Raw genomic sequence first — 70345 nt, 5'->3', positions numbered from 1 at the left:
ATACGCTTACAAATGGTTAAGGTAATAGGTTTATGTTTTATTTTCCACAGTTAAAAAGAAAGGGGAGGGACTTCCCTGGTGACCCAGTGGTTAGGGCTCTGCGCTCTCACTGCCGAGGGCCCGGGTTCGATTCCTCGCTGGGGAACTAAGATCCCGCAAGCCAAGCTTGCTCAGTGAGCTGAGGTGGACACCAGGCAGCCCTTCTGTTATCCCCCAGGGGCTCCTTCACCAGCTGAAACTGGCTCCTGGTCTCCTGTCCAGCGGGTGGAGTGTGGACTCGACTCGGGGGAGGGCACACACACTGAACTTGCATGTATGACCCCAGGAAAGGCTCCCCCTGCCCCGACGCCTGCGAGGAGTACCTCATAGGTACCCAGGGCCGTCCTGGGTCCTGGGGATGTATAGATGGTGAGCAAATCCAGGCTCGGCCCTGCCCTCAAAGATTCCGTCTTGGGGAGAGAAAGCAGGCCCAAGCAAATAATTACATAATTCTTTAATCAGTTCATAACTGTGGAAAGGTTACAAAGAAGTGCCGGTGTGGTAGATGTTGGTGGTCCCCACCCAGACCCCTTCCCCGGGATGGTGCCGTTATCCCAAAGCTGCTGATGCCTCATAAGCCCCTGCCCCTTACCTTTCCTGGAAAGGCGCCACCTCGCCTGTCTGTGCCCGGGAGGGTCCACTGTCCCCTGGGGCAGGCTGCAGGCAGCAACAGACTGACAAGAGGAGCAAAGCAGGGACCCCATGCTTTCAGGTGGGACATTCACGTCCAGAGCGCCCCGTGGGGTCAGGTGGGCCAGACTCCCTGCTGTCACATCTGTCTCTTTCCTGGTCCAGTTCTGCTTCCCTCATTTTCTTCCAGGGTTTTCCAAGAGTTCCTCCCTTAATGAACCCCTTGCTCAAGAATCTCGGTCCACAGATATAGAGAACAAACGTACGGACACCAAGGGGGGAAAGTGGCAGGGGTGGTGGTGGTGGTGTGATGAATTGGGAGATTGGGATTGACATATATACACTCATATGTATAAAACAGGTAACTAATAATAACCTGCTGTATAAAAAATAAATAAAATAAAATTCAAAAAGAAAAGAATCTCTGTCCAGGTTTGGCTTCTGGGGAACCTGACCTAAGACACAAAGGAGCAAGTCGCTGGAAATGTGGCTCCATTGCGGGGTGGGAATCGGCCAGGGAAGGTTCTGGGCAATGACGATACCAGCAAACCTGTATAAGCGTCTCCTGTATGCCAGGCCTTTTCCTTCCCAACACAGGACAGGTGTTCGTTTCTTTAGTCCGTATAGCAAATGGCCTTTGAGTTGTGATTTTCATAATAAATCAGCGTTAACGGATGTGCTGGGTTGATTAGTGCCCTCCAAATTCACGTCCACCCAGAACTTTCTTGGAAACAGGGTTTTGGCAAATGTAATTATTCAAGTTCAGAGGAGGTCATTCTGGCTTAGAGTGGGCCTGAAATCCAGCGACTGATGTTCCTGTAATGAGGGGGACAGAGACACAGAGGAGGCCATATGAAGTCAAAGGCACAGACTGGAGCGATGTGGCCACAAGCCCAGGGACACCTGGAGCCCCCAGAAGCTGAAAGAGGCAGGAAGTACCCTCACCTGGAGCCTCTGGAGGGAGAGTAGCCCTGCCCACACCTTGATTTCAGACCTCTGGCCTCCACACCATGAGACAATAAATTTCTGTTGTTTTAGGCCACCTGTTTTGTGGTCATTTGTTAGGGCCGCCCCAGGACTTGGACACACCTGGGTAACGAGCTTGGGGGCCAGGAGGGCAGCACGTGCAAAAGCCCGGTGGCTGAATAGATGGTGACTTTGGGCTCTGACAGCAGCAGTGTGATGGGAGCAGGGCCAAGCACCGGGGTAGGGGTAGGGGGAGACAGTGGGGTGGCTGTGGGTGAGAGCAAACTGGGCCTTTGCATTCGATTGAAGAGGCTGCAAGTTCTGTGCTTTTCTCCCCCCCAGAATCTGAGCTGGTCGGGTGGTTTGCATGACCAGTGGCAGCAGTGATGTTCTCGAACTTTCCAGGCCCGGCCATAAGAAGCCTTGGACCTCTCTGAGCACTCTCCCTTGAAGCCTGAGTTGCCAGGGAAGAATTATGACCCTCCCTACCCCAGCTGAGCCCATCCAAAGGCTGAAAAGCCCATGTAAAGCAGAAGAGTCATCCTCCAGGGTCCTGTCCAAATTCCTGACCCACAAAACTGGGACGTTTAATAAAACGGTTGTCTGACGTCTCGAGTTTTGGGGTAGGTTGTAATGCAGCAGTAAGTGATGAGAAAAGCCTCTGGGACCATGCCGTCGAGGGCTGTGATCTTGACCCTCGTTGCAAAAGGAGGCTGTGGACAGACTTCCAGCAAGGGTGAGGGCAGGGATCGTATGTGTGCGTTGAGAAGGCCCCAGAGGACGGGCCGTTGGGCGTAGATGGAGGTAGGAGGCCAGCTGAGAGGCTGCTGCAGCCACCTGGGCCCACGCAGAGGTGACAGGCACAAAGGTCACTGCCTGGCAGGTGGGGAGATGGTTAGATTTCAGAGCCAGGATGGCGAAACCAGCTCTGCTGAGTGGGGGACCGCAGGCCGGTGGGAAGGGTGGGGAGGGCATCCCAGGGTTCGGCCTGTGCACCTGGGTAGGAGGAGGGTGAGGCTCGGGGATGGGCGGTACTGGGGGTGGAGGCTGGGCAGGGCTGCTGTTCAATGGTCCAGCCAGGTGCCCGAGCTCCTAGGTCTCCTCTGGCAGCTCGGCTCCCTGTGTGCCCAGCATGTCCCCAGCGAGGACATGGCCCAGCGTGGGCACCCTTCCTTCTCCCCACCTTCTTTTGGCCATGATGTTTTTTTTAATGGACGTACAGCTGATTTACAATGTTGTGTTAATTTCTGCTGTACAGCAAAGTGACTCAGTTATACACGTATGGACTTCCTTTTTCATATTCTTTTCCATGATGGCTTACCACAGGATATTGTACATAGTTCCCTGTGCTATACAGTAGGACCTTGCTGTTTATCCCACTTCTTTTTTTGCGGGGGGTCGGGGGGGCGGCTGCACTGCACGGCTTGCAGGATCTCAGTTCCCTGACCAGGGACTGAACCCGGGCCCATGGCAGTGAAAGCGCCGAGTCCTAACCACTGGACAGCCAGGGAATTCCCCCACTTATTTTTTTTTTTTAAAGAAACACTTAGGATTCAGATTCTAAATCAAGAACAATTACAATGTATTCACACTGAAGAAAGGCTGAGCGTAGGACCCCTTGCCCCGTCACATTCTAGAACAGACAGGAGTGGACCAGTGCAGGCTCCCAGGTAGGAGGGAGGTGGGTTCCCGGAGTTCCCTTCAGAAACAGGGCGAGGCAGCCCTCCCTCCGAGAAGACCCCACCACACCCAGATGAGGGGCTTTGTTCTTGATGACAGCAGCTCCTAACACCGGCCAGAAAATCAGCCCATCAGCACCCGGAAGATAAAAAGAATTGGGACGTTAAGACTATAATTAAGTCTCTTAGGAGAAAAACAGTGACGATAGGGAAGGGTGACTGTCTGCTGTACCGAGCACTTCACACGCATCCCATCCTCAATCCACACACCAGGCCCCTGAGGCACAGAGATGTCACCTGGCTCGGCCCAGTTTACACAGCCAGCCGGGAGGCAGTGACGTTGGCCCGCAAGCGGGGCCTGTTGGGTCACCAAGGACAGACAGAACTGAGGAGGAGGTGCCCTAGAAGGCAGGAGGATTTTGAGAAACCCCAGCAGGGCCCCCTGCTCTCCTCTGGACTGTCTATTCTCAGCCTGGCCGCCAGTGTCCCTTTTCCGCTGTCCCCGGGGCATTGAGACGGACCCCATGGCCCAGCCTCTCTGTCTCCTCCCGGCTCGTCATGTACAGTCCTCTCCCTCGGGATGAGGGCCCCACCGGGGCAGGGATCTCTGTTCTCCTCACTGGGGTATCCCGAGCTCTTAAGAGCTGCGCCTGGCACACAGTAGGCATGCAACAAACAAGTGTTAAGTGAATGAATGACTTTTCAGTCCCCCTGTTTGGACCCAACATCAGTCTAGAGGCAGGAAGGCCAAGCGGTTCAACTGCCAGATTCTGCTGCCAACCATGGGCAGGTTCTTGCCTCAGAAGCTGGATGAAGCCTTCCGTGTTTGGCCAGGGCAGATATGGAACTGGGGACCACAGGGGTCAGCAGGAGAAAAGGCCAAGGCTGGGCCTTTTCACTCCTTTTCCACCCCCCACCCCAAGGAGTATGAAGAGCTACCCCGCTAAGTTCCCCTAGGGCTGCAGCAACAAAGGACCACAAACCGGGTGGCTTCCAATAATGAGAAGGTATTGTCTCCCAGGCCTGGAGGCCAGAAGTCCTAGATCAAGGTGTGGGCAGCTTGGCTCCTTCTGAGGCTGAGGGAGAGCCTGGGCCAGGCCTCTGCACACCTCCTGGGGGTTCACGCTGTTCCTTGGCATCTCCTTGCTTACAGACGCATCACCCCAGCCCTCCTCCATCCAAGGCCTCCTCCCTGTGGCTGTCTCTTGCCACAACCTTCCTTTTATAAGCACGCCAGTCACAGAGGACTAGAGTTCACCCTAATGACCTCATTTTGACTCAATTCCCTTGCAAAGACCCTATTACCAAAGAAAGTCACATTCTATGTATGGGGTGGGGTGGGGTAGGGCTCCAATGTATCCTTTTGGGGGACCCACAATTTAACCCATAACACGGCCCGTGGATGTCTTGGTCCTCCTTAGATCATGGGCATCCAGAAGAAAGTGATGTCTCAGAGGGCAAAATAAGTACCATTAAGGACCCCGCAGCCCTGATGGCTTTTTCTGGGTCTTTTTGCCAAGTGACTGGATCTATTCTGGAGTGGGGAGGGGAACACAGATTCTAGGCCCGTTAGGTCAGTGCTCAATTTTTTTTTTTTAATTGCCGTCAACACTACTAAGACCTCCTATATCACATCCTATTAGAGACCAGTTGGATACATATAGTAGACGCAGTGCCCACAAGACAATCTGTTCCCTTACTGTGACTGACACAATCTGGAAGGCTCTATTCTATATGATTTTATTCCATTTCCTTTTTTGTAAAAGGCTAGTTGGGGTTCATTGTATTGATTTCAAGACTCATGGGTGGGAGATTGAAAAATATACTTGAGTCAGTCTTCTGATGATCAGCTCTGGGGGCTGCATTCTCCACCCACAGGAAAATACAAATTGCTTTAGCCTGGACCAGGCCAAGGTGAGGGGCACTGGTTAGTCCCTGGGTGGGAATAGTGTGAATTAGCCCCATCAGGAGAATAAACTGCAAGATTCAGCGTCATCACAAAACTTTGTGACACTCACACCCCCCAGGCCCCGCCCCCGAGGCTCCTGTCTTCAAGGCCACATTTGTGTGGACACAGCTGGCTAAAATCTGTCTCCACGCCCCCCACCACCACCCCCAGCCCCGGCCAGGCGAGGCTCAGGGCCTCAAATAGACACTGGGAGACAGGAGGAGGGAGCCATATCTCGGCATTTCAAGGCAGGTTTTAATCATTTGCGATACCTTCCCCAGCTATGTCCATCAAGTCCAATGGGGTTCTTTTTACACGTGATAAATGTTTTCCATTTATTCTGTATTTCGATGTGCACAGCACATACATCACAATGTGGGTCAGCACCTGTATAAAACTACAGACAGATTCTGAAAACAGCAGTAAGTACAGAAACCTCAAATCCCCATCACAGCAATAGAAACACTTTACACTATTTCAAAGGTTCAATGACATCTCTACACGCTTCACATCCGATCCGCTGAATATATGCACACGGTCAAGGATGGCCAAGTCCTGCCCTTAAGACATCTGAGTTCCTGACAATCTGACTGGGCTCTGGGACAAGACATCGTCCCATATTTAAGGCATCTGAAACAATCTGGTTTGTTACTATGTGAAAACAGTAAATACAGGAACGGCCACAAATCCCAGCTCCTCACCCCCAACCCCAACCCCTCTCCCACCCCTACGCAATCAGCACCGAGATCTCTGAGCATGGCTCAGCACTCCTGGAGTCTAGGGCGCGGTTTAAAATTTTTAAAAAACATTTTTACGGCCTGGCCTGAACAACAGTTTGAGAAGTAAGGTCCTGTCTTAAGTGGCTTCTTTCTTCTAGGCCTCAGTTTAAGAATAGTATTTTAAGTAGATGATTTGCATTCGAACAAAGAGTTTTAAAAAGGAATGTGAAAGACAAAAACTCCAATCAGATTTTTCCAGTCTTGCTGTCTGTAGACTCCCATAAAGTTAATTCGGGAGACAGTTCAGAAACATCTTAGGAGAGTATTAAAAGTCTTGAGGAAACATTCGGAGCATTTCTGGTAGCAAGCTAAGGTCATTTTGTATAAACTCGAAAAAGTCATTCATTAAAATTAAATGTTTGCCATCACCTCGGAACTTTTTTTAAACCTCACCGACCCTGCCTCTTCCATCTTTGCTTCCACGACAGGGGTTACATTTGTAAAATATATAAAGAAAAATATAAGGTTACTTGGTGACCATATAGTGTACTCTAACAGCTGTCTGCAAATATTTTCACCATGATTATGCTTACTAAAAGTAAATCACGGGGTAAAGATAGCTCAAACGTGACAAGGTTCGAATGGGGCACACCAACACTATCTGCAATCCTTTTTGGCTACATATGGAAAAAAAAGCCACTTGGGATGGCAAACTCCTACACCCGGTCTGAGCTGTCTTCAGATTTTGCCAGATGAGTGGTTTAAGGGCTTTCGAGGTAGATGTTAAATCCACTTAATCAGGAATGCAACGGAGAGAAGCAGTGACTTCCTCCACGCAAACTGCCTTAAGTGTTTTTGTACAATGACAAGGACATGTCACCTAAAATGAACAGCTAGTTCTAGCCCGAAGCTTCCCAAACACAGGGAAGTGTGTGTGGTTTTTGGTTTTTGAGTTTTTAAAAAATACATACACGCATACGCTATTACTTATCAGAAGTCTCCACTATCGCAAACTGTCTTTCACCCCTCGGGTTTTGGCAGTGGTTGTAAATCCACCCAGTCTTGTCCCTTTCCAGCCTTCCAGTGCAATATCAATTCCTCTCCGACGGATTTTACAAAATTGCTTTGTTTTTGCCTTTGCCCCAGTGGCCACAGAGAAACACGGGCTGTGGTTGATCCAAAAAAAGGAAAACAGGAGTTTATAAAGTTGCCCACGGGTCTCCCCCATCTGGTAGGTCGAGGAAGATTGACTGCAGCAAAGTTCAAAGGTCATTCCTGGCAGATCTAAAAACAGAGTGGCAGTGGTGGCCTCGACAGTGCGCTTTCTGCACCCGAAGTAAACCGATATGTCCTGAGGAATATCTTCAGGACACAAAGGGAGTGGGGCGCTGCAGGATGCTAGGAATGAAGCCAAGACTGGGAGCTTCCTTAACTGGCTTCTAAAGCCCCAGGAAACCTTTCCAGACACAGAGATGCTCACCACCAAACCACAGGGGACAGTGCAAAGCAGGGTTGATGTCACAGACTGATGTCACCGGTTTTTAATACACGGAATAGCAGCAGTCACTTGTGACAACTTCTTGACAAGTTAAATGAACCCAGTGGAAGGGTCTCTACTGTTTTACCAGAAAAGTCAGGGTTTGGTGGGTTTTTCTGTTCGTTTGCTTTTTTCAGAAAAATACAAAACATCCACAGAGCCATAAATAATCTGGTGGCAATATATACACATTTAAATAATTAACTTAAATATCTTACACCTACTCTTGAGTTAAACTGTCCATCCGAAGAAAGTGCACCAAGGTGGCCCTTGGCACTCCCCTCCTGGGGGCTCTGAGGGTCACAGCCTGGGGAGGAAATGGGTGACCTTCATGGTGGGTGACACCCGGTTCCCCTTCTTGGTCTTCCCGTTCTTACTCAGGGCGATGAACATGCCGGGGTACCTGTAGCACTCGTAGGCGTTGTAGTTGTTGGGTAGGAGTATCTCCTTGAACTTGCACTCATCGGTGAAGAAAGGCTGGCGGGGAAGGAGAAGCGGCGTCAGGTGGAGCCATCTCTGGGCCAAGGGACCCCTGTGGGCGGTGGTCAGGGAGTCCTTTCTCTCCCCGTCTCACCCTGGCTGCGAGGCCTCTCCTGGGAAGTCAGGGTGCCAAGACCTTCACAGGGTGATTAGAGGGACCTGGCCAGCCCGCGGCAGCTGCTGCTCCAGGCACCTGCCCGGCACTTGGCAGCCAGAAAATTTCATCACCACTGTGTCCACCCTGAAGACTGCAGTCCTGCCCACCGGGACCACCCCCCTCAAGGGGCTACAGTGAGGGGCTCCCAATGACACCCTTTGACCCACTGGCAAGGGCCCACTCAAGGATGGCAGGAACGCTGTCCCTGTCTTGGGACTGTGCCTCTCGTTTGGGCTGGCCCCGGGTCAGCCACACCGCCTCAGGGCCTTGGAGGGGGTTGTCTCCAATCCCGTGACCCCACCGCAGCTCCACATCCCGGCGTCGGGTGGCCTGGAAGCGTCGCGATCCTGCCCGGCTGCTCGGCCGGGCCCCGCGGTACTCACCGAGCCGTAGAGCTTGCCTCTGCTGCTCATGGCCACGAAGAAGCGGCCGGCCACGCCGAAGATGCTCACCACTCCCCGCTCCACGGGCGAGAGCTCCAGCAGGCCTGGGGGCGGGGCGCGGGTCATTCCCGGGCACGGGACCCTCGGCCCTCGCCGCCCGACCTGGCCCCCTCCTCTGCCTGCGCGCCTCCGGGACGTCCACTTCTGGGGTGGAGGTGAGTGTAAAGGACCCAGGTCCCCGGCGCAGGTCGCCCCCGAAGGGCCCCCGGAGCCCAGCGGGCTCGCCCCCAGGGGCCGACCCAGCGGCGGCCGCGCCCAGTCCGGGACGGCAGGAGAGCGGCGGCCCCGGCGGCCCCCGAGTCCGGCCCCAACACGGGCGCGCGTCCCGGGCCCCCGCAGGTGCCGGTGGCTGCGCCGCGCTCCCAGTGCCCACGGGCGAAGGCGTTGGAATGCGTCACCCGGAGCCCGGACTTCTGAAGGCGGGGAGGCGGGGCTCGGCCGCCCGGTTGCGCAAAGCCGGTCGCTGCTGCGACTCCAGGAGCCGAGCGCGTTTGCGTCCCCGGCGTCCCCACGCCAGAGGGACCGGAACCCGGTTCCCAGAGCCCGCGGGCAGGTGTCAGCCGAGACCTTCGCGTGCGAGTTGGAAGGGGCGGCCGCTGCCCCGGGGCCCCGACCCTTCCCGCCCGCCCCGTCCCACTCACTGTCACTCGTGTCCGCGTGCACGCCGCCGATGCGGCCGTCTGGGAGCACCTGGAGGTGGAAGCCGATGCCCACGTTGCAGTAGAGCCTCCGCAGCCTCTTGATGCCCAGCAGGTAGTCCCCGGCGCCGCTCTGGACGGCAGCCTCCTTGGGCTGCGCGGCCACCGGCAGGCGCGCCAGCGAGCGCGCCACCAGGCTCTCCCAGCGACGCTCCAGCTCGGCCTCCAGCGTGCCGTTGGGTGCGGTGGGCGCGGCGGCGCCCCCTCGGCCGGCCCAGGGCGCCAGCATGGCCAGCAGCACCGCCGCGAGCAGCGCTGCCGCGGCCGCCCCGGGCCCCGCCATCCCCGCCCTCGGGCCGTGCGTCCGTGGGTGGGTCGGTGCGCCCGGGAAGCCGGGGGCAGAGCTGCGCCGGTGGGGGCTTGCGGGAGTGCACGGCCTGGGCCGGGGCAGGGAGTGCACGGCCAGGGAAGAAGCCGGAGGCGAGCGACGGAGCCCCCAGGCGCCGGGAGCTACCCGGGCTGCATGGAGAGGCTGGCAGTGGCGGAAGGACGCACGGCCGGGGTTGGGACCCTGCGGAGCGGTGCGCGCCTCCCTGCGCGCTGGGCCGGCCCGGGCCGAGCCGCTATATATAGCAGATCGCCCCCCCCCCCCCCACTCCCGCAGGGGGCCGTTTGCGTTCGCCTGGGCGCCCGGGGCGCTGTGGCGCTCGCGGCTGGTCGCAGGCCGCCTGCCAATCAGGGCTGGGGGAGGGGAGGAGGCCGGGGACCAGCGCCGCGAGTGCCACCTGGAGGGTCCCCGGCCCCCACCCCTGGCTTCGCTGGGCCCATGGACCTGTTGGTCCCGAAGACCCTCGCGTCTCCTCCACTCTCGTCTTGCAGCCAAAGTTTTGCTTCTTGCACTTTGTCCCTGCCTGTCCCGTCTCTGTGGGGCCCCTTCTCCGCCTCTGTTCCAGCGGCCTGGGTGCCGCCCTCACCTGGTACCCTCAGCTCAGAGAAGTCACTCCTTGCGCCTAGCCTTTCAGGGACTCCCCGGAACCTGTTCCTTCGCTGGGACCCTGTGGACCCACCTGGGAATGAGGGGCGGGTAAGGGCAGTAAAGCACCAGGAGCGCCTGAGCCTGGAAGGAAGAACCCAGCGCTACAGGGTGGAGGGAGGCGAGGGCCTGGGTTTGGCCACCTGCGGTCTGGCTGATTCAGGGATGGAGCTGTGTATACCAGGTGGAGGCATCATCTGAGCAGGGGGCCTGAGTGGGCGGTGCTAAGAGAAGACAGGGGGTGAGCTGGTGCACCCTGGGAGGCCACGGCACTGCACCCCCTACGCACACACCCATGCAAGGACAGGGGCAGGGGCCAGGGCCATAGGGGACACCCTTTGTCCCCCTCCCCTTTAATTTTGCAGCAGGAATATTCAAGTGCCATAGTCAGAAGCCAACCTAGCACGGACCCAGGCCAGGCTTTTGGAAGGCTCCCTCCCCCCACCTGCTGTCCCCACCCCTCTCTGTGCCCATTATGGCCTGATGGGGGCGGGGTCCAGCTAGATGCTGGCTCACCTAGGTGTGAAAATCCCTGTTCTCAGTTGTACCTGAGGAGCCTTGCTGTCACCTCCCAGCAGGTCCCGCCCAGCCACCGCTGCAGGGGGCCTGGAGCCCACCCTACCCCCTGTGGCCACCAGCACCTGTGACCAGAGGCATCATCCCCAGGTCTTTTCAGCCTCCCCACCTCCCATGCCATTCCTGCCTGAGGAGCCCTTGGACCGACCTCTGAACCCTGCTGGGGCTCATTCAGACCACAGAGGGGACCTAGGAGGGTGGAGGTCTCTGGCTTGAGGCCAGAAAGGGGGCCCCCAGGGCTCAGTGAGTGGCCTTGGCCAGACCAGCACCCGGTCTCCAGACTTCTCGGTGAGAGCCTTTGCTCCCTCTGGGCCTGCAGCCTGACCAAGCAGTGGCCGTCCAGGCCGAGCCTTCCTGGGAGGCCGGGTACCGGCTCAGGGCTGCCAGTCACGGCTATGAGGTCAGCTCTGCAGCTGCTTGGACCCCGGGCCCCCTCACCCCCATGGGGCACAGGAGACCAGAGCCTGCCCCAGCCCTGTGACTCACTCTCCATGTGGCCTGGGCAAGTCCTGCCACCTCTGGGCCCCTAAACCCCCATTTGCAAAACTGCTTGGAAGGCGGGCTCCCCTCCTTCAGTCCGCGTCCACGTGGGCACCTCCTCTGGGGCGGTGGGATCCAGCCCCTCTGAGGTCTCCCCCCAGCTGCTGGCAGGGTGTGGCCCCTCTCTTCCCAGCAACGCCACAGGGAGCTCCCTTTCCACGTCTCCTGTTTGCTGGCAAGTTCAGTGAAGGACCCCGTGCTGGTTCATCTCCCAGAACTGCCGTCCCACCCTCAGGGCAGGTGTTCTCAGTGACTGTCCTTTGAAGGGCTGGCAGCCAGCAGGGGTGTTAGGAGCTGAGCCCTGGTTCCCCCTTCACCCCGACTCGCGGTGGGTCCCTGAGCCCGTCAGGCCTTGGCTTCCTCAACTGTCCAAAGCAGCCAGCAGAAGCCATGAGGGTTAATCCGCCAGGATTGCAGGTGGAGGATGTAACAGGATGGTTATTTTCACCTGACTCCTGCCCTGGCCCCCTCCTCACCTCCCCCGCCTCTCCCAGATGCTCCCCATTGGCCACTGTCCTCAGGGTCTTGTTTCCGTCTCTCCAACCTCCGCACTGGAAGATGATGGCTGCTCCCCACTCAGGGTTCCCCTCAAATATCAGCCACTCGGGAGACCAGCCGTGACCCCCACCCCCAAGGCGGTCTCCTCTGCCCAGTCCATCTGGTTGTTGCTTCTTCTCAGCCCTTAAGGAATCTTCCTTTACTTGCTGACCCTCCCTTCCACTAGAAATAGTCCCTGCTGCACCTGAAGAGCCTAGTTTACCAAGAACCTGGGGTGCAGGGGAGCCTGCGGAGCGGAGGTTCTGGGCCCTGTGGTCCCTGCTTCAGCATCACACTGTGGGTCCATCTCTGCTGGTCATACGATTTTAGCCTTTAGCTTCTGATCATGCTCAGTTTCTCCATCTGTAAAATGGGCACGACAGTTACCCCTTTCAGGGGTCGCCAACCTCAACAACAGGGCGTGGGCCGTAGGAAAAGGCTGAATATAGTCAGCCCTTCAGACCCCAGTCCCCTTGCCCCCGGCTAACAGTCCATACCCAGAGTGTGTGAAATAAGCAACCCACATTTTTATCCTACGGGAGGCCCTACATCACAACACCAGCCAGCCGTGATGGAGGGGTAAAGTGTCAGACGGGAACAAAGGCTCAGAACTGAAACCGGCCAGTCCCCGCCTACAACCTTCTTGTGACCTTTTTTAACCTACAGAAAAATTGCAATGTCATTATCTTCTTGGTTTCTTCTCCTTTGAAGCAGTGACAGAGCTTCTCAAAACAACCAGCCCAGCTGTTAAGAACTTACTTGGCTTCATAGGAATAATAATAATAATAAAAAGTGCAGCATAAAAATTCAGTTCTAGTTCTTAGGGTGGAGCGACAGGGCTCAGCCTGGGGCAGGGCTCCCAGGCTGCAAACTTTGCAAATGGCTCAACTGTTTTCTTGTTGAACTTCCTTTTCTTGGCCTTGGTGAGAAGACCCTCACAATGGCCTCAAGGAGAAGGGTAAGGCCGGTGGTAGAGACATGTCTACACGGGCTGCAGCAACCCAAGAAACACAATTTCTTTTAGAACCTCCAAAAGAAAGGAGAGATTAAGACAATTTTTTAAAGCTTTTAAAAATTGTAGTTAGGACTTCCCTGGTGGCACAGTGATTAAGAATCCACCTGCCAATGCAGGGGACACGGGTTCGAGCCCTGGTCCGGGAAGATCCCACATGCCGCGGAGCAACTAAGCTTGTGCGCCACAACTACTGAGCCTGCGCTCTAGAGCCCATGTCACAACTACTGAAGCCCGCGAGCCACAACTACTGAGCCCATGTTGCACAACTACTGAAGCCCTCACTCTTAGAGCCCGTGCTCCGCAACAAGAGAAGCCACTGCAATGAGAAGCCCACACACCACAACAAAGAGTAGCCCCCGCTCGCCGCCACTAGAGAAAAGCCCGCGCGCAGCAACGAAGACCCAACGCAGTCAAAAATAAATTAATTAATTTAAAAAAAAAAAAGAAGAACCACATGTGTGTGACCGCCACCACCATCCATCTCCAGAACTTTTTCTTCTTCCCAAACTGAAACTCTGCTCATCAAACAGTAATTCACCATTCTCCTGTCTCCATGAATTTGCTTCCTCTAGGGCCCTCCCATAAGTAGAGTTGCACAGTATTTGTCCTTTTGTGTCTGGCTTATTTCACTGAGCATAATGTCCTCAGGTTTTATCCACGTTGTCACCTGTGTCAGGATTGCCTTCCTTTTGAAAGCTGAACACTATTCCGTTGTATGAATGTAGCACGTTTAGTTTATCCATTCTTCTGTTGATGGACACGTGGGTTGTTTCAACCTTCTGGCTACTGTCAATCATGCAGCTCAGAACACAGGTATGCAAATACCTGCTCAAGATCTTGCTTTCACTTCTTTTGGGCGTAGACCCAGAAGTGGAATTGCTGGATCACATGGTGATTCTAAGTCTAATTGTTTGAAGATCCTCCATACTGTTTTCCACAGCTTTTTGTTTTGTTTTGTTTGTTTGTTTTTGCCCATGCCGCACAGCTTGAGGGGATCTTAGTTCCCTGACCAGGGATCAAACCTGGGCAATGGCAGTGAAAGCACCAAGTCCTAACCACTGGACTGCCAAGGAATTCCCTGTTGTGGTTTTTTTTTTTTTTTGATAGGGTTTATAAAACTTTTATTTTATTGAAGTCTAGTTGACTTACAGTGTTGTGTTAATTTCTGCTGTAGAGCAAAGTGATTCAGTTATACACATATACATTCTCATAGTTTTTTTTTTTTTTTTTTTTGGTCACCTTGATCACAGGGCATCAAGGGAATGGGATTCGGAGGTGGCTCTGTGCCCACTTGATCCCCCCTCTTTGTTTCTCTTCTGTCTCCTCTTCAACCCTGGGCTAGCCCAGCCAGGTCTGAGTGACAGGCACAGGGCCAGTTTTTACAGCTGGAACTCAACAGAGCAATTCACCAGGCAGACACATGCGTGTGCAGGTCTCTGCACATATTAGATACTCGAGCCTGGGGAAGTGGGCTTCTGGGGGAATTAAATGAGGTGATAGGTGTTGAGCACTTAGAACGGGCTGACGCACGCCAACCGAGCATCACACAAAGTCTTAGTGGGTTGATAGGAGCGCGGGGCAGGGTGCCAGGTGCCTGGAGCACAGCCCAGCCCTGCCCTCACCCGAGTCCCCTGGGCAGTTTGCTTAGCTCCTTAGCATCCAGTGTCCACCTTCACATGGTCGTGGAGAGAACCGGAGGAATCAGACTTGTGAAGTGCTGGGCGTGCTGTCCCCAGTGTGAGCCACTGGGGACTGGCAGCATCTCTCCAGATAATGTCATGGTTGGGATGTGTCCCCGGCACTGGGCGCTCCAGGAATCCGGCATGGCTCTGGCGGGCTTTGCACACCCGATGACCTTTTCTCTTCACCCAGACCTGGAAGGTGGGGCTGGGCTTACGGTCACCATTTCACAGAAGAATCATCCGAAGCTCAGAGCCTTTGAGCAACGCACTTAAGGTCACCAAGGTGGCAAATAGCAGAGGCAGAACGCACACTTGGGCCCTGGACACCAAACCAGGCTCAGTTTCCTCATCTGTAAAACAGAGCTCGTGTCCCCAGCCTTGTCAGCCTCATGGGTTGTTAGAGGTCCAAACCATGCAGGTGAAAACGTTTTGTCAACTCCAGGGTGGAGATCCAGCTCCGCATGCTGGTACCATGACCCCAATAGATTTGTTCACTCAGAAAATCACAGAGGGAATTCCCAAGCAGTCCAGTGGTTAGGACTCGGTGCTTTCACTGCCGGGGGCCCAGGTTCAGTTTCCGGTCGGGGAACTAAGATACTGTGAACTGCTCAGTGCTGCCAAAAAAAGAAAAAGAAAATCATAGAACACATAGTCAAGTGCCCAGCTCCCCACCTGTTCCTTTTAATATTTCAGATCAAAAACAGAGCTACAGAGACCCACCCAGGGGCATTGAATCCGACCCTCTGGTTTCACGGCAGTCAGCAGAAGACCAAAGAAGGAAAGGGCCACCCAGGGTTATCCCGACGCCCAGCCCCCTGGCTCAGGTCCATCTACTTGGCATTCTAGGTCCCAAGGCTGCGTCCCTGCCTGAGTCACACAGATGCTGATCTCCCAGAATTTACATCTTGGGGAGGGAGAGATCCCAAACCAGCAAACCAGCAAGAGGCTGCAGCGTGGAGACCATGGGAAACGCTCCAAAGACACACACAAAGGGTCATTGGAGAGGATGGTACAGCTGAGACCTGCAGGATGAGAAGGCGCCTCCATGGAAAGGTGGGGTGCCCCCAGTAGAGGGGTCAAGGGGGCAGGAGCCACAGGTGAAGATATCTGGCTGTTCAAGAAGAAAGAGGGAGCCTGTGCTGGGAGAGGTGGACAGGACTGTGGACCTGGGGGGGGCTTTGGATAACCTTCCAGGGGTGCTCAGGGCAAGCCTGAGTTCACCCTGCAGGGCGTGGCCGGTGGGCCTGGCGGGCTGAGCACCGGAAAGGCTGGGATGCGGGCATCAGTGGTGTGGTGAGGGCGTGGCTCCCCCACCCCCAGGCTCAGGGTCCCCCAGCAGCCCTGACAGTGGGGTGCATCCTCTTCCCCACAGCCCCCGGGGTCAGTTGCAGCAGTACGCATGGGACTGAGCCAGTCTCAGTGTGAGAAGGTGGACGAAGCCCTTCCTCCTCCCTGCTCCCCAGCCCACGAGGGGCCCTCAGCGGCCCTCAGAGGAATCACCATGGGGGCGCTGGGGGTGGAAGAAAGGCCCTTTGAAAGGCCAGCTCAGGCCACTCCACTCCTCCCTTCTGCTCTCCCGCTTCCTATGCCTCTCACTCCAGCACCCTGGACGGACTCTCTGGGCCCAGGGAAGGCTCTGGACCTCATGCTCAGGCTGTGTGTGGCATCTGTGCCCCAAACGGGTCTCTTTTCTTTCCCTTCCTGCCCCTCCAGGACAGCAAAGCCAGGAAAATCCTCAAAATATCACCTGCCCTTACTCGCCTATCCTGCAGGGCAATAATCAATCACAGGCCCCGAATCAAGGAGCAGTGACTTCCCAAAGGCTGCTCAGGTGATGGGACGTGTGGGCCAAGCTGGTTCCAGCAGCTGGCCCCTCCTCTGAGGGGCTGTGTGGCCTCCGGCAAGTCACTTACCCTCTCTGAGCCTCTGCTGATTTTTCTGTCAAGTTGAGCCTATAATGGTGCTCACCTGGGAGGGTTTCTGGGTGGATTGAATGAAATGAATGGAAGTGGTGTGGGGAGATGGGGGAGTGAAGCAGGGGGATTGCGTTCTCCGAGAAGGTGGGTTTCCACCGCCAGACCTCTGCTTCTCAGGGCCAAAATGGAACAAGCCGTGACCTGGCGTTTTAAGAACCCCTGGTGTCACTTTCCACGGCCCACCTGGTCTTCGGAGGCCGTGGGACATGAGGCTGATGGGGAGGCTGGCGGCACTCTCCCTTCTACTTCCATCCTGCTCCCTGGGAGAGGGGCATCCAGGGACCAGATTGGGGGGAAATCTAGGAAAGCTGTCTACAGTGATACCTGGTCAGAGCATCCTGCTTAGTGTAGACACTTTTGCCCTGGGGGTGGGGGACGGGCTCATGTGATCTTAGGGCAGAAACGAGACTTCAGCTTTGGGGCCAATACCTCCCTGGATCCCTCCCTCAGGTCTCCTCTGCCCCCGGGCACTTCTGAACTTGGTGTGTCACCTGCCTAAGATGCTTCCGGCTGTTTAAGGCCTGCGGAGTGTACCCTGAAGGCCTGGATAAGTCTGCCCTCCCCCAAAACGGATTTCGATTGACCTCAGTCTGGAAATGATTATTTTTTCTTGGGAGACATGTGTGTTTCTTTGTCCCCAGGGATAGGCAATCAGGGGTGAGGACCTCAGTGGGGAAGAGGGCCAGCGTGTCTGGGCCTCACCCCTCAAGGCGGGCAGCCTGCCCAGAGCAGCTTCGCTCAGCCCAGGTTTCTTTCCTTCAGGGAGGCAGGTGTTCACTGGGAACCCCGGCTCCTTTTCTTTTCTGGCCCACTGTCCTCAGTGTCAGTTTCACCCTCATGTGCGGGAATGAGCCGGCTCCCTTGTACTTTTCCAAGTTGAAATCCAAAATCTGTCGTAATTACTTGCAAAGAATGTACTCTCTAGTATGTTTTAAATATTGACGTTTTAAAATAAAATTCTTCTGTTACTCTTTTTAGTGTGTCCAACGGAGCCTAAAAAACCAAATGATTTATCTTCCATTTTTTCCATCCTTTATTTAAAAAAAAATTAATGAGCTTTACACTAGCAGCCAAAAATCATCATTCCTGGCCTTTTTTCTTTGCATCTATATTTCCCCCACCAGTGTTATCCAAATTTAAGGTAATTTTAACCTTGAAAATCTTTTTTGATCGTCCTATCATGATTCTCTGGAACCAAAATATTTCCGTGAATTGAAATATTTTAAAAATGAGTTTCTTGTGACTTTTATTCTTTATTTTTATTTATTTATTTGTTTGTTTGTTTATTTGTTTATTTATGGCTGTGTTGGGTCCTCATTGCTGCCTGCGGGCTTTCGCTAGTTTTGGTGAGCAGGGGCTACCCTTCGTTGCAGTGCACGGGCTTCTCATTGCAGAGGCTTCTCATTGCAGGGGCTTCTCTTGTTTCCGAGCGCGGGCTCTAGGTGTGCAGGCTTCAGTAGTTGTGGCGCACGGGCTTCGTCGCTCCGCGGCATGTGGGAATCTTCCTGGACCAGGGCTCGAACCTGTGTCCCCTGCATTGGCAGGCAGATTCTTAACCACTGTGCCACCGGGGAAGTCCCTCTTGTGACTTTTAGCATTAAACATTCTTGTTTAGGATTTTGTTTTCATCACAATTATTATCATACATGATCGATCAAAATACCATGTGTATGATATCAAATAATGGACAAGTAAAAAGCACAAATAAAATTTGTTGGAAATGAATCTTTTAATTTGATAGAAGACAGACTTTGGGGTTTTTTTTTTTTCAATTATTTCATGTGATCGTTATTACTTATTGCTGGAATAACATGGAATTTGACCTCAATTTCATTCTCATTTTCCATTTCTGTTGATGTAAAAGCCAAGAAGCCTTATTTACAGAAATGACTCGATGGAATGGAAGATCTGTTACGGTGATGTCACCCGGGGATTTGAACACCTGCCAAACAAAGTATATGTTCAAAATCACATGCTATTTTATCATCAAAAACGTTTTTTCTTGCCCTGTCTGCTGACACGTCCAGTAGATCCTAGTCAAATTTGTTGACGGCAAAGACTCAGAAGCTGCCTGAATCAGCAAAGGGTGTATCATCAGTCGTTGGAGTCACACTTCTTCAGCTTCTGGGAAGTGTATCCAGAGGTCTTTTCACCAAGACCTGTGAAAGGGCGATTAATTCTGCCAGTTATTCTTTTACTCAGAAGTACACTGTTAAACCCATTATCACGGAAGGAAAGAAAAAAAGAGCGGAAGTGGGACCATTGCTGATTTCAATATGGCTTGGCCAACACTGGTGATAAAAAGCTTCCAACGTATCATATGTTTACACATATTTCTTTCCACACCCAGAAGCTATGGGCTTCATTCATCCAACATATAGGAAATTTCCACCATATAACAACATAATCAGTAAGGTCAGTCCCTTACTGACCTTACTGATGATCAGGGGAGAGATCAGATTATCATCAGAAGACATCTAACTGCATTTTTTCAGTTCAAACAAGTGAGTTAATATGCGTCTCTATAGCAAACCTCCTACTTGGGACTTTTAACTCTGAGAAAGGCCATAGGTGGACACATCTGTAACTAGAGAGAAAGGGCCAGATCTCTGCCTTGAGCTGGGAGCCTGCTGGTCTCAGGGACCTCTCTGTCAGAAGAAGTGCATCTTTGTCAACTGTGGGATTAGGGAAACAGGGTCATCGAATGGAATCGTCCTGCCTCTGGCCCTCTGCCCCCCAGGGCAGGCCAAACTGCCTTTCTCCAGCCACCCTTGACCCTAGCAGGAGGCTGCTTCCAGGTCAGGGAGAGCAGGAAGGAGTATCAGCTGGTACTTCACCTTGTGCCTTTGTTTGCTGCCCTGAGGCTTCTGCACCAGAAGAGAGCTCCCGGAGCTATAGCTACCTGGAGAGGTTTGGCGCAGAAAGCTGAGCCTTTCTTTTGCAAAGTCGGGGGAAGACCCAGTGAACAGAGATGGGAGGGGTCCATCCTAGGAGAGCACACGCTTCGCAATGGGCCTTCTCCTATTCACCAGGCCAGAGGTGATGGGGGCTTGGGCTGCAGGGGTGGCCCGGGATGGAGCGGAGGAGAAGTTCTGGAAAGGCATTCCTTCCCTTTCTGGCCTGGTTATCCCCTACTCACCTTTCAGACCTCAGTTCGACCTTGACCTTTCAGGGAAGCCTTGCCTGACCTCTCAAGTCCAACCCCCATCACAGGGTGGCCATAAGAAAGTCCATCCTGGGGCTTTTAGAAAAACGAGGTGGTCTTGACTCTGGCACTGGGACGAAAGAGGCACACTTGGGCCGTTCTGGGCAGACGGGGACTCACACGGACACCTTGCCTGTGTCCCATCTTCCACCCACTGAGTCCCCGAGAGTGGCCCATGTCACTGGCTTGTGCTCACGCTGCCTCCAGGCGGGGACCCTGGTGCTCCTGGGGAGGGCGCAGTGCACTCGGCCCCCCTGGTGGCTGGCTTCGCCTTGGCCAGTTGGGATGCTGGCTACAAGACACCAGTATAAAGGGCTGTACTTGGCCCTGTGAAAGGGACGCAGGGGACGGAGGCCAAATCTGGACAGGATCCAGCAACAAGCCTGGGAGCAAGGATGCTTGAGAAAGGTGGCCTGGCCACGGTAGGGCTGGTCTGGACCCTGAGTTCTGTCTCACTTGAGGCTACAGTTGGTGCGGCCAGAGCACAGCCTCACTGAGTCAAAAGTGTCCAGAAGTCAGCGCTTGTACAACCCCTAGAGGCAGCTTTTCCTCCAGCTTCGGCCTCACTGGCTGTGTCCTTGGTACCCACACTGGGCTGCTCACCAGTCCCTACTCGGGGCACACGGGGACACGGAGCCCAGCCCCCAGGTGCAGGGACGAGGGAATCCCTCCCCCATCCCCTGCCTCTTCCAGGCTCAGTAAACAGCAGAAAGCATCGCCCGCCTGCAGTGGGTAAACTAATGTTTCCCCATCACCCTTGTTACATTACTGCTGCCACTGATGGGGGAGGCCGCACAGCCTCCTGTGGTCCATTCCTGGGGGCTGTAAGGACCGTCTGACTCTATCCATTACTCTGGCTGTGAGACCTTGGGAACATTCTTACCCTCAGCCTTCCTATCTGCAAAATGGGTAACAATGGGGAGGAAGATTTAAGTTAATGCCTAAAGGAACAGGCACTCTGTTTGCCTCTGCTCTCCTGAGCCAGTCCTGCTACTGATTCACCCCACGGGGCCTTCCCGCAGCTCCAGGCCTGGGATGCTAACCTTCCAGGGCAGCCCAAAGGCCTTCCCGGGCCCCCGGTCTCGATGACAAGAGGCCTTTTTCTGCCTCTGCCGCCTGCTCCTTGACATCCCACGCGCCTGCCTCTAAGCCTGAGATGCGCTTCTAAGCCGGGGCAGACCCAGCCTGCTATTCTGGGGTCTTCTTTCAACTATTTTGGCAAAGACCAAATGGCAGCCTTCTTTAAAATAGAATGCTCCCAGCCCGGAGGTCATTCCCTGAGAACCAGGTCAGATCAGGCCCGGACTTCTTCCCAGCAGCTCATTCAAGTTAAACCCAGACCCTGGCATGTCGTAGCTAGGACGAGGGCCTGACTGAAATACCGGCAGCAAACGTGGAGCAGAAGCCAAAATAAAATCTGGCAGACCCCCCAAGATGCCTCTGGCGTCTCAGTTTCACAGACGCTCTGCTTTTCTTTGTGAAATCACAGGGGCCAGGCAAGGAGGCGGCCAGGAGGCCGGAGCGAATTTGAATCCAACAGCCATGGCAGCCCAGCCCACTCCAGTTCGGGGTCACCCCATGAGCACGCATCTGGGGAGAAAAGTCTCCTGCGCCTTGAGTCCCAGGAAGCCCACATGGCAGCTGAGTTTCTGAACAGAGCGGAGCTCTGATCAGTGAGCCCCACTTCCCCTCCATGTCCTTTGCCAGAGGAACGAGTTTGCTCACCTAAATATTTTTGGTCCCCTAAGATCATACACATGTAATAGCGGAGGAGATGTAAAAAAATATGGAAAGGAATTCCAACTATAAAGTGATGCTACGTCTAATTTTCCTAAAGTTCTCATGCGGCCGCATCCCAAAGACATCAAACTGCAAAACAGCTCCGGTGCGCATCCTGTCACCTGGTACCTGAAATGCTGGCCATTGACTAAACAGGTTCCACCCCTTCGGCTTGAGTGGTTTTCCTAAGTATTTCCCCAGTCTTGGCCGTGCCCTCCTTCCCATTCTGACCTTGGTAAGATGGTCTTGTGATGGCGTCAGGCCAGCAGGGCAGGGAGTATTTTGCCCGAGGTTGAAGCTCACTAAGTCATTCAACAAACGTTGACTGTGCTCCTGCAGGTGCAGGCTCTGTTCCAGGCACGGGGACGTGGCAGAGATGCCGTCACCACCCCTGCCTCTCGGAGCTGCCTTTCCACGGGGAGGAGACACTGAGCAAGGAGTCCCCCACGGGGCGGGAATTTAGAAACAGGATCCAAGTTCCTCCAGGTGGGTAGGATGGGGGCAAGAGGCCCTGACCTGGTCTGGGGGTCAGGGAGGCATCCCTAAAGAAGTGGCAGCTGGTTGTCCGGAAGCTCTGCTCGGGGTGGGGCAGGCGACCTAGGCCAAGTGCAAGGCTTGGAGGTGAGACACGGGGGCCTCTGGCCTGCTGGGGGGGCTGACGTCAAGGGGCTGTAGGGACTAGCAGGGCTTTGAAAAGGCCCCAGGGCAGAGACCTCTGGCCTCTGTGAGCCCTCGTGGTGGGGGTGGCGGGACTTTTGGAAGGGGGCTCAAAGGAGTCTGGCTTAGGGGCAGCAGAAAAGGCTTTACCTTTCATCCACGTTAAACCAAATCCCCAGCAGCTTCTGACACTCTGAGGGCTGTCAGCCCATCTCCTCCCTGCAGTGTCTGGGCGGCCCCAAGGGTCCAAGCTGGGCCTTGGAATCTGTGTTTGACCTGCTCACCCGTGGCCAGCCTGGACTGCCCTTTACCCCATGGCTGAAGGAGCGCATGTAGGAAACAGGGGCTCAGGGCACACAGTGGGATGGAGACATGGGAGGTGGGTCGTGGGGGTGTCCTGAGCCCCGGAGAGGCATTTTTATCTTGACCACAGAGTGAAGCGGTTGGAGCACTGAAGCTGGAGTATGGCTCCCGTCTGTCTTTCTGAGAGCTTGCTGCCACGGTGCAGGGCAGGGCAGGCACGCAGTTTCAGAAGAAGCCAGGCAGGAAGTATTCGCAGCCTTATGGACACATGGTCTCTATCCTTGCTGCTCAGCTCTGCCACATGTAAGTTAGCCGCAGGAGCTTAGGGCAAACCCAGACATCTGATGCTGTGATTTTCCGCCATCGTTTCCCAAGGCCCCGCCCACACCTGATTTGACCGCGTTACTTTGTAGTAAGTCGTCTCTAGTGAGTCTTTCCAAAGCCAAGTCTCCGTGGGCCATCAGCTCTCTTTTTGCCTTTGTGTTCCATCCATGTGTTTTACACTCCTTTAATTTCCCAGTTGCCCGGACAAGGACAGTGGGCCCAGGCGACTCGGGAACAAACCCAGCAACTGTTACTGGAGGGGATGGGAACATATTAATGGGAGACCTGTATGGGGTTCCACTCTGCTAACCACTTGCTGTGTGACCCCGGGCAAGTCGCTCACCATCTCTGAGCCTCAGTCCCCTCCTACCCTCCTGGTAGGGATTCAGCAAGAATGAGGAAGGTAAGAGCCCTGATCTTTCTTCATGGGCGCCTTTGAGAGCGGCGAGGGCCTTTGTGGGCCGAAGGATCCTGCACTGCAATGCAGCGGAGGGGCCCAGAGCTTCCTCTTTAACACGGATGCTCCGGGCCAGGGTGAAACGGGCTTCTTGCCGACCTCGGTCACAGCCCAGGCCCCCGTGTGACTCTGCTTCCCAGGACCCAAGCTTCGGTGAGACTGGGCATCAAGTCAGCCCGGGATGTTTGGTTTCTCATGAGCCATTGTGGTCCCAGGGGGCAGGGGATGTGGACATGCCAGAAGCAGTGACCGTGCACTCAGAAGGGGCCCGGCCTCCGTCCATCCTGATCACCCAGGCCGGGAATGCAGCAGCAGAAAGACCCCATGAGATGGAGGCTCTGATAGGTTCTGAGGGGAAGGGCCGTTTCCTCTGACCGAGGACGCAGGTCACGGTGGATGGGCTGCCACAATGCGAGAGGGGCGGCCAGGGGCCAGAGCCCAGGCGGTGGCTCCGGAAGCAATTTGATCTGGTCACTGCCTCTTTTAGTTTTTTTAATTCAAAAAAATTTTTTTTGAGCTATAGTTGATTTACAATGTTTCAGGTGTACAGCAAAGGGACTCAGTTATATATATATATATAGTCTTTTTCAGATTCTTTCCCGTGACATGTTGTTACAAGGTATTGAATATAGTTCCCTGTGCTATGTAGTAGGTCCTTGTTGTTTATTTATTTTATACACAGTCGTGTGTGTCTGTTCATCCCAAGTTCCAAATTTCTCTCTCCCCCGCCTTTCCCCCTTGGTAACCATAAGTTTGCTTTCTATGTCTGTGAGTCTGTTTCTGTTTTGTAAATAAGTTCATTTGTATCATTTTGTAAGATTCCACATGTAAGTGATATCGTATGGTAGTTGTCTTTGTCTGACTTACTTCACTTAGTATGATAATCTCTAAGTCCATCCATGTTGCTGCAAATGGCATTATTTCATTCTTCTTTATAGCTGAGTAGTATTCCACTGTGTATATGCACCACATCTTCTTTATCATTTGTCTGTCGATGGAGTGGTCACTGCACCTTTACCCTCCATGTCTCCCCTTGCCAGACGGAAAAGATCTGAAGGCCTTGCCTGTGCCTTTAGGTCTTGTCTTCCTGCACAGTCCCCACCAGATGGGACTCCATCCGCTCCACATTCTCCCTGGAAAGCCCATCCCCACCTTCCCAGGAGGCGATTGACTCAACATCGGAAAGTCCCTCCTCCGCCCCAGGGTCCAGCATGGTCATGTCCATTGACACCCTTACCCCAGGGGCTGATAACTGCTGGCTCCCTGGTCCCCTCCTAAGCGTAGGGGCAGCCTGGCACAGCTAAGGCCTCAATAAATATTTATTTGCTGAATAAACAGACGAATGTGTGAACCACCCTGCAAATACAACTTTTGTTTTCACTTAATAAATATACCCTGTCATTGTCCCACATCATTGCGTGGTCTCTGTAAACTTCCTGACGTCTGTAGAGAGGATGGATGTACCATGGTTTACTTAACCACTCTGCTCTGTTAGGTAGTTTCTGAGGTGTTTTGTTTTTGTTTTTGTTTTTTTGCTTTTTGCTTTTCTATTATCAACAATGCTGTGATGACCATCGTGGATAAACTTTTTTTTTCTGCATTTGGGGTGTGATCTTCAGAAGCGGAATCTCTGGATCCAGGCCAAGAATTTTGGGCCTGAAGTTTACGGTCCTCGAAAGCACCCATGTGCGCTGACGGCACCATGTCGGAAGCTGTCCCACATCTCAGCAGCTCTGGGTTAAGTCGGTTTTGTTCTTGTTTTTTTCCTGTTAGTCTTTACTAATTTGACAGGCAAGCAATGATACTGGATTTTTAATTTTATTTGTTAATAACTTTTCATTTTATAGTAGTTTTAGATTTATAGGAAAGTTACAGAGATAGTACAGAGAGTTCCTTTATATCCCGCACCCAGGCTTCCCATTACAGAATTAACATCTTGCATGAGTGTGTTACACTTGTTACAATTAATGAACCAATACTGACGCATCGTTATTAACTAATGTCCAAGCTTTAAGCAGATTTCAGTAGCTTCTCCCTAATGTCCTTTTCTGCCCCAGGAGCCCACATCACATCTGGTTGACCCCTCTCCTTAGGCTCCTCTTGGCTGTGACAATTTTTCAGACCTGCCTTGTTTTGATGACCTTGACGGTTTTGAGATGGTTTTTGATTTTTCATTACTGTCTTTGACAGTGGCCAGGGCTGACGCTGAGCTGATGCCATGAGTTGCTTTGCTGTGGGTGTCCCCTCCTCGAGGCCGCTTTATCTCTTGGGGTTTCGATGCTTCCCCCAGAAATCTGGGTGACCCTGAGATGGTGAACACGAACCTCGCTGAGCATGCTGAGCCCCCCACTCTATAGGCACCTGTTTTCCTCTTTTTTTTTTTTTTTTTTTTTTTTTGCGGTACACGGGCCTCTCACTGTTGTGGCCTCTCCCGTTGCAGAGCACAGGCTCCGGACGCGCAGGCTCAGCGGCCATGGCTCACGGGCCCAGCCGCTCCGCGGCATGTGGAATCTTCCCAGACCGGGGCACAAACCCATGTCCCCTGCATCAGCAGGCGGACTCCCAACCACTGCGCCACCAGGGAAGCCCTGTTTTCCTCTAAAAAAATTTATTTATTTATTTATTTTTGGCTGTGTTTGGGTCTTCGTTGCTGCACGTGGGCTTTCTCTAGTTGCAGTGAGCAGGGTCTACTCTTCGTTGTGGTGCGCCGGCTTCTCACTGCGGTGGCTTCTCTTGTCGTGGAGCACGGGCTCTAGGAGTGCGGGCTTCAGTAGTTGTGGCACGCGGGCTCAGCAGTTGTGGCTCGTGGCCTCAGTAGTTATGGCTCGTGGGCTCTAGAGCACAGGCTCAGTAGTTGTGGCACACGGGCTTAGTTGCTCCAGGTATGTGGGATCTTCCTGGCCCAGGGCTCGAACCCGTGTCCGCTGCATTGGCAGGCAGATTCTTAACCACTGCGCCACCAGGGAAGTCCCAACACCTGTTTTCTTCTTCAAGTGGGTCTGTTACTTGGCAGAACTTGGGGATGGGCTTTCAGGTAGATGGTGCTGGGGTAGTCGAGGAGCAGAGGCAATATTGACATTGATTCCCTCAGCTCTGGAGGAGAGCAAGGGAAGACCTGATCAGGGGGCTGGTGGGACGTTAGCAGCTACAGGAGTGGCACCAGTTGCCTTTAAGGAGCAGTGGGGGTCTCTTTCCCAGGGCAGGCCAAGGCAAGTTCCCCCAACCTCTGCCTCTGCCCTCAGAGCCACAGCCCCAGACCCGGTTCCTGACCACACACAGGACAAAATGCAGAGTCCCCAGCATGGCCCTGCACGGGCTGTCCTCCCTGTCTCCCCCTACCTCGTGCCCCTCTGCCCATGCTCCGGGTGGCCCCTCAGCTGGCCTGGCTGCCTGGGGCCTGGGCCAGGACTCTCCCGACCACAGGGCCTTTGCACTTGCTGCCCGCCCCCCCATCATCACTCAGGTCTCAGCTTGGATGTCTCTTCCCCAGACAGATCTTCTTGGTCAAAGTATTACCTATTCCCCTATCACATCACTCTCCGAGCTATACTTTATGACATGGCAGATCTGAAAGTAGCTATTTGTCCCTTGTATATCGTATGGGGGCCTCCATAGCATTGGCTGCACAGGTTGGGGAGCTGGCCTGGCCCGCTGTCCTCTCTCTGCTAGGAAGGCGCCAGGCTGGTATGAACAGGAGGTTAGTGAGTAGCTGTGAAGGGAGCGAGAGTGGGCAGCGGGCGGGGAGTGTAGATGGCACCAAGCAGGCCTTCCCCACTGTCAGGGATGCAGCACCACCTGCTGCTGGGGGAGGCCTCAGCGATGGCCGCCGCAGAGCGCCAGCCCTCGGGACGGAACTCCATCCTTGTGATGGGGACGCTGGGGTGGGTTCGGGGGTGGGCACAGTGAGGGGGGCCCAGCACCGGACAGGGGTGAGTTTTTCCCAGTGACAAGGGGTTGCCTCCTCTTTGACCAGGACTGCAGTTCCAGCCTCATCCCCCTCAACAGCATCTCCTACAGGACCCCAGACTCTTAGGGTGGGCCAGCTCTCCAGAAACCCACCTGGGCCCTTGTGGACATCACACAGGGACTGGAACCAGTGACCTCTGGGTCCGCCTGCCTTGGGGACACAATGACCTTCTCACCCGAGTGTCTCACACTGCCTGGTTTACAAGATTGTCTAAGGGGGTTGGGGCATTTTTTTTTTTTTTTTTTTTTTTTTTTTTTGCGGTACGCGGGCCTCTCACTGCTGTGGCCTCTCCCGTTGCGGAGCACAGGCTCTGGACGCACAGGCTCAGCGGCCATGGCTCACGGGTCCAGCTGCTCCACGGCATGTGGGATCTTCCAGGACCGGGGCACGAACCCGTGTCCCCTGCATCGGCAGGCGGACTCTCAGCCACTGCGCCACCAGGGAGGCCCGGGGGTGGGGCATTTTACAGGGAGAAACAGGCTCGGGGGCAAAGCAACTGTCCCATCCACACAGCAGTGAGTAAGAGGTGGAAAGATCGGAATTCACGCCCGTGCTCTGACCATTAAGAGCCAGTGCTGTGTGACCTTGGGTAGATGGCTTTACCTCTCTGAACTGTTCCTCACTGGAAAAACAAGGATGATAATAACAGCACATACTTCTTAGGATAATCCTGAGGCCCAAACGAGAGACCATGTGCCCAGGGCTCAGTGAGGCCAGCATCTCATGTGGCTGGTAGCCAAGCTGGCAGGACAAGAAACCCCGCTCCTGGGCCAGTGCCCTCCTCCTCCCAGCCCTCCGCCCTCCAGCCCTCTTTAATCGTGGTGCATTCTGTTCACGGGGAATGGAGCTGCCTGGTTCTCTCTGCCAGGGAGACACTACTGAGCTGGAGCCAAAGTCCAGCTGTGTGCCCACTGCAGGCCCCAGCTGAGCCCCCATGACCACTGCCCCACGGAGGGCTGTCCAGAGATCACACACCGCCATTACTCTGCACCCGCCTTGCCAGCATCACCTAGGGGTGCTGAGAGCCAGGCCCAGGAGGAGCCAGACCGGGGGCTGAGACCTAACACCTGTCCCCCGCAGGAGGTGGCCGGAGGTAAGAACTTCCAGCACCCACGGGGGGCGGGGGTCAGCTCCTGGGCCCTGCACGTGGCCTCCCTCAAGGGCTGGCAGCCCCTCCCTGCCCTTCCCCTGCTCTGCCCCCTGCCACTTCCTTGGGTTGTGATTCTAAGGAAGGTGTTGGTCTGGCTGGTGGCCCTCTAAATGGCCCCACCGGGCGGGGGAGGGTGGGAATGACAGGTGAGGGCACCAGCCCCTGCCCCTGTCCAGGGAGGGGCCTCTGATGACAGCCGCTCAGTGTCCTGTTGGAAAAGCCTCTATGCATCCCTTGGGCCCTGGGTAGGGAAGCTCCCATGGCCAGGCTCGGGGTGGGACCGGCAGGGGCTCTGACCTCCAGCAGGTGGCCTCGGGCTGGGCTGGCAATAAATCTTAACTCCACTCTTGCAGCAGGGAGGACACCCAATGGGCCACGCATTCTTCTCCCGTGCTCCTGACATTTGAAGAAGCCGCCAGGGAGGAAGGACTTGACGGCTCCAGGAGGCAAACAGGTGGAGGAGGTATCATGGTGTCCACCCTAAGGAAGCAGAGACCCCCCGCTATCCTTTCTCTCTTTTCTCCTTGGTAATAGAAACTCAGAGTTTTGCCTGCTGTAATACTGTCTGGAGTAAAGACTACATTTCCCAGTCTCCCCTGCAGCTTGGAGCAGCCATGTGACTAAAGCCTGACCAATGGAAAGTAAGCAACACTAGTGGGTATTCTGGCCAATGGGAGGTAAGCAACACTAGTGGGTGTGGCTTCTGGGAGATGTCCTCTGAGGCTGGGAACATGCCTGTCTTCTTTGTTGCTGTTGCAGGGAATGTGGATGGGATGGCTGGAGCCTGAGCAGCCATTTTGTACCATGAAGTCAAACCCAGATGATTACTATTAAGGAAAAAGATGGGAGGAAGCTGAGTCCCTGATGAATGTGACATAGCCTTGTCACCCTGGACCTCCTTTACATGAGAGATAAATGGTTTTATCTTCTTTAAAGTACATTTATCTTGAATTTTCTGGCCTTTGTAGCTGAGCTAAATTCTAACTCCAGAGGGAAAACAGGTACTCTGGGAAGTTTAACTGGGGCCAAGATGAGCTATGAATCCGAATCCATTTGGTTCCAAAAGCAGCCTCAAGGTGGGGACACAAAGTGAGCATTGGAAGGACCCAATCTGATGCTGCTGGAGCTGGGGATGCCCCAGACTAGGTGTTGGTGAGCTATAGGGGAACTGTTATCCCCACTCCCACTCCAGCCTGTCTCCTTCCAGCAGAAGGCCCGAGGTAGCCCCGGACAATGAGGCCCATATTTCAGTGGCAATGACTTTCTCAAGACCCACGTACCTGGGTGAAGGTAGCACTTTTTCCCCAGCTCTCCACCTGCCCTCTAGCCCACAGAGAGAGAGAGAGTATGCATAATAGCGGGGGGCAGCCACGTACCCCAGGGCCATCGTGTGTCCAAAGGGCAGCAGGCACAGCAACCTCTCAGACCCAGCTTTGTCTAAACTCTCAGACCCATGCCTCACCACTAGGGACTTGGGGCTTTACCCCTGAGCCTCAGTTTCTCCACCTGTAAAATGGGGATCATAACCACCAGCCTTGCAGAGTGACTGGGACAATTCAGTGTGGTGATGGGTGGAAAGCACCCAGCTCATAGCAGTATTTTATATGCTAAGTTAATACATGTGAGCAACCCATGGAGATGTCCCTCTAACTCAAGTGTTCCCAAACGCTAGCACATCACCTGGAGGGCTGGTTAACACAGACTGCTGGGTGCTTCCCCTGGGAATGCATTTCCAGCCAAATCCCAGGTCAGGATACCACATTTTGAGAACCACTGGTTTAATCAAGGACCCTAAGACAAAAATCTGAAATCGAGGCCCTTTTAAAGACCACCTGAGCCCAAGCGAGGTTCTGGAACCAGGTGGCTGGGTTTGAATGCAGGCGCCAACCCTTGGAAGCTGTGAAGCTGTGTGACCTTAGGCAAGTAGCCTTCCTTCTCTGAGTCTTGGCTCCTCACCTATCACATGGAGAGAATTAGAACCCAACTCAGAGCCAAAATTCAGATCAAAGTGATGTGGGAGGTGCCCGATATGCTCTTCTCTTCTTCCTCTTCCTCCTCCCACCCCTCACGTTTGTCATCACCATCACCATCAGCATTTTGTACAGGTAAACACCTTCTCGGCAGGGGGAGCAGCTCTCTGTCTCCCGTCCAGTCAGCAATAGTAGGCGCCTGCTGCATACCTTACCCAGAACCCACGTCCACTGCCTGCTCCTTGCTTTGTGGCTGGGGAAGGGGCCCTTTGCCCTCCAAGCATCATCCTAGGCGGGCAGGTTGGGATGGCCTGGCATAGTCCAGTTCTCCCAGGTCCTGTCAGTCCTGAACTGATGACCGACTCCTTCCCGACTGCCTGACCCAGGGTGTGACCCAGCAGGTGCTGCGGGCACGTCACCAAGCAGAGGCACCACCTTCGCCCACCAGGCTTGGGCAGACCCTGTGGTCCTCAGTCAGCTGGGCCCACCTAGGGCTTGTCTCTGAGGTCACTGCCACCTGCTGGTGGGCAGTGGTACTACAGACAGGGGTGCCCTCCAAGACCACTTGGGACAACCCAGTCCCCACTTGCTGCCAAAGCATAGGAGGGCGCGATCAGCCCCACTCTCCTAGAAGGACTTGCAGCCCCTGGCTGTGACGATCAAACTTATTTATTTATTTATTTATTTATTTATTTATTTATTTATTTATTTATTTATTTGCGGTACGCGGGCCTCTCACTGTTGGGGCCTCTCCCATTGCGGAGCACAGGCTCCGGACGCGCAGGCTCAGCGGCCATGGCTGTGGGATCCTCCTGGACCGGGGCACGAACCCGTGTCCCCTGCATCGGCAGGCGGACTCTCAACCACTGCGCCACCAGGGAAGCCCCTGATTTATTGATTCACCCATTTGAGGTGTCAATGGGCTTGTATTGTGTTGTGCGGCCATCACCACGTCAGTGTTAAAACATTCTCATCACTCCCAAAAAGAAACCCCCATACCCATCATCAGTGTCCCTCCAGCCCCTGGCAACCAACAATCTACTTTCTGTCTCTATGGATTTGCCAATTCTGGACTTTTCATATAAACGGAATCATAAGTATGTGGCCTTTTGTGTCTCGCTTCCTTTGCTTAGCATAATGTCTTCAGGCTTCATTCACGCTGTAGTATTTACCAGAACATCATTCCTTTTTATGGCCAAATACTATTTCATTGTATGACTACAGGATTTTGTTTCTCCACTCCTCAGCTGGACATTTGGGTTATTTCCATTCTTTGACTCCTGTGTGGGCAGGCTTTCAAGTGGGCATATGTTTTCAATTCCTTTGGGTACCTACCTAGGAGTGGAATTGCTGGGTTATAGGTAACTCTGTGTTAACATTGTAAAGAATGGCCCTACTGTTTTCCATAGCGGTTGCACCATTGTGCCCACCCCTTGATGTCCTGCCTGTCCTTGGGGACCATGCGGGGTAGTAGTACAAGCACTGGGGCCCAAGAGACCTTGGGACCAGCCCAGACCTGCTTTTCACTGGCTGTGTGACCTCAAGGAAATTGCTTACTCTCTCTGAGCCTCAGTTTTCTCATCTGCAGAAGTGATGACAGGATGTAGCAGATGCTGTTGGTGTTCCGTCCATATCCACTTGGCCCTCACTGTCCTATGCACTTGGACCCCAGGGCTTCCTATCACAAGCCCTTGGGTTTCTCTGTCTGAGGAGAGTGGGCCAGAAGTTCAGGGAGTGACTGTCTCTGTGTTGGCGGATAAATAGGCCAAGTGCCTCACCCCTCAGGTGGGTGATAGGTGGGAGGCCAGCAGTGAGTATACAATTACGTACAGATTGCGTCTGGTTCTCTGAACGAAAATAACAAGTCACTGTGAGAAAAAGTAAGAGGGGACCCCGATTTTGGGTAGAATAGTCACAGAAGGTCTCTCTGAGAAGGTGACACCCTGAGAAGTGAACATCAAGGAACCAGTGAGGTGAAGAGCGGAGAGAAGAATAGTCCCAGATGGCAGCATGTGCAAAGGTCCTGTGGTGGGGAAGAGCCTGGTACAGACCAGCAGTGGGTCTGGAGTTAGGAAAGGGAGAAAGAACAGAGGAAGTGGGAGGCAGGCAGAGGCTAGAAGAGCATCCTGGTGAAGAGATGACCCGTTTGAAAAAAACCATTAATGCTTGCTGCATGCTTCGAGGTTCAGTCTGCTCTCCTGAGACAAGAATTTGAGCTTGCGTGGGAAGATTCATGGAGACAGGAGGTCAAGGAGGAATGTCTTGTAAAGAAAAAGGAACCCAGACCTAAGAATCAAATGGGGTAGGGCAGGTTTCCCCTGACTGTCTCCTTCCCTTCACGTATTCAGCCAGCATTCCCCAGGGGCTCCAGGGATGGCCCCATCCTCCTTGGAGAACTGGGAGGTGTGCCTGGCAAGTAGTTCTCTGTGGGGGAAGGGGCACGCTCTGGAGCCTTCTGTCTGGCAGGAACCCCAAGTCCCATCCGTCCAGCCTTGCCATCTTGCCCTCGTTCTGCATCCACCCTGAGTGTCAGTTTCCTCACCGACGGGTGGAGACACAACCCTTGTCCCCTAGGGTTGCTTGCAGACAACCTGAGTCATTAGATGGAGGGAGTTTGGAAAACAGGTGAATTGCTTGGACCGGGCTGGCCTTGAGTCAGTGCTCAGTGAGGGGGAGATTTTAATCATACTCACCACGACGGTCTCCGACCCACACCACAGCCAGGTGGTGACATCACAGCTGACATAAGAGCCCTGCCACCTGTGTGCCAGGCACCAGCCTCCACTCCTAAGCTGTACTGAATCTTCAAGACAGCCCTGTGACATTGGTGTCATTATTGTCCCCATTTCACAGAGGAGGAGACTGAGGCTTGGACAGGGTAGAGCACCTTACCCGGCTCCACAGCCTATGAATGGGGTTTCAAGACTGGGTGGGCCTCGATGGAGACCCAGGTTGGCCCAACTCCAAGGCCTAAGGTCCTAAACAGCCCTCGTGCCATGAAGCCAGTTCTTCTGCCCTATCTCCCACCTCCATGCCCCCAGCCCAGTCTTGACCTTTCCCTGTACCAGGGTGGCTCCCAAGGGGGATGGGGATGTTGTCAGGTTATCACCTAGCTGGTGGCTGGTTGGTCACAAGGCACTGGCTCTCGAGAAAGGGGTTCTGAATGATGGTGTCCCGTTGTCCTGACTGGAGCTGCTCTAGTTTTCCTGAATTTCTCCAGGTCACTGCTCCTAACCCACTACTTTAGAGAGGTGGCTCTGTCCCCCACAAGGCTGCAAGCTCCTGCTGGACAAGGTTAGGCTGTTTTACCTGTGTCGCTGCTCTGCTTAGCAAAGGGTCTGGCATTTGGTTGGTGTATGCTCAATGGATGGATGGTGGATGGATGGATGGATGGGTAGATAAATGGATGGATGGATGTGCGAATGGACGAATGTATGTATGTATGTATGGATGGATGGATGGATGGATGGATGGATGGATGGATTGATGGATGGATGTTTGGAGAGATGGATGGCTGGGTGGATGAATAGCCTGCCCAAGGCATAGAGTTTCCCAGGAATTCCCGCATTGCCATCAACACTCACTGTGTGTTGCCCCACGAAACCTTCCCTCCACTCCTCACCTTTGAGCCCGTCAGAGGAGAGCACCGCATAGCAGGGACCTTGGGGAGGCTCGCTCCGTTCTTGGTGGGTCTCCCAGATCTTGCTGGAAAGCTCCATGCCTGGCCTTCTCCTCCACCCGCTCATGGCTGTGCAGCTATTTATAGAGACCAGTCACCATTTGTGTCTCCTCAGTGGATCTGGACGATCACTGTGGGAGCCCATTTGACAGATGAGGAGATCGAGGCTGGAATGGGGAGACAGAGCAGATCCTGGGCTCCCACAGCCAATCATGAGACAACAGAAGTGGCCGAGGCCGTGTTTGAATTGGTGCGTCTGAACCCAACACCTGTGCTCCCTCTCTCCCCACTCAGTAGCCCGTCTCCCAAATCCCATTCCAAGGGATGGACGTGCCGCCCGACCCGGGCATTCAGGCACAAGTGTGGCCGCCCGGGCATTCCAGCTATTGCAGCTGAGAGGGGCTGGGGGGTCAGCTCCAGGGCTATATCTGGCTCTCCCTGGAATGTGGCCCAGGCAGGGTCGCCCTCCAATGGGTGGGCGCTAATTATAGACCCGCTTCTTCACCTTTCAGAGTCCTTCAACCCCCTTTGAACCCGCCGTGGGGTTCAAAGGCCTGCTCCCAGCAGCTGAAGCTTGGTTACCCAGGGCCCGTCCTGCCTTGCCCATTAGAGGCGGAGAGGGACAACAGGGCCGTCCAGGGCCGGGGCTCAGGGGCCAGCAGTGGGTCCCTGGTCTGTTGGCTTCACGCAGGCAGCGGGTGGACAAGGCCTGGGCAAGCAGAGCGGCTCACAGCCCCCAAGGCCAGTGGCGGCCTCTCCCATCAGCTCTGTGCAGGCAGGGGTGACCGACTGGCCACAGCCTAAAGATTCTTTTTTTTCCCAATTTATTCAGCACTGTTTATTGAATGCCTCTGATGCTCTTCCTGACTTTTGGTAGAGAGGACAGTAAGGCCAATACCACGGGTCCTGCAATCAAGGTGCTGCAACTACTTCTGATGTTCTTTTACCATTTTATCCACTTTTCTTTTTCTTCAGCTAAGACAGCAAAAGAGATGATTTATTGTACACATTTTACATTCAGCCACAACTGAGAACAGAACTAGTCCAGAATGTCACAGGTTCAGGGCAAAGGACCCCAAGGGACCATTTTGATACAAGCAAGGTGGGTCTCTCAAAGGTGGTTGAGGTGATCAGAATGGCCATAGATGTTCTAGATCCACTGAGACAAGTTCTAGACAGTGGGCATGCAGTCCAACAATTTGTATGAGTGTTCTTGGCCTCTGGCGTCCCGTGTTTCTGCTCCTGTGGCTTCCACGGGTGAACAAGTTTACTTGGACCTCTGACTCATCTTTTTATTTTGCACTTCAGCCTGTGCATTCACTTCTTCCCCCACTTCACTCTTATGGCACGGACGTTTCTCAGAAGGCGGCTCTAAGGCCAAGAGCCATTTTACCCACTTTTAAGCATACGGTTTTGTGGCGCACATTCACGAGCTTGTGTCACCATCATCACTATCTGTTTTCAGTACTTTTTCATCATCCCAGATCGAGTCTCTGTCCCCATGAACCGCTAACTCGCCCTCCCCCTCCCCCAGCCCCTGGCCCCCACCATCCTACTTCCTGTGTCTATGCATTTAACTACACTAGGGACTTCAGTAAATGGCATCATGCAGGATTTGTCCCTTTGTGTCTGGCTTCTTTCTCTGAGCATGATGTCCTCCAGGCTCATCCACATTGTAGCCTGTGTCAATTTCCATCTTCTTCAAGGCTGAGTAATATTCCGTTGTACAGATGGATGACATTTTGCTCATTCATTCGTCCTTCCACAGACACCTTCTGATAATTGTGATTCACCCTGCCATGCACTAGGGTGAGCAAATACCCATCGGAGTCCTGCTTTTGCTCCGTTTGAGCCTGTACCCAGAGGTGGGGCTGCTGGACCACATGCTTATTCTGTGCTTCACTTTTCAAGGAACTGCTGTCCTGTCTTCCACAGCATCTGCCCCATTTTAGGTTCCCACTCGTGCAGGTTCTGACCCAAAGGCCCAGAGACCCCTGAGGACCCCAGACGTGCCCCATGCCCTCCAGTCTCTCCCCCTGGCCCAGCTCTTTCCCTGTTGGCTGGGCAGGTGTGGGGGAGGGAGTGAGGCTGTTGTTCCTGGAGCCTCTGGGACGCCCTGTCCTGGCTCAGGTGGCATCACGTCTCGGAGCTCAGGGACCCGGTCTGCAGCCTCTGCCGCTCCAGGCATAAGCAGGAGAATCCAGGGTGCTGGGCTCACCGGGCTGCACCCTCGTCCTGATTTCTGTTTCCGGGGACCTTGCCTGCTCCCATCCCCTCCTGCACGCAGCCCCCAGCCCCTCCCCCATGAGGTCCCTTTGGGGACTTGATGTCTCATGAAGGAGAGAAGGCAGCAATTAACACAGGACCAGAAGGTGGGCTTGGAGGGTCCGGGGCCTCCTCAGTGGAAGGAGATGGGAGGAGGAATAAAATGCTGGGTATGGCCAAAGACGTCCCTTGGGGGTGCCTGGCCAGAGGGTCGCCCAGGGCAGACCCCTACCAGCTTCGGTGTCCTGCAAACATGCCAACCGGACAGAGGGAAGCCAGGGCGGCCGGTGGCTCTGGGGTGGGTGGGCCTCGCTCCCTGGGTGGGGGGAAGCAGTGTCTCCCCTGGCAGGGCCCCTGGGGCCTCCTGGGGGCCAGGTGAGGCAGGAGGGGAGGCAGAGAGGAGAAGGGCAGAGACAAAGCAACCTTTCCCATGAGCCCGACTTGGGTCCAGGAGCCCTGGCAGCTGGTAGACACCCACTCCGTGGGGACCACACCTGGCCAGCCCTCAGCCTCCCTCCCAGCATCGGGCAAGTCACACTTCAGTGTTCCCTTCCGTGAGACGGGCGTAGCTGTGGCATTGCCACATGGGTGAGCCCCCTCCCCCAACCTGCCAAAGCGCTCTCAGGTACAAGGCCGTCCGCCCAAAGTCCCAGGGACGCAGCAGCTCTTAGTGACTTGGGGGCCGGAGCCTGGGTCCCACTATATTTACTTAAGTGCTTGTAAACTGACACGAAATGCTTTTTCCCTTTGGGGTTCATTTGTATTGCTTAAGAAACAAAAAGCTGGTTTCAGGGGAGTGTCTGACATTCAAGAACAGAAAGGGATGGGACCACTTGTGAAGGCTCCTCTTTGGAAATCCTCCGAGGCCCCATCCTGAGCACCCCAAGGCCCCCCAAAGCCTGTGTTAGATGGGCCTGGTGTTGGCCGCTTGGCGGACACCACAGGTTAAGCTTGGGGGCCTACCCTGCTTTCTCCTCATTCAATAAAAGCAGGGTCCCTCTCCCTTTGGGGGGGTCACCTGAGCGGATAGGCAGCTGGGCACCTTGTCCCCTGTATGAGTTTGCTCAGGCGGCTGTAACAAAGTACCACAGAGCTGGTGGCATAAACAACAGAAATTTATTGTCTCCCAGTTCTGGGGGCTGGAAGTCCAAGGTCAGGGTGTGGGCAGGGTGCGCCCTTTCTGAGTGTTGTGTGGCGGGGAATCTGGTCCAGGCCTCTTCCCTAACTTCTGGTGAGATCTGCAGCGATCTTTGCCGTTCCTCGGTGGTGGAAGCATCACCCCAATCTCTGCCCTCATCTTCACACGGCGTTGACCTTGTGCTCAAGTCTGCCCTCATATTTCCCTTCTTACAGGGACACAGAGCAGGGCACACCCAGCTCCAGCACGGCCTCATCCTAACTTGGCTACATCTGCAACAACCCTATTTCCAAATAAGACCCCGTTCTGAGGCATCGATTAGGTACTAGGCAGGACTTCAGCATATGAATTTTGGGGGTGGGGGGTGATTCAACACGTAACTCTCTCCTGACCCACACCCGAAATGAAGCTGCTTGGCCTGCAGAGGGCTCCGGACTGACCCAAGCACAGCCTGTCAACTACGGAAAACACACGTTCTCTTGTCTAACTCGTTTTCCATATTAACCAAGACCCCAAATGTCTCCCTCTGCCTTGTTGAGGGCCTGTCGGTTAATGGTGTAGCAATGAGTGCTGGGGTGGATGCCACTGCATCCTCCTAAGGACGCGCGGGGACCAGTTCACCTGCTGAGCCTCAGTTTCCTCATCTGCAAAATGGGAGCAAAGGTAGCACCTTCTGCATCTTATTCTAGATAAATGACAAAACTCAAGGGTGACAGCCCAGCATGAACTCATGATTGTAGCTGTGAATGTTCATTCCTGCAGGTGAGGTGGGGGGACAATTCCTCGGAATCTGACTTGCCGAGGGGGCGGTGGTGGGGAGCAGCATCCTTGTCTTTATGCCCAGCAGCTCTTTGCCAGGATTTTCACATGTTGCACAGGTGTCAGTGCTGAGCCGGCCTTCCTGTGTGTTTGGCTCGTGTGGGTGACCCCAGCAGGGGAGCAGTGTCGAGGTCCTCTGTGGGCACAGGCTCAGGCCATACCCCTCACCTGAGCCCCGGCCGTCAGGGAGGGCTGCCCCCTTTAGGGTCCAGGAAGAGTGAATGCACTATCCACGCCATTTGGCTCTCACCTGGGCCTGCCCCAGGCGACCCCCGCCCACCAGCACTGTTGGGGAAGCAAGGTGTTGGGGGGCGGGCAGGGATGGCAGCTAGTCGGGCCACCTACTGGCCGCGGACTCCAGCAAATCGCATCACCTCTCTGAGCCTCGACTTCTTAGGCAAAGGCAGGAATGCTCAAGGCCCTGGTGGTAGGTTGCGAGGATGAAGGAGATGGGGGATGGCCATACCTGGCCTGCAGCCCAAGTGCTCAAAATAGTCCACGGAGAAGCACACAGCTTCAGGAGAGACGGAGTTTTGGGGATTTCTAAACAAAGTAGATCTCTCTCTTTCTCTTTCTCCACACATGTGCACATCTATGCACAACCAGGAACACATGAACACACAAACACACATACATGCATACACTCATACACACACACACACAGGCACAGGAACGCATCCACACACACGCAAGCACCCAGGGGAATTCACACACACACACACACACACACACACACACACACAGACACACACACACGCGCATTAGCTTCTTCTTTCCATCCACACAAACCGTCTATCAGTTTCAAAACAATACTGCCTTTCATACCCAGGGGATTAAAATGCATCTTTCTCCCAGTTTCTCAGAATACAATCTTACATCTGAAAACATCGATTTGGCATGGACTCTGCCATCATCATAAGCAAATATGTGCAAGTAAAAACTGCAAGCGTTTCCTCAGGCTGCATCATTATCTGTTAAATAACAAAGTAGAATAAAATACTTTAATGTTTTGATCACACACATCCCTCGCCCCCATTGTCCCACGGCTGCCCTGCAGGGAGATGCCTCGGTCGGCCTGACGTGGGTGGTTGGGGTCCTCCTGGCCGACGTAAACCCACAGGTGTCCCGGTTTAAAGTGGCCCCCTCCGAGCCACGACGCGGGGACACTACCTCCGACGTGACCCTTGTCTGAGAGAAGCAGGCAGAGTTGGGAACGTGTTCTTTGGGCCCTGGAAGCAGCAGCCAGCTCTGATGCAGCCAGGGGCAGGCCAGAGGAGAGTCTGAGACGGATCCCTGCACACACTGGGTCAGCTTTGACCGTGGACACTAGGTGTCTGTCGGCTGGTCTGCACCCTCCAACCAGGCGGCCTGAGCTCGGAGCCCAGCCGTGGGGCAGGGATGCTCAAAGCCTCCGCTCCCCAGGCCGGGGCTAAGCTCGGCGCCCCCGGACCCGCAGCCTCCTCCGCTGTCGCCGCCGCCGCTGCCGTCAGGGCTGGGTGGCCCTGCCTGGAGGCCTGGACTGGCTGCCGCGGAGCCCGGCCGCACCCTGGAGCAGCCTCACCATCTCGTGGTCCTTGTGGTCCAGCACCCGAGGCAGGAACAGCGAGGACTTCTGTGTGCGGCGCGTCTTGAAGCCCCTGCGGGGCCGGCCCTTGCCATTCACAGACACGTACCACAGTCTCTCGGCGCTGGGCTGGCGCTGGGCCCCACGCCCGCCGGGCACCGTGCGGTAGAGCCGGGAGGCGTACGTGTTGTAGCCCAGCTCGTGGATGCGCTCCACGAATTCGCACTCGGCGTTGTAGCTCTCCTGTGGGGCGGGCAGGGGCCAAGGTCAGCGGCACAGAGGCCACAAGGATGTGGGCAGGGAGGGATGCCCTTAGCAGGGGTCTGTGCCAGTCTGGGGCAGGGTGGGGAAGGCGGGTCCCTGCCCTCCTGGAGGCGGGTGTCTGGAAGGACAAAGGTGCAAACCCAGAATGTAAGGAGCTTTCACCAGTGTCCCCGCAGGTGGCTGTGGGGTCTCTCCAGTCAGGGGCTAGAGGAGGGGCGGGTATGCCTTATGCCAGCTCAGCCGTGGATGGACGCGCATGCCAAGGGCCATCCCCCAAAGTGCTTCCCTCCCTGCGCTGTTTCAAAGGGCAGGGCTGGGGGCACAGGGAAAGCTGCACAGAAAGACTGGCCTTCCCTCCTGGGACTGACCGCGGGGCAGGAGACCCTCGGGGCCTGTGCCCATCTGCAGAGGGGGAGGGGAGCAGCTACTGAGCGCGGGTGGCCCAGCGGCCTGCAGCTCCATTCTCAGGGGTCACAGGCTGTTCGGGGCCAGCTCCACGCACTGGGCAGCTTGGGACCCCAAAAGACCTCAGGAAGCAAGATGTTAAGCACCGAACACCTCTTCCCAATGACACGGGAGCCCAGAGATAAGGCCGGAGAGCTTTGGTTGAAGCGGAGGGGTGGTGCCTCCCCCATAACTCCAACCCTTCCTCTCTGCTCTCCAGACCCTCGGTGGATGCCCAGAGCTCCTTGGGTCTGAGTACGGACTCCATTGCCCGAGACGAACTTCCAGACTTTACAGATGGGGAAACTGAGGCCCAGGGGTGGTGCCAGGCCCCAGATCACAGAGGGGTCTGATGCCCTGCCCTCTGGGGTGGGTGGGCTCAGGGCAGACCGGCCCCACCCCCATGCCGGGCACGCTGCATTAGCATCTTATCCTCCACCCCTCCACCCCCCCCCCCCACCGCATTGAGTTTCCGTGAAAAACTCAGCCGCCGAACCAACTCTCCTCCCAGGCCCCTCTGTCCTGGAGAAGGTACGTCCTCCAGGGCTGAGGCCCATCGCCCAGGGGGCCTGACGGGCTTGCTCTTTGCTGGGACACTTGGGGGGCCACCAGAGGGGTACAGTCCTGTGAGCCTCAAAGGGTAAGGGGCTCAGGTCCTATGGAGGGGTCCTCGGGGGCAGGGCATTTGTTTGCATCTTGTAGGGGCTCCTGGCTTTGGGGGGGGGGTCTAAGATCACCTGGAAAAAGGCATCACAGACTCACCGTGACAACATTTCCCAATGCCAGTCCCATCCCTGCGGTCCCACCTCAGACTCTGCTCCACACGTGCCGCCCCCAGAGTCCCCCAGCCCTGGGCTCCACCAGCTCTAATTCTATTTGTTGCTGTCAGACTCCGCCCCCCGGGGGGTGCTGCTCTTCCAGCTGGGCCTCAGCCTTGCCAGCACCTGGAGCTGTTCCAGGAGAGCCGGCCGGGCAGGGCGGAGGCAGGGACCAGGCAGGGGTGCACAGAGTGGCCAGATACCTTCCCAGTGGGGTGACACTTGGAGGGGAGGGCATTTTCTGGTGGGCATTTGGGAGCAGGGACACTGCAGGCAGTGAGAGTACAGGCAAAGGCGTGGGCAGCGGGTGGCGAGCGGCAGTGCTTGCCCTGGAGGGCCAAAGGGGTCCAGAGCCTGGAGTGGGGGCACGAGCTGTGCAGTGATGGTGGGACATGGGGGCAGGAGGTGCCCTGGGTGGTTCCTCCGTGAGCTGAGCTGAGGAATCCGGGTGATAATCTGTGGGTAATGGGGAGTTCCCAGAGGCCATCACATGAGTGGATTTTCATTTTAGGAAGATCCCTGAGCAGGTACCTAGCATAGAGTATGACATATGGTAAGTGCCTAGGACGGTGAGGAATGAAGGAATGAATACCAGATGGATGGATGGATGAATGGATGGATGGATGGAAGGGTAAGTGGATGGATGGACGGGTGGATGGATGCTGATGGATGGAAGGAAGGAGAGGTGGATGGTTGGATGGATGGATGGGGAAGGGAGGGAGGGTGGACTGGAAGAGGGAGACCCTGGTGTCCAGTAGCTGGGTCCCAAGGCTGTTGTGATGGTCCAGCTGGGAAATGATGAGGGCCTGAGTTATAGGGGCACTGGCCACAGGAATAAGGAAGAGGGAGGCAGAAATTGAAGAGAGAGATTCAGGAAGTATATTCGAGGACTTGGAGATGGACTGAATGTGGGGCTGAGAAGGAGGTGCCCACCAGGACTCCTAGCTGACCTTGGGCTTGAGTGAGTGGCCGGTGGGGTGACAATTATGGCAGAGGAGTCGGGGGAGTTGCTGGGTTCTGTTGGGGGCACGCTGCCCTCTGCCAGGGTGGTCTCTGTCCTCTGCTGTCAGGACATTTCGGGGGCACCTATAACTCAGAAGGGAGATCAGGGCTGGAATTGGGGGCTGTGAGGGTGCAAGGGCCACTGACTCACAGAGTGCATGAGCTAGTCTGGAAGGGTGGGAAGCAGGGTGATGGCAAAGACCAGGGACCTCAGACAGCCAAGAGGCAGGGCAGTGGGAGTAGCGCTTGCAGGCAGATTGGTGGTGGCAGGATGGGGACGGGAGGGCAGGTGGCAGGGATGGCACCCAGGCTGCCTCACCTCCCAGGTTATCTGCAAAGCGGTGAGGTCTTCCCGTCCAGGTGCTCTGAAAAGTCCCACCCCATCCAGCTAGACCTCCTGGCTATCCCGGGTGGGCCCAAGAACCTCTTCTCTGCCACTGCCATCAGCTCTCAGGGACAGAAGCCACAGGGAGGTTCTGACCCACTGGGATCCCCCAGGGCATGCCTTGTTCAGACCCCCAAAGCCCTGGGCCTGGGTCTTCCATGGAAGAGACGGCAGAGACCTGAAGCTTCCCTCCTGATTCAGCCCTACCTGCCCCACTCTGTGAACTTTCCCAGCGTGAACAAAGGCCCTCTCTGGTCCGTAAGACCTGCACAAGGACTGCAGGCCAGCAAGGTGTGCCCTCTCCATAAGGGATGGGAGCAACTGTGGGCGGTCTGAGACCATTTCAGGGAAGAGAAAGTCAGTTCTGCTCACTTGACACCAGGGCCGCAGGGCCCGAGGGGTCTAGAGAGCCACCGTCCACCTCAAGAAAAGTCAGACCAGACCCCAGTCTAAGGGCGTGTCCTTATAAACCACGAGTGGTGTTTGCAGACTCTAGAAGCACATTCAGAAAAGGCTGGGCATCCAAGGGTCCCTCCTCTCAGACACAGCTTCTGTCAAGGGGCCTCGGGGTCAGAGAAAACAAATGAGTACATTCCAACTTCTGCATTTCCTTTAGCAAAGCCGTGAAAAATCTGTGATGAAATAATCTGCTTCAAGGAGGATTCCCCTGCAATTCTTGATCGCACTTTGCCTGACTTCAGAGGGGCTGGGAAATGTTGGTGTGTTTCCCCTGCAAACACGACTGAATGGAGAAAGGTAATTGCAGGGAGATGGTCCTCGGCTGCTTCGTCTAGGTGATGTGTGGATGGAAAACCTCTCATTGCTCAGGGAATATCAGCCAAATTGCATGTAATGACGAGTTGCAGGCAGCAAATTTCCCAGTACATGTATTTTACTCCATGTATTCCCCGCCCTTGGGGGAGGGACACTGCCAATGGCCACAGAGTTACAGGACACTTTTTGTTGCAGAGACCCAGGCGGTGCATGGACTGGGCTCCAAAACCGTGTGTCTGGGACCTGGGTCCTGTCTCCCTTCCTCTTGGTTCCCTTTCATGAACTCACAGCTCTTGCCTTTCCACCCTTGGGAAGACCTGGCTGTGCCGTGCCCTGCTTCCTCCCCTCCTCACCCCCAGGAGAGCTCTGGGGGAGCCCACAGGCTCCGGACGCGCAGGCTCCGAGGCCATGGCTCAGGGGCCCAGCCGCTCCGCGGCATGTGGGATCTTCCCGGACCGGGGCACGAACCCGCGTCACCTGCATCGGCAGGTGGACTCTCAACCACTGCGCCACCACGGAAGCCCCACAGAAGAGCTTTTGCCCAACGCACATCCCTGCTTCATCCCAAGGCCTGCTAGAGTCCATTTATCTTGGTAGAAATTTGGGGGACAATCTCTCCCCTACCCTCAGCTACCTTGAAGGTGACCACAGAATGGCTGGAGGAACATTTTCTAACCAGACAGCACTGGAGAACATAGGACGTGTCTACCCCCCAGCCAAGAGCTGCCTCTAAACAGAAGCAGCCATAAGAGCATTGGTTGAGGGGCCACGGGACCTGGGGTTCTGGTCCCAGCTCGGTCCTGCATATCCCCGGACAAAGCATTCTACTGCCCATGTCCCCTTATGTCCTCTGATGTGATGCTCAAGGGAGATGGCTGCTCCATCTGTGCCCACCCTCACCACATGAACAATTGGACTCACCGAAGCATAGAGCCGTCCCTTCTTGTTCATGGCCAAGTACCGCCCGGAGAAGAGCCCCTTGATGGCCACAATGCCCACCTCCACCGCTGTTATCTCCAGGATACCTGGGAAGAGTCAGGAAGGCCCATCACTCCCTCCACCTCCCACAGAGCCCAGAGGTGAGGGCTGAGCCCCTGATGGCCCTGCCCAAAGCCAAGCCCAGCTCCGGGAGGGAGAGGTGAGGGCAGCACACGCCCAAAGGGGGTGACTTTGGAAGTTCAGGGGAGGGAGAAACGCCTGGGTGCGAGGTGCAGGAGAAGAATTCAAACCTGGGAGGGAAATAATAAAACTAGTATTTCTCCATGCTGACTCTCTGCAGGACATGGAGCCCCTTGGAGCCTCTCCCGCTACTCGGTGAGCTAGTTTCATGATGGGCCAGACAAGCAAGCTGAGACTGCGGGGCTGTGTGACTTGCCCAAGGCCGCGCACAGGTGTTTGAACTGGGATTCAAAGCCCTGCTGCAGATGGCGGGGTCTGGACGCCCCTGCTCACGGGCAGCACTGGGGTGCCAGGAGAGGCCCCGGAGAGGGAGCTGGGCCCTTGCTGAGGTGAGTTGATAATGGAATCCACTGGTGCATTTTGGGTGCCACCCAAACCCGCTGGCAATGCACGTGGGCGTGAGATCATTGTCTCGGGCCTGTATGCAGGTTACAGGATGCTGGCAGGAGGCCGGATTAGACCCCGGAGCTCACAAAGGGAAGCCACCTGCGCTCACCGCTCTCCACTGAGTGTAAGAAAGGTGAAATCTCCCCCAACGCCTCCCTTTTGGACCCGAAAGCACTTTTTTCCGGGGGCCTGCAACGAAGCCCCAGGTGGGGCCATTGTCCCCCGAGAATGGCTCCGAGGAAGGGCGGCTGGGGCAACAGCCGGTGCCCTCTCCAGGGGGCGCATCTCTGGCAGTGCGTCTGGCCCCGAACACGTCAGCCATCCTAGGGCCCAGACGCGGGCCGCCGGAGGCTTGTGCGGAGCGTACGGGGGTGCAGGATGAGGGCCTCTCGCGTCCCCGGGACGCAGGCTGGGCGGATTCCGCGGCACCGGCCCGAAAACCAGAGAAGCGCGCATCTGGATGCGGGACAGGGGCGGCTGCAGGCGCGCGCCCGCCTCCCTCAGCCTATGGGCTGCCCGCCTTGGATGCCTCAAGGGGAAGGCTGGATTTGGAGAGAAACGAGGTATCGCTACTAGGCGAGCGCAGGCGCTCCCGTAACCCCGTCCTGAGCGCAAGGACGTCCTGGCAACATTTGGCTCCCACCGCGCGGCTCCGGAGGCGTCTGCCGAAGACGCCCTCGCACGACTGCGGCTTTCTTGGAGGAAGTAGAGTTTTCCGGCCGCCGCCTTGAATCCACCGCACCACTTCCTGCGCCCGGGGAGGGAGCAGAGCGCGGGTCGCACGGAGGACCCCCGAGACCCTCGCCACACTCCCACGCTCCCCACTGAGTTCCTGCCTCGGGCCTCCAGCTCCCCAGCGAGCGGAGCTGCTTCGAGTTCCCCTGGCCTTGCGCTCCTGCAAGGAGGGCTCAGCATGAGCCCGGGTCCCCTGGCCGACGGAACCAAACCCTGGAGCCTCGCGGGACTCCGGCTCCAGCGCAGTCCGGGCGCGGGTCCTGGCTGCTGGGCGCGGTGAAAGTGTATCTGCGCCCCCAGACCCAGGCAGACGCCCGTGCGTGCTCCTAAGCCGCAACCCGCGGCCCCCCACCCGGTGGCCGGGGCGCGCACCCGGCCTGTCTCTCTGCGGCCAAAGGTAGAGGCGGGAAGGCTGGGGATTCCGGTCTGGGGACACGATTCTCTATCCTTGCGGCCGCCTCCCCAGAGCCCCGCTCTGTCCGGGCGAGTGTCCTCCGCGCAGAGGCGGCGCGGGGCGGCCGCGAGCCGCGAGGGCGGCGGGGATGACGGGGCGCCCCGGGGCGGGCAGCAGGAGGAGAAATCGTCAAAATAATAAAGAGGATGAGAAATGCCTTGCCCAGGGCCTTTTCTCCGAAAAACTCCAAGGGCTCAAACTTGGCAGGACCTCCGAACCCAGCCGAGCAGGGAGTCCCCGGGCGGCCTACCTCGCACCCCCTCGGACGAACGGGCGGGGTTGGGGGCAGGCTGGGCCAGGCCAGCCGGCCCGACAGCGGGCAGCCACCGCCCCGAGCCCTCTTCGGACGTGTCCCGCGCCCCACCCCACCCCAGCTCCACTCTCGCTCTCCTCCCGGACGCTGAGGGAGGCCCGGGGACCCCGGCGGCCTCCCTCTGGCAGCAGGGCTGGTCTGCGTCCCTGGGCACCCTTCGCGCACCAACCCCGTCCTGGGCCCCGCTCCTCCCCGGGGATGCCCCGCGCGGCGCCGCGGGGCCGCACACTCACTGTAGGCGCTGTTCTCCAGGCTGCCGTTGACGCGGCCGCTCGGGTGAAGCTGGAGGTGGTACTTGGTGGCGCAGTAGAGCTTGCGGCGCCGGGGCGCCCCGCCGAGGTGCTCGTAGACCCCGCCGCGGCCGCCCGCATCGCGCCGCGGCCGCCCCCCGGGGCCCGCGGCCGGCCAGCCGGGCTCCAGCAGGCCGAGCAGCAGAAGCCAGATCAGGCCCATCGCGGCATCGCGCCCGCCCCGCGGCGGCGGCGGCGGCTGCAGCAGAGCGCGGCGCCCATGGAAGGGACGGCGGCGGAGCCGGGGCGAGGCGTTCGGAGCCGGCTCCGCGGGGTGGGGGGAGGGGAGCGAAGAGGAGGGGCGGGGGCGGGAGGGAGAGAGAAAGAGAGATCCTTTAATTTTCACCCAGGATCGGGTGAAATTTCCGTTGCTGCGCAAAGAGCTGAAAGAAAAGACGGTTGGGCAACAAAAGGCCGACGTGGTCCCCAGGCGGAGGCGCGGGAGGCGCGGGAGGGGCGGGCGGCCGGGAGGGTGGGGAGCCCGGCGGGGCGCGGGGTTCGGGCCGGGCGCCGCCAGCGCACACTCCACCCCCGCGGCCAGCCGTCGAGCCGCGGCTCCGCTCCGCCGCGCGGCCCGCGCCGCCGTGCGCCCTCCCGGCTCTGAAAGGTCCCTTCCCCGCCCCTCCCCCGCCCCCTCCCTCAGACCAATTATGCCTCCGAAAATTATAGACCGAGGCCTCGAGGCGGCCGCCCCAGGCCCTGTCACCCCCTCCCGCCCCCCATCAATCCCAGGGCACAATGGGGACGCCGCCGGTGACTGATGTCCGCGAAAACAACTTGCGGGGAAGTCGCGCTGACAAACGCCCATTAAAGGCGGCGCATAATGAAGGGGGCTGAAGAGCACGGCGGAGGGGAGGGCCCTGGGCGCGGGCGCGCGTGGGGGACCCCAAGGTTCTGACTGCGCCCAGGGCTCCCCGTTGGAGCCAGGACGCTGTTCTCGGCGGCCCGAGGCTTGGCGGGACCTGTCGGGAGGTGCCGTATCCCGTCGCGCGTCCCGACCGGGCAGATCGGGAAGGGTGAGGTTTGCGCTTGGAGGGTCCTGTCCCAACAGCAGGTCGGCCAGAGAGCGGGCTGGGGAGGTAGGAGGGGGACAGGAGAGCCAGAGAAAGGGGCACAGAGTCAGAGAGCCCTAAGGCAAGAGAGACAGACACAGAAAGACAGGGAGAAAGATCTCAGAGAACGGGAGAGAGTATGACAGAAAGGAAAGAGAGACTGAGAAACAGAGATGCAGACCAAGAGAGCAGGGGAGTGATGCCCAGAGAAAAACACGGGAAGCCTGGTGGCCACAGAGAAGGGAGATGGGAGGAAAGTGGCAAAGGTGGGTGGATATCCCGGCCTTGGTGGGTTCCAAGTAGCAGTGTAGATGCCCCTGGAGACTGCATGGGGGCCCCTCCCCTAGGGACCCCAGTGAAAGGGGGCTGAGCATGGAGTGTTGGGAAAAGCCACATCCCCACTCTCTCTCTTGTTCCCGCAGCCTCTTTGCCCCAGCAGCCCCCTGGCCAGCAGCCAGCCTGATACTGACACCCATGCTCAAGCAAGGGCACGTGCGAGGTCGGGGGGGTTGGGGCTGTAGGGTCCAGTAGTCTAGGCTACAGCCTGGCTCCCAGTCCAGGAGCTCAGGGGTGAGCCAGGTGGGCTGGCATCTCCCATCCCTTCTACGTACGTCAGGATTTGGAACCTTGGTCCTTCCCAGGGGAGGGGCATGTGTGGAGGGCACCAGGGACTCTCTTGAGCTGCAGGAGGTAGCACAGCCCATTGGGATATGTCTCACCACCCTGGCCTAACACAGACAGGGCAGCATATCCTCAGTGAGCCCTCCCCAGCACACTCAGTGCCTGAGTGGCTGCGAGGCATCACTCGGTACCCCAGTCCCAGAGAAGGTGGCTTCTGGCTTGGGTCTGTCTTTAGACTTAAAGACCAGGCCACTGATTGCTAGAGCCCCTTAATGGTGGAGCCTGTTTCACAAGGGACAGAGGACAGCCCCCAGGCAGCCCCCGAGGTTGGAGCCAAGGGGCCCCCATTGGAGCTGTACCCACAGGGCTGGCCTGGGGCTGCTGGTCACTTGAACTTCCAATGAGAACACAGGAGAGACACAGTGAAGGCTGTAGGTGCCCTAAACGCCATTTGCTCTGCTTCTGGGGGTCAGGTACCTCGGGAAGATGGGAGGAGCCAGAAAACTCCAATTGGGGAAGCTCTGGGTTTGCAGCCTCCTTCCTGCCCCATGCCTGGGGCCCCAACAGTGCCCTGGGACCAGTTTCAAACCTCATGGTGGGTCACCCTGCACCCACCCCAGTCTGCCTCCACCCTAGAACTGGTGGGGAGAGGGGGCTCCACAGAGCAGGGGTCCAAGGGTGGTGAGAGGTCAGGAGGGCAGGAGGTTCTGCTGGGTTTGTTCATTGTTGTACCCTCAGCTCCTAGACTGTGCCTGGCCCACAGAAGCCTCTCAGAACCTATTCCTTGAATGAATGAATAAATGAGTGAATGGCTTGGCTGCTTTCTAGCGCTGTGACCCTGGCCATTTGGCATCACCCCTCTGAGATGCTGCCTTCTCGTATATAAAATGCCTCGGATAGGGACTTCCCTGGCGGTGCAGTGGTTAAGACTCCACGCTTCCATTGCCGGGGGCACGGGTTCAATCCCTGGTCGGGGAACTAAGATACCACATACCACGTAGCGAGGCCAATAAATAAAATGCCTCAAATATAGTGAGAGAAACTCAATAGAAGTACCCCTGCAAGGGTCCTACCACCATGTCAGCACAGATCTGGCCCCATCAATAGGGAGCCACGGTTTATTATGCAAACCAAGATGCCTCCAAGAGTGAAACAGGGCACTGTGAACAGACAAGCTTGGACAGCTGGCCCCTCTTCCCCAGGTCCCTTCCAGTGGGCCCGGCTCACCACAGCTTAGGGGGATTTCTCCAAGGCAGCTAAGCTCCCTGGGCCCTGGCCGTAGCCTCCAGGCTGAAGTCAGAGGTAGTGTCTAAAACCCAAAGCTTCCATCTGCGCCGCACCCCGCCTTGCCCCGCACCGGGCCCTGCGGCAGCCCCATCCTCCGCTAGTGTTGGGGGGCACTCGCCCACCTGCCTGCACCCCCAGCCCACTACCTGCGGCCTCTCCCTCCTGGCCCCGTGCCTTTGCTTCCCCCCCCGCTGAGGCTCCTCTTCATCAAAATCTCCCTGGCCCCCTCTTTCCTGCCCCCTGGACACTCCCACACACTTGGATTTGGCTCTGGATGTCGCTGGGCTGCCAGGCTCTCGGACACTGGGGCCCAGCTGAGGGAAGGGTGCCTGATTTCATGGAAACTTCCGGGCAGGGCAGAGATGTCATTCGCAGCTTCGTGCTGGGCTGGGTGGTGCACTCACACATCCCCGCCTCGGCGACCTCCCGTTCCATACGGAACCAGCTTGGGGGGCAATGCAGTAATAGCCATCCTGTTAATTGCTTCCAAATGGTCTCTGCATCCATTTGACTAATTGGTCTCTTCCAGACCCCAGCCTGGACACCCTCAGGCTTGGCCCCTGCCAGCCTCACCACTGCTCTGGGACTTCTGCTCTGGGTGTCCTCACCCCCAGATCCCCTCCCAACCCTATCTCGTACCTGGGTGACCTTCTGTGACCCCCCTTAGGTCCAGGCCGACACCTCCAGCCCTTCCCCTGCAGAGGGAGCAGGGGAGGGGAGGGGACAAAGAACAGTGTTCTGTGACGTGGTCCCAGCCTGCCCACCGGGGTGACGATCAGATGTGGTGCTGGCTTCAGGCCCCAAACTCACTCTAATTACCCCCCCTCCCCAAGAGCAGGGGAGAGAGGCCTGGCCTGCACAGGACCTGCTCAGAGCCAGGGGGCCCTGAAACCCGACGGACAGCCCTGTTCAACCCCACCTTAGAGGTGAGAAACGGAGGCTCAGAGACATGAAGAGACTTGCCTGAGGTCACACAGCTGGGAGGTGAGGTGAGGTGACAGGAACCTCCACCTGCCTCAGTGTGGGCACCTGGCCATTTGACCCCCCCCAGTAGGCTGCAGTGTCCAGGGATGAGCAGGGGAATCTTTACTCTCAGGCCCCATCTTTGCTTCCAGCAAAGTCAGAAGCCAAGGAGCCACGGGGATGGTCCTTGAGGGCAGACTCTCCAAGCCCAACCGGGGCCAGTTTTTGCCAATAGACACTGCCTCTGGGTAGACCATTTGGCTGCCCTCCCCAGCCAAGGCCGCCCCACTCCTAAGGGCAGGGCCTGGTCCCAGCGCCAGGCAGGAGCCCCCAACTGGGGGGCACAGCTCCCTCTTGAGGGTCCTCCTGGATGCACCTGGCTGGGGGCCCCCTTCTCGCCAAATGTCCCAGGACCACTGGGCTGCAGGGGTGGTGAGTCTGCTGGCACCCAAGGGGCCTTGAGCACTGCTTGTGCCCAGAGAGAGTGAGGGCTGCTGGGTGCGGAGAGGAGGGGACCTGCCCCTTTCCTATAAGCCGGCAGGACCTTGGGGTAGGTCAGCCCCAGTACCGGCTCATGGGTCAGGAGCACCCCAAATGCACCAGTGGAGGGGAAGGAGACCCCAGGAGGGTAACGTGAAGTCTGGGGCCTAGGGTTACAACCACCCAAGCTGAGTCTTTTAAAAAATTTACTTTTATTTTTTTAATTTTAAAGAGCTTTACTGAGATATAAATCCACATACCCTACAATTCACCCCTTTAAAGTGTACAATTCAATGACTTTTAATACATTGTTGCTGTGCAGTCATCACCAGGTCAACTCTAGAATCTTTTCATCACCCCAGAAGAAACCCTGAACTCTTAGCTGTCATCCACCTATTCCTCCCTCCCTGCTCAGCCTTAAGCAACACACATCTACTCTCTGTCTCTATGGATTTCCCTATTCTGGACATTTTATAGAAGTGGACTCGTACGTTATCTATCTCTCTGTGTCTGCTTTCTTTCACTTGGCCTAATGTTTCGAGGTTCATCCACGTGGTAGCGAGTGTCAGTGCCTCCATCCTTTTCATGGCTGAGTTATAGTCGCTTGTATGGATGGACCCCACTTTGTTCATCCATTCTTCTGTCAATGGACCTTTGGCTTGTTTCCTGGCTCTTATGAAGCTCCAAGCTGAGTCTGAAAGGAGGAGGAAGAGGAATTGTTTCAGGTTTGAGGGGTGGAGGGGAGACACACTGTGAGCTGGCCCCGCTCCTGCCCGCGCCAGACCGAGGGCAGCCTCCGGCCCCTGTGCCCCCTCAGTGCCTGGCATGGGGCCACACACGGGGCAGCTGGAACAACCAGGACCGTGGCCTCTGGAGACGTGGCCTGTGGCCGTGCCCTCCGGTGCCTGGACAGACCTCTACATGCCCCAGTCTCCCCCTCTGTAGCAGGAATGACCGTCCCTGCCCCTGCACACACTGGGTGTGAGAGTTCAGTGAGGGAGCGCTCAGATCAGTGCCCACTGCAAGCCATCAACACCCCCCTGGCGACCAGAAGGGACCAGTGCCTCTGAAGCTCACCTTGAAAGGTGACTCAGGGTAAAGGGCAGGATGATAACCATGCAGCGAAGGCCATATCAGTTAGCTCAGGCCATCATAACAAAGTCCCGCAGCCCGGGGGGCTCACACACAGACAGTCCCTGTCTCCAGTCCTGAGGCTGGAATCTGAGATCCAGCTGTGGGCAGGGCTGGTCCTCCTGAGGCCTCTCTCCTCGGCGTGTAGACGGCCGTCTCCTCCCTGTGTCCTCACAGGGTCGTCCCTCTGTGTGTGTCCGTGTCCTGACCTCCTCTTCTTATAAGGACACCAGTCCTATGGGATCAGGGCCCCAACCTGGTGACCTCGTTTTACCTTAATTACCTCTTTAAAGATCATATCTCCAAATACAGCCACATTTTGAAGTAGTAGGGGTTAATGACTTGAACATATGAATTTGAGGGTACACAATAGCCCATGATAAGTGCCAGCAATGAGGTGTGCCCCCAGGTCTGTGGATGGGGAGAGGTGGAGTCAGGGGCTTGGCCTGTGATTTCTACCTGCCGCCCACCACCCCCATCACCGCCTGGCAGAGCTTGGTAAGAGCTATGGAAGCAAACCCACACCCACAAGATCACCCCTGCCCCACCCTTACCAGGGTCTTCACACATGCTGGTCCCTCCACCACCCGGGCCACCCATTAGCCTTTTCCTTCTAGAAACTCCTGCAAGACCCAGTGCACGGCACTTGGAAGCTCCCAGCTCCCCGGGCACAGTGAGTCTCCCTCACCTCCCACGTGCCATCCTGACTCCGAGGCCCGTGCCTCCCAGCTGGGAAGGCAGGCAGGCCCTGTCGGTCTCTGTCCTAGTGCCATCCTGTGTCCCATGGCCAGGATGGTGTAGATGGCCACCAGGAGCTGTGGGGCGCTGGCCAGTGGAGGGCGTGGCGTGAAAGGTGCTCTCAGGGCGCTGGCAGGGAGGAGTGCCCTGGCCCCGCCCTCAGGGACTGGCACGCTACTCGTGTGCGCCTTCACTTCCCACAGGACCTCTGGGCACTGCTGCCTGACCCCAAGTCTGCAGAGAGAAGGGGCTGTGTTCTGGGCCTTCACTGGCTGGCCACCCCCCACCAGCAGACTGCCTGCCAGGGGGCAGGCTGCCAGATGGCATCAGTGGACCGGTGGGTTCTGAATCACAGTCTCTCCTCACTGTGGGACCAAATCCTGGATCAGGCAAAGATGCGAGGGAGTCAGGTCAGGAAGGGGCTGGTTGGGCGCACGCTCACTTTTGTTGTTAGGAAACGTTTCTTATTTCCCAGCTTCAAGAGGCCGCGGAAGGACACTCCCCTCCCCTCTCCTTACTGGGTGGGCTTCCTTCCACAGAGCGAGACAGCCCCCCAGGGCTCCCCTGACATCTCCGTCCTGGCCAGCTGCCAGTGTTGCCTGCAAGCCCGCTGTGCCTGCCACGCATAGCCGGTGCCATAACTCCTCACCTCCAGGGTTAGGACCGTGACCTCAGGCATGGTCCAGCCCCTGCCCATCGGCCTTGACTAGTCACTGCTCCCAGCGCCCCCCTGGGAGCACGGGCTCTGCTGGACCTTGGGATCTCTGCGCTGGCTGTTCCCACCACCTACAGCGCCCGATCCCCTCTCTGTTCCCATTGTTGACTTGCCTAGATTCTTCCTGTTCTTGGCGATCCAGCTCAGAAGGTCCCTCCTCAGGGGGGTGTCCCTGCATCCCCCTCCCCACACTCCCTGGCTGGATCAGGAGTCCCTCCTCCCCGCTCCCCGAGTGCATCTCACCCACGGGGCCGTGAGGTTCTAAGGTGGCCAGGACTGGTCTGCTGTTATCTGCTTCCTCGATGTCTCCACCTGGGGCTTGGCCTGAATCAATCCCCCTGGAGATGATGAATGAATAAATGAATGAATGAATGAAATCCCCACAGCATCCTTTGATCTGCTAACATTGGTCATTTGAGTGAAAAAGTGCAGAAAAGAAGTTGGAAATATGGGTCCTGACAAAGCTGGCATTTAAGGCGGGCGGGAGGGAACAAAACAGCATCATCTCATCTCACTGCCTGGCAGGGTGGGCAGCCCATTTGGAGTCACTGTTTCCAATAGGGATAGAGGGGGTTTTCTAGAACATCGGGTCTGGCAAAACTCCAGAAAATTTGTAGACTAGAAAATGACCCGTCATATGGAGCTACTCATCAGAGGCGTGGAGCTGATTCTGAGGCAGTTTTCAAACGGGAGGGAGTCTTTCCAGCAGACGGAACTGTCCGGGTAGCTGCAAAGAAAAGAGTTGCACTCAGGCGTGTCCTGCAGAGCTGGAAGGCATGCAAGCCAGGGCCACCTCCAGGAAAGACATCGGGCAGGATCTGTGACAATGGTCACTGGAATGCCCCTTGCTCTAGGAATCCCACAGGTGGCACTTCATCTCACAAAGTCCATAAAGAAATATGCCTAGGAACGTCCACTGCAGCCTCATTCACCAGGATATCAACCCAGATACAATGCAAACCACCCCCACGTGGAGACTGTGGCGTGCAGCCGTCACCATGACAGAGAGCTCCCTGGACGGAAGGCTCTTGGGGTGGCCTGTACGGGAACCACACAGTAGCATCACAGAGTGGGGACTACAATCCCATTTATGACTTGCCGGGTTCAAATCCAAATTCTGCCACTTACCATGTGTGTGGGTTTGGGCAAGTGAACCTCTCCAAGCCTTAGTTTCCTCATCTGCAAAATGGGATGATTACCGTGAGGCTGAGATGCGTTAGCACAGGCAAAGTACTCGGGGCAGTGTCTGGCATGCTTGGGTACTGGACCTGTGCTTACTGCGTTATTAGTATTTGCGCACACTCGTGGATATGCAGAATGTTTCTGAAAGATACAGGAAGCTGTAGGAGCGGTTAGTTACCTCTGGGAAGGAGGATGCCAGGAAGGGATGAGTGGGAAGAGGACGGTTCACTATCACCCTTTGGTGTTGATTTCACCGTTGTTTTGATTTTTACTGCGAGCAGGTATTGCTTTGGTAATTCATAAGGGAGTTGGTACTCGAGACGTGCTTAACCGAGGCCATTTGGCTGGGGCAGAGGGGACACTGAGGGATCAGGATTAACGCCTGCAAAGACGAGAAGGAAGGAAGCAGACGGGGGGCAGCGGGGTCCTGCCCTGTGCCCTGTACACGTGCATTTTCCTCTGACAGCAGCTCCACCCAGGAAGGATGCTGCAACTGGTGGGAGCCCAGGCAGCAGGAGCTCGGTGCGTGTGCACGGCGGGGCTGGACTCAGACTCCACAGCCTCGCTCTCTTCCACTCATCAACCGGACCTGCGAGCAGAAAATCAGACCCACCAAGGGCCCCCTTGCAGATTATTTTGGGTGAATGTCTCAGCACAAACAGGAACCTTCCCGCCGCCCACCTCCGCACTGTAAGTAATGAACTACAGTGTAGACCTGGGCAGGGCTCCTTGGAGACCCCAGGCCCTAGACCCACTCTCCCAATTCACACACAAAACCCTGACACAGGGAGATGAAAGTAGGTCCAACTCGGGGACTGACGGACGGCGGCATTTAAGCAAAGACCCCACTTGACTTAAGAGGGGCCTTGGGGCCCAATAGATGTGGCCACGGCCGGCTTGAGGCCCACACAATGTAGCTAATTGGCCTCCGCATTTCTCTCTCTTGAATTTTAAATCCTTTTAGCCACAGATTATGGGACAATGGGCTGAATTCTCGGGGCTGTCATTAGGCTGGGGGACAGCGCGGGCTCGCTGTCCCTGGGCCAGCCTCGTTACCGGGTGGTTGAGAGGTGTGGGTGTCTCTCCTGGGGACGTGCACACAAACGTAAGGAACGTCTCAGAGCCACAATGCCAATTTCATCCTGACAAAGGAGCCTTTCCCCGCGGCTCAGGACCTGCAATCCAGAAGGCCAGCCTGCTCTTTGGTACTCTTGCTCTGAGTGAAAAGCGGGCACCAGAATCCAAGTCAAACCCCGACCTCTGTCCTGTACAGGCACTTGTTCCCGGGGCAGGGGATCCTTTGGAGTGTGGGCCCGAGGCCGGGCTGGGCTGCATCGCTCCCCAGAGCACCCTGACTTTGCTGGACAATCACCTCGGCCCCTTTCGTTCCTGCGGCTTTTGATCTCACCTGCCTGCAAACTGGCAGCCATTGCCCCCACCCCATGCCCTGCAACCTCTTACCTGACCCTCCCTGACCCGCGGGGTCCCACCAATGCTGTCTCCAGGGCGCCGGGCCATGGCATGGGGTGGAGGCTTTGACCCAGTCACACCTGGACTAGTGAAGATGCCAGAGCCCTAGGCTCCTTCCCACTGCCCCCCCGCCCGGCTACGAATGTGGGATCACGGGAGTTTGGGGAGTGTAGGCCCCTAAAACAGAGCTCCTGGTAAAGGCGGAAGACAAGCACTTTGCCCCATGGTGGGCACACGGCTGCTGCAGCCTCCCTTATAAATCACCAGTGATGAGCTTTTTTTTTTTTTAAATTACATTTTATTTTTGGCTGTGTTGGGTCTCTGTTGCTGTGCGCAGGCTTTCTCTAGTTGGGGCGAGCTGGGGCTACTCTTCATTGCAGTGCACGGGCTTCTCATTGCGATGGCTTCTCTTGCTGCGGAGCACGGGCTCTAGGCGTGTGGGCCTCAGTAGTTGTGGCACGTGGGCTCAGTAGCTCGCAGGCTCTAGAGCGCAGGCTCAGTATTTGTGGCTTGCAGGCTCTAGAGCTCAGGCTCAATAGTTGTGGTGCACAGGCTTAGTTGCTCCGCGGCATGTGGGATCTTCCCGGACCAGGACTCGAAACTGCGTCCCCTGCATTGGCAGGCAGATTCTTAACCACTGCGGCACCAGGGAAGTCCTGATGAGCTTTTAAACAGAGTCTTTCTTGTACCTAGATGAGGCCACATTTTGACAACTTGACTCCGCAGCAAAGAGAGATCCAGGGTCCTAAGTGCCTTGTCTGGCACCCGGGGACAACCTGGCCGGGATACCCACTGTCCCAGCCCTGCTGAGGCTGCCATGGGACTTTGCCACAGGCTGAGACCTGGGCTCTTTCTTCAGTGCCAACTCACAAAGCTATTTGTTTTTATAGAGATTTATTGAGACATAACTCATATGTCATACAATTCACCCACTTAAGGTTTTTTAGTGGGTTCAGCGGGTCTTAGCGTTTTCAGACGCTCAGCCATCACCACTATCAACTTTAGAACATGTTACTCACCCCTCAGAAAGCCTTCCCCCATAAGAATCGCTCGCTTTTCTCCCACCCCCCAGCCGCTGACCACTACTCACCTGATTTCTGTTTGTATAAACAAGCCCATTCTGGAAATGTCACATAAATGGACTATACAATAGGTGGTCTTTTGTGATGGGCCACACCTATTTTTTTCTTTCTTTTTTTTTTTTTTATTGAAGTATAGTTTATTTACAATGTTGTGTTAGTTTCAGGTGTACAGCATAGTGATTCAGTTATTCTTTTTCAGATTCTTTTCCCTTATAGGTTATTATGAAATATTGAGTAGAGTTCCCTGTGCTCAACAGTCGGTCCTTGTTGGTTTTCTCTTTTATACACAGTCGTGTGTGTCTGTTCATCCCAAACTCCTAATTTATTCCTCCCCCCCCTTCCCTTTTGGTAACTGTAAGTTTGTTTTCTATGCCTCTGGGTCTATTTGTTTTGTAAATAAGTTCATGTCTATCTTTTTTTTTTTTTTTTAGATTTCACATATAAGCAATATCATATGATATTTGTCTTTCTCTGCCTGGCTTACTTCACTTAGTATGACAATCTCTAGGTCCATCCATGTTGCTGAAAAGGGCATTATTTCATTCTTTTTGATGGCTGAGTAGTATTCCATTGTATATATGTACCACATCTGCTTTATCCATTCATCTGTCGATGGACATTTAGGTTGTTTCCATGTCTTGGCTCTTGTGAATAGGGCTGCTATGAACACTGGGGTGCATGTACCTTTTCAGTTTAGAGTTTTCTCTAGATATATGCCCAAGTGGGATTGCAGGATCATATGGCAACCTTATTTTTAGTTTTTTAAGGAACCTCCATACTGTGCCCCATAGCACCAATTTACATTCCTACCAGCAGTGTAGGAGGGGTCCCTTTTCTCCGCACCTTCTCCAGCATTTATTATTTGTACAATTTTTGATGATGGTCATTCTGAGTGGAGTGAGGTAATGCCTCACTGTAGTTTTGAGTTGCATGTCTCTGATAATTAGCGATGTTGAGCATCTTTTCATGTGCCCGTTCGCCATCCGGATGACTTCTTTGGAGAAATGTCTTTTTGAAGCAAAGCAAAGGTACCCTCCTCTCTTGAGCGACCCCCTCTAGCACCCGCTAACCACCCACACATAGTATATTGTGAGAGGTAGGGCCCCAGCTCCCACCTGGTGTGGAGACAGCAGGCTTTTCAGCCATTTCTTTCAAGCTAGACTCTGAAAATCGGAGGGCGAGACCCATAGGGAGGCTCGTAGGAGCTGCCCGGTTCAGATCATGCTGGCTGAATTCCAAAGGAAATAGCAGTGATAGACCTAACAGTGAGTGTAATTACAGCCCCTGTGTGCAGGGCCAGGAGTGCAATTGGACGTAAATATTTTTTGCAATCTTCACCGGCTCAGGCCCTGCAGTCACTCTGCTAGATGTGGCAGGGCCAGCAATTAGTCCAGAACCTTCTTCCCAGCTCTCTGTCCTGCGATGTAACCCCATCACTGGCCCTGGGATGGGGAAAGGACAGGAAAGCTCCAGAAGCCAGAGGCAGTACCAGCTCTGGGGACCTGCCCCGGGAGCCCTGATGGCGCAAGGTCATTTTGGGAGATAACCCATGAAGGAACCTGCTTTCACATCACAAACCTCTTGTAAAAGTATTCTTAAAACATCGGGCCTTAATTCCTTCCCAAAAGAAGTTCGTTGCGAGCCCGTCCATCAGCATCTGTGTCTCTGTGCATCTTCCGCTGGGATGACTCTGCACCGTACCACCCATCAAGGTGGCCTTGGGAGTATTCGTTCAAACCACTGGTGGCTCATCTGTGACTGATTGAAATCAGACAAATCAGACCTCGAGGCCACTGACATTCACCTGGAGACCACTGACATCCACCTGGAGGACATTTATGCTGCCTGGAGGACACTGACATCCACCTGGAGGACACATGCCTACCTGGAGACCCCTGACAGCCGCTCGGCATGTGTCATGAGCACTAAGGAGACATGGCCATCTTCACCATAAGCCCCGCCCAGGCTTCAGTTGCTTCCAAATGTCCAACAAGGCAAATCTGACATCCACCAGCTGTGGAAATTGCTGTCTTAGACCATCTGTGAGATCAAATACAGTCTGGGAACTCCTCTATAAACATTTTCTCACTCTCTCATTCATTAATTCCTTCTCTCATTCATTCAACCATTCAACAGCATTGTGAATTCCTGCTTCGTGCCAGGCCATGAGCTGAGGATGCCGTTGGAAGAGGACACGTTCCTTTCCTGGTGGAGGCCGGTGGGGGGGGCGGTGGGGAGGGCCAGGAGACACCTACCACCAGGGAGCAGGTGGGTGACAAAAGTGAGTGACCACAACACATTCAGGCCCTTTGGGCACGAGCTGGGGGCCCCTTACTGAGCCTGGGTAGGTCAGGAAGCAGCCTCTCCCTGCCTCATGCTGGTAGCTTTGGACCCTAACTAACCACTCAGTAAGCATCATGGGTCCCTCCTACACTCCAAATCTCTCTCATTTTATTTTCCCCAAAGAGCTCCACCTTTGGGCATGTCTTCCCTTTCACCCCACACCCTCTTTGCCTGGAACCCAAGTTCTGTGCAACAGGCAGGGTAGAGACAACTGGCTCCATTTCACAGGTGAGGAAACTGAGGCACAGAACGTAACCAGTTTCCTCCAGAGCACACGGGCGGAGTGGATGAGCTGGGTTTTGAATCCAGGACCCAAGCCCACACACTGCTCTCCCTTTAGTAACCATCAACGAGAAAGAGAAAGCCAAGCAGGCAATGCTATTCTTCTGGATGTAATTTGTAGCCCGCAGGGGGTGGTCACACCCAGAGTTTGACAAAAACAGAAAATCTATTTGCTAGACACTGATATAGTACTTGCTTATAGACAACGTGCTCTTTGAAGCATTTTATAAATATTAACTCCTTTAAGCCGCATAACAACCCTAGTGGATTTTCTCAGAGATGAGAAAACAGAGGCACAGAGAGGTCAAGCAACTTGCCTGTAGGTGCTCAGCGGCCTAGGGGCAGAGCCAGGATTCATAGGCAGGGACCCGGGCTTTGGAATTTGTCTGAACCACCAGGTGATGCTGCCTAACTCAGGACACCTTGAAGGATAATTACGGCGAGTATGTGCTGAGTGGGGAAAAGCTCGTGATAAAATATTAAGTGAAAAAGCAGCGTTCAATATTGTATGTGTATTTTGTTTGCAAATAGGAGAAAAAATATAGGCATCCTTTTATATGGAAAACCTGATAGCCATGTATTACCTGGGGCCTGGTCCTGGCAGGGGGCAGACATAAAACACAGGACACAAGAGTGATTAGCGTGGAGGAATGGGGGTGAGGAGGGACCTTTTTTCCTCCCATGTTGATCCACCCCATTGTCTTTACAACAAAAATAGCTCATTTCCCCATGAGTGGGTTTCTTTAAAGTGTCACTTTAAAGAAAATTCCTTTCGGATTCTCCAGGCTCATTCAGGTGCCTGGAGTGAGAGGAAGGGGGCCCATTATCCCGGGGCTCGGGACACAGGGACAGGAGTCCCATCTCTGCTGGGCTTTGATCTCAGAATGCATCACCTGAAAGAAAAATGGCCTTTCTCTGGGATGCTAGGACATCCGGATGTAACCAGACCCCACGTGCAGAAATGCGTGTGAGGCCGGGAACTCAGGACTCCCACGGACCCCAGCTCCCCAGCAGTGCTTCCACGCAGGCATCTCCCCCAAGCCCGTCGTAGGGACCCTTAGAGGGTCCTGGACCAGCGAGGCAGTCGACCTCGCCCGAGATGCCCCAGCTGCAAACCCACCAGCAAAAGTGTGCTACACACAACCACATCCCGAGTTGTCAGGGGTGGAGGGTCGGGGAGGACTGGGGGTTGCGGCCATCAGTGCTGTTCACACAGGGCGGAAGAGCTTGGGGACACTCCTGCCGTAGCCGCCGGTGCGTGGCCGGGGTCGCACACTGAAGCTGCCTCGCTGCCACGATGAGCACCACAGGCCATGTGGTCCTGGATGTAGCAGCACACGTAGTGGCTCAGAAGTCAGACTCTGGCCTCAGACCTAGCAGCTCTGTGTCTCCGTTTCCTCATCTGTAAAATGGAGACATAACAGCACCTACTTCATAGGGTCTTTGTGACGATGACCCCCCAAGTGCAGTGAGCATTGGAGCGACGTCTGCAGCCTTCACTCTCCAGTCCTTGCTGCAGTCCTGTGAGCTGCCTTCTGTGACCCACGCTTTGCAGGGAGGAATTGACATACAGAGAGCATAAGTGACTGGCCCGGGGTCCCCGGGGGTGGCTTCCTTTCTGGGCCTTTCGTGGGGTCACGCCATCTCCCGGGTCATCACTGGACCCCCCAGTTCCTGGGACGTGGCAGGGTCTCCCCCATAGAACTCCAGCAGCTGAGAAACATCCACCGACGATCTCTCAGACAAAAAGATCTGACAAGAACAAATGGATTCGTTTTTATTTTTACTTACATTTATTTCAAAGGAAAATCCACACCTTTGTCAAGAATAGAGACCAGCATCCTTTGCCCTGATTACAATGTAACTATAAAACATTGCTATGTAACTATTAAAGTAACTGCAAAAAACGGTATTCTTAAGTTCTCACCAAGTCGCAGGTTCAGACGCAGGCACTTGCTCTTCCTTTGTAAAAGGGGAGGGGGGTGGTATAAAGGCCAACTGCGATTAAGAAAACTTGAAAGAGGGGCTTCCCTGGTGGCGCAGTGGTTGAGAATCCGCCTGCCAATGCAGGGGACACGGGTTCGAGCCCTGGGCTGGGAGGATCCCACATGCCGCGGAGCAACTAGGCCCGTGAGCCACAACTACTGAGCCTGCGCGTCTGGAGCCTGTGCTCCGCAACAAGAGAGGCCGCGATAGTGAGAGGTCTGCGCACCGCGATGAAGAGTGGCCCCCGCTTGCCACAACTAGAGAAAACCCTCGCACAGAAACGAAGACCCAACACAGCAAAAATAAATTAATTAATTAATAAACTCCTACCCCCAACATCTTAAAAAAAAAAAGAAAAAAAAGAAAACTTGAAAGAGAAGGAAGAGAGCTTTCTCACCATTTTATGCTATTTCAGCTACACCATCCCTCCTCGGTCCACTGGAGTCCCTGTCCCACAGCCAGCATCTTCCTCATGCCAGCGATGTCCCAAGCCCTGGACCTATGGGCTGGGCTGGGATGACGGGAAAGTGGTACAAGCATCCAAGTGTCTGCCCCGAGGTCCCCCCAGTGGGCCTGGGTCTCGTGCCCCCCCAGGCTGCCTTCTACAAGGCCAGGCGGGCCTCCTACTGCCCCTCTTGTCTCCCTCCTCAGAGGTTTTCTCCTTTACCACCTCCACTAGCTTCCTTATTTACAGTTGGAGCCAGAGGCCCAGAGAGGGCAAGAGGCTTCTGAAGGTCACACAGCGGGCTAGGGGCCCCAAGGGGCTGGATTCTTTATTTATTGATGATGGCTGCAGCGACCTTAGCTACACAGTGATGGTATCTAATCCCCCCTCACCCTGTGCAGAGGTGGAAACCAGCTCAGAGGGTTGAGTGATGGGTGCAGGATTTGAATCCAGGCCTGCTGCCCTGGCCCCCATCCTCCCTTGGCCCCGCCCTCTCTGAGCCGCACTGCTGGCTGCTCATCGCCCACCCACAGCCTTTTCCTGGCGTTCTGTTGGGATCAGTGGAGCCCAGCACACTCTCTCTTCAGAGCATCCTGGACTCCAACCATCTCCGCCCCCCAATTTGTCTGAATTCTGTGGTCTTTAAAAATCATCCATCTTCAAAGCTGGGAAGAGAAAAGGCTCCAGAGGGGCCAAGTGGGCATTGTGAGTGGCTGGGAGAACTTGGTTTAAGTCCTTGAAATGATGACTAATTGGAACCCGGGGGGTGGGATGGGGGGTGGTGGTGCTCTCACTGTGAGCACTGCACCTGGAGGAGCCTTCGGGTGGGCAGGCGGGCGTGTCCCCTTCCCAAGCTGGTCCAGCTGCAAGTCGAGGGCACCACAGCCCAGCTAAGTGGTGTCCACAGCCCCGAGTCAGACATTCCAGCTTTGGTTTGGGAAACCACAGGTGCCCTGAGTGAGCCCCACTGGACTTGGGCTCCTGGGTGGGAGGCCCTGCAGTCGTGGGTACCGGCTGGGATGGGGGGTTGTAATAACAGCTTTTTGTCTTGGCTTTCCAGGACTGCTGTAACAAAGCACCACAAACTGGGCAGCTTTAAATAACAGACATTTATTCTCTCACGGTTCTGGAGGGCAGAAGTCTGAAATCAAGGTGTTGGCAGGAACGAGCTCCTTCCAAAGGCTCTGGGGGAGGAGACTTCCTTGTCTCTCCTGGCATCTGGGGGCGCCAGGTGTCCCTTGGCTTGTGGCTGCATCCTTCCAGTCTCTGCCTCCATCTTTATATGGCCTGCTCTATGTGTCTGTATTTTTTCTTCTTACAAGGACCTCTGTCATTGGATCAGGGTCCACCCTACGCCAGCACGATTTCATCTTAACGTGGCCACCTCTGCAAAGACCCTACTTCTCAATAAGGTCCCCTGCACAGGTTCCAGGAGTCGGGACTTGGAGATATCTTTTGTGGGGACACAATTCTACCTCTACCCTCTCACGGTGGCAAATCCCTTTGCGGGCATCACCGTAGAGAATCTTTCCCAAGCAGCCTGAGAGGGAGGTGTGATAGTGGTTACCAGTGGGGAGAGCGAAAGGAGGAAGGGAAAGCTAGGCGTAGGGGATTAAGAGGTACGAACTACTGGGTAAAAAATAATCTACAAGGATATGTTGTACAACACGGGGAATGTAGCCAATATTTTATAATAACTATAAATGGAGTACAACCTTTAAAAAGTGTGAATCACTCTATTATACACCTGTAATTTATATAATATTATACCTCAACTATACTTCAATTCAAAGAATTAGTTTACTGTGCTGAGTCTGTAATGCCTAGAAAAGATAGCTTAAGCCAACCTGGTGTTTTGTTAGTGAAGAGTGTTGCTTTAAGCGTGGTTAAATGCGATGTGTGGAGTACTCACACAGCATCCAGGCAAACGGGATTCTAGGCTGATCTTTCACTATTCATTGGGTAAAAGCATTTAATCTCTTTGGGCTTAAGCCTCTTCATCTTGGACCATAAATACTTATTGGAATAAATATTTCCTAAAATTCTCCTATTATGCAATGCTACAAAATAAAAGTCATTTATTAATGACGGGGAAAAAAAAGCCATAGTCCTGAGCAGATTCAGGGGGCGGGGAAATAGCCTCTACCTCCTGTGGGAGGAGCTTCAAAGCCACATGGCAAAGGGTTGCGGCTACAGGAACGGGCCAATCAGGTGTGGAGGTGCTGCTTCTTTGTATACCATGTATGCCACGCAGCATCTTGAGACTCTGAAGGATGTTGTGGACCTGCCCTCATCCCAACACCCCCGTGCGTGTACACACAGCATTTTGTGTACAATTTTAGGGTGTTCATGCACCCTTGTTTCTGGTCCATCCGTGGAACTCCCCTGTGTGCCAGCAGGCTCCTCCAGGGTGAATCAGCCCTGGGCATCAGGGCTGAAGCCATCAGGGGGCCATTGGGGGGCCCTGATGAGCGCTGGTGGCTAACCCTCTTCTCCCCAGTGGAAGACAGTCCCAGTTCCCGTTGCTGTGTTACAGACAATCCGACACTCAGGGGCACACACCCATTGTCCCACGATGCTCTCAGGTCCTGTGGGTCAGACCCGGGTGCCACAGAGTGTAGGCAGCTTGTCTCCCCAGGCTTCAGCTGGGGAGACATATAATTGTGTATGCTTAAAGTGCACAACATGATGACGTGACATACACACACATGGCGGAATGATTTCCAAGATGGACATAATCAGCACATGCCTCTCACACACTGAACTCTTCTTCTGTGTGGAGTGAGAACGCTTAAGATCTACTCTGAGCAAAGTTCAGTCTATGACACCGAGTTATCAGCTGTGGTCTCCATGCCGTGCGTTAGAGCCTCAGCAATTACTCTTCTTGTGACTGAAATACGCGCCCTCCAATGCAGCTCCTTTCCCCCCAACCATCAGCCAGCATCACACCCACCACTTTCTTCTGGTGAGCATGAGTCCACCCAGACTCAAGGGGAGGGGACATAGAGCCCTCCTCTCATTGGAAGCCTTCTCAATCACCTTGAAGCAATTTCTAAAGCCTGGCAATGACTCTCCGAGGGCAAGCTGCAGGCAGAGGCACCCACTCAGCATCTCCCACTGAGGGTGATGGGAGCTGATGGAGAGCGCTTCCCAGACCCCCAGAGATACGGGCCACCACCACAGGCTTGGCTCCCAGGGCACCCTGAGCCTCCCTGACCACCGCCATTCCAGGAGATGGGGTCTCCATTTTGCCAGTCCTGGGGTGCTCCCTTGCTCAACCTAGCAAATGGTGAGCCCTGCCTTCCTGTTTTAAATAGGCAGCCAGGACAGACTGCCTGGTGCCACGGTCCTTCCCAGCTAAGCGGAGACTCCGGGTCCCTCTGCTGGGTTCTAAGCCCAGCCCTGCTATTCACAGCTCTCCCCCAAGTCACTCAGTCCAGAGCCTCAGGGGTCTCGGGGTAAAATGGAGATAATGACAGTTCTTCCCTCTGGGGATGATTAAGCGTGAACTGCTTAGCACATGGCCTGGGACACAGCAAGTGCCAGACGTCAGCTGTTATTATCATCAGAAAGATCAAAGTTTTGAAGTTTCCCCTGACCCTTGCCCACGATCCCCCATCTGTCCTAAATCCATAACCTTCTCTGGAGCAAGGTATCTGCCTCGAAGAGGCTCCTAACAGAAGGACCTTTGCTTTGGGGGCAGTTCACCCAGGACTCCTTCGATCCCACACCCCCTGGTCTTGAGACCCTTGGGGCACCTGGTTCCTGTCATATCGAGGCGCTGGCGGCGTCAGTGCCCCCATTTTACAGAGGAGGAAACTGAGCTCAGAGTGTGAAGTGAGTTACCCAAGGTCGCTTTGCCACGGAAAGGAGGCCCCGGGATCAGAAACCGACGGTGTGATCCCAGAGTCAGCACACGTAGCCACTGGCTGCTCTGTCTCTGGCCAATCACAGATGAACCACATCCAAAATCGGTCACAGAAGCAGTGTGTGGGTCGAGTGCCCTCGACGGGCCAGGAGGGCACCAAGCCCTCTTTGCAGACCATCTCATCTCATCCTTCAACAAACCCATGGGGTCTATTTGATCATGACGCCCTCTTAGCAGAGAAGGAGCTCGAAGCAGAGACAGGCTAAATAGCCCCAAGTCCTGCCACAGTTCGAACCTGGATGGCCTGAGCTCACGCGTGATTCATCTCGGGACCATCCTGCACCAACATCCAGCACGCAAATGAAGGGAAGATTTAAAAACACAAAGTAACCATATTCTAAAACTAGTTCACGTGTGTCGTGGCCGCATCGTGTGCTTGGCTAAGAGCTGATGAGCATCAGTCCTGACCCTCACGGCGCCCTGCAAAAATGAGCAGACCCAGGATCTCATTCTACAGATGAGGAAACTGAGGCTCAGAGGATCTAGAGAGTTGATTTCAGGTCCTGTCTATGTTAATTTCCAGGCGGCCCCGCACTGCTGACTGCCAAGCAAAGGGGAAGAGCCGTCTTCTCGCGTCTTGTCTGCACGTGGAGTCTCTGTGTCCAGGCTGGCAGAGCCCCTGCATGTTTCTGCCTCCTGGTCAGGCTCCTTCAGCTGCTGGGGGCCCAGAGCTCCGGCCCCTCCAGGCTAGCTCACCTGGGCCCTGGCTGGAGGCCCCGCCAAGCACCTCCCTGCCTGGAAACACCTGGCTGCCACCTCCCCGTGGGAAGCTGCAGACACTAAGGGCAGGTGAGAAGCCAGGGGCTGACTGCCCCCATCCCGAACCCCGAGACAGCTGCCCTGCTCAGTGTCGTCCTTAAGAGGCTGGGGCCACAGGCCAGTCCTCCCGGCGAAATGCAATCGTCCTCCTGGGAGAGGGGCCTCCTCTTGGCGGGTGAGGACGGGAGGCCGTCCCACGAAGGGCCCTCTCAGGAGCATCACCTTCCCGCGGCCCCGGCCTCCCCTTTGTTGAGATTCCCACTTAGAATATCAAAGCTTCGGGGCCACAATGCCCCACTGAAAGCTGAGTCACCCAGGTTCTGTGACACCACCAAGCCCTCCTGCCGTCTCGCTCTGAGCGGGGTTCCTAGCGCCAAATGAAAAGGAAATCCCCGGCCAAGGGTGGGACTGGGCGGCGGCGGGGCCTGGTGAGGCCGGCGCTGCATAAAGGGGCCTTGTTCGCAAATCAAAAGGGCCTGAACACAAAAGGGAGAAAAGAAAGGGCCGGGTGGAGGGGCCAGCTGCAGTCTGGCGCACCTTGAAGGGCACGGAGTGCCAGGCCCGCAGCGCCCGCTGGCAGGGGCGGCCCCTCCTCCACCGCTCCCCTGGCAGCACTGGGCTTTTCCAGAAGCCCGGCAGTGGGAGGCAGACAAGCACGGGCTGGGGTCTCACATGGAGCCAAACAGCAGCACCCTCGAGACCCTGGCACCGGGTGTGAGTGGGGTGTGCCCACGGGGGCAGCTGGCACCAGCTTCCCGCCAGCACCAGCGATGCCAGCACCATCAATGGCACTCTCACCACCAGCAATACCAACAAAGGAAACACCAGCAGCACCAACAATGCCAAGAGCATCACCAGCTCCAGTCCCGCATCTGTAAAATAAGGACGATGCCGTGGTACCCACCTTGCAGAGCTGCTGTCAGGATTAAATGAGTGCATCCAGAGAAGGTCCTTAGAATCGTGTGGGCAGAGGGCAAGCGACATTTAGGAGGCATTTGCCCTGGGGCAGACTCCACTCTAAATGCCTCACGTGAGGCATTTCCTCCAGAGGGTGACACTCTTGTCATAATTCCCACTTTACAGATGAGGACGCTGAGGCCTGGAGAGGTTTGGGAGATTGCCTTCAGCTGGGATGTCGGGCCCCCAGAATCTGAACACAGGCAATCTGATTCCAGAGCCTGTGCCCAAAGCAGGCTGCCAGGCTGCCTCTCAAGTGGATGAGCTGGGAGGGCCCAGGGTGCGAAGAAGGTCGAGGCCACCAGCAGAGCTGACCCGGAGCCCCTGCCCGGGGCAGGCCCAGCGCTGCACCTCCAGGGCCCACAGGAAATATCTGCCCAGGGGCTGGACTCAGAGCAGTGCTCCAACGTGATCTCAAGGCAGCAACAGTCCTCCAGCTGCCGGCCTGCCCTGTGAATTTCCGACTTGCTGGCACCACAGTCCCAGGAGCCAATTCCTGGATAAATCAAGGAGATGTACTATGTATCCTGACATGACTCAGCCTGGCTCCTGGGTCAGTGGCACGATCATTTTTCTCCGTGATCAACACACAGCCACCAAACTGATGGGTTCCTAGAGTCTAGGCTGTAGCTCCCAGCCTAGGTGACTAATGCATGCTTTTGCCACTTTGTGGCATTTCTCACCAAGAAGCAGTCCCCATAAGACCCCAGGAACCTGAGGTCCATGTGTCCTCAACCAGGTTCTAAGTCTCTGATGCTCAGGACAGCACGCCCTTTGCCCTTTCAGGATGAGAGAGGATGATTCCGCAGATGCCTTCGTGTTCTTGAGTCCAACTTTCCACCCAGAGTCAAGGTCGCCATGACGTCCCTAGGGGCCAGCTGACTTAGGCTGACTCCAAAACCCAGAGAGCACATGTTTGCAGTCGGACAGACCTGAGTCCCAGTCATGACGCTGCTGAGCGGCCTTGGATAAGTAAGTCACCCTCTCTGGGCCTCAGTCCCTCGTGTACAAAATGAGGATGATTATAATGACACCCATCTCTCGGAGCTGTTATCAATGAGTTAATCCATATAAAGTCCTTAGAATAGGGCTTCCCTGGTGGCGCGGTGGTTGAGAGTCCACCTGCCGATGCAGGGGACATGGGTTCGTGCCCCGGTCCGGGAAGATCCCACATGCCGCAGAACGGCTGGGCCCGTGAGCCATGGCCACTGAGCCTGCGCGTCCGGAGCCTGTGCTCCGCAACGGGAGAGGCCACAACAGTGAGAGGCCCGCGTACCGCAAAAAAAAAAAAAAAAAAAAAAGTCCTTAGAATAGTGTTGGCAGAGAGCAAGCCCTATCTTAGCGAATAACAACAACAATAATCATAACAGGATGATGATGAGCCCAATGTTTAACTTAAGTTCTCAGAAAGTTACAGTTGTTGGGAAGGGCAAGTCGCATTGGGCTACAAGGCAAACTTGCCCTTCAGGGTGGAGGACTTAGCAGCAGCCGGCTCCTCCCTCAGGGGGCCAGGTGGGCTTCAACAGCCCAGCTGTGAGCTCAGAGGAGATGGGGAATTGAGTGGCCGCGGTGTAGCTGCCCGGTGGCAACCACAAAGAGCCTCAGGTCCTCGTCCTGGGACTCCCGGGCCGCCTGCACCCTGAGGGCACTTGCAGACACCCTTCTGGGTGCCTGAGTAGGTACAGGCTTTGCTCCTTCCTCAGTTCATCTGCTGCCCCAGACCTAGAGCTTCCCGTCTCATCTGGGTACCCGAGCCCTGTGTGGGCAGGAGCAGCCTCCAGCCCAAGTCTTGGCCTTTGAGGGAGCTGGTTATGCTGGGGAGGTGGAAACGGCTCTGTACCCTCTTACTTGTAGCAGCAAAACCAACTTCTTAGACAACTTTTTTTTTTTTTTTTTTTTTTTTTTTTTGTGGTACATGGGCCTCTCACTGTTGTGGCCTCTCCCGTTGCGGAGCACAGGCTTCGGACGCGCAGGCTCAGCGGCCATGGCTCACGGGCCCAGCCGCTC

General features: G+C 55.5%; 2 protein-coding genes across 2 annotated transcripts; both read right to left on the bottom strand.

The window, feature by feature from the left end:
* Window positions 1–7818: 7818 nt before the first annotated feature.
* On the bottom strand, window positions 7819–9579 carry FGF4 (fibroblast growth factor 4; the record flags this gene model as incomplete). Its single annotated transcript, XM_079709237.1, has 3 exons — window positions 7819–7995; window positions 8539–8642; window positions 9240–9579. The coding sequence occupies 3 exons, from the start codon at window positions 9577–9579 to the stop codon at window positions 7819–7821; spliced, it is 621 nt and encodes a 206-aa protein (XP_079565363.1).
* Window positions 9580–39794: 30215 nt separating this feature from the next.
* On the bottom strand, window positions 39795–47080 carry FGF3 (fibroblast growth factor 3; the record flags this gene model as incomplete). The annotated part of the gene is made up of 3 exons (XM_079708243.1): window positions 39795–40115; window positions 44481–44584; window positions 46861–47080. 3 exons carry the CDS (start codon window positions 47078–47080, stop codon window positions 39795–39797), a joined length of 645 nt encoding a protein of 214 aa, XP_079564369.1.
* Between the last annotated feature and the right edge of the window lie 23265 nt (window positions 47081–70345).

This window comes from Hyperoodon ampullatus (genome assembly GCF_949752795.1).
Source record: "Hyperoodon ampullatus genome assembly, chromosome: 7".
NCBI lineage: Eukaryota > Metazoa > Chordata > Mammalia > Artiodactyla > Ziphiidae > Hyperoodon > Hyperoodon ampullatus.
The sequence above is the reverse complement of the archived record's forward strand: the minus strand, read 5'-3'. Positions and strand labels throughout refer to the sequence as shown.